Source organism: Vipera ursinii (assembly GCF_947247035.1).
Source record: "Vipera ursinii genome assembly, chromosome: 3".
In the NCBI taxonomy this organism is placed as follows: domain Eukaryota; kingdom Metazoa; phylum Chordata; class Lepidosauria; order Squamata; family Viperidae; genus Vipera; species Vipera ursinii.
In genome coordinates this window covers 87,411,894-87,483,982 of record NC_139516.1, presented here as the reverse complement: position 1 = coordinate 87,483,982, position 72,089 = coordinate 87,411,894, and the positions used below count along the sequence as shown (strand labels likewise).

Here is a 72,089-nt window from a genome sequence, read left to right as displayed (position 1 = left end):
TCCACAAATTGTTCTGAACTCCAGCTCTGGCAAATGCCTGCCAATTTAGCTAATCCCCAATATGATTGGGAACCATAAACTTCCCAAATAAGCCTGGTGGGCAACTGGAAAATTATGGTGGCCTAGTTGGGCTCTCCACCAAGGTAATTTTTACATGTTCTTGAAAAATTAAATAAATTACCCAGTGAAAATACAATAACGCTTGGGGTGTGATCGGGGTGGGATTCAAATATGAGAATAACCGGTTCTCTGTGTGGATGCTACTTCCGGAAGTCCATCCTGGGCCTGGGCAACAAAAAATTAGCTCCCGGTTCTGGGGTGAACTGGCTGAATCCCACCACTGGATGAGATATATTAAAAGAAAAATAATGCTTACCTGGACACATTCGCTGCCACTTCCATAAGATCCACCCTAAAGTAACAAAATACTATTAAAATTCTAGAGAATTTGATCAACCCAATGCAACTTCAGGCTCAACAAAGTATCGAGAGATCATAAACAGGCAATTACTTCGAAATATAACCTGATTTCTCATCAAAGCAGCTCCAAGCATTTGAAAATGCAAATCAAGTCTAAATACATATATTTATACAAATAAAGTACAAATCAAAATAATATTTTTTTCTATTGCCCATCTTTTGTTCTGGTATTCTTTTAGACGATTGCACACTTTACCAAAGAGTGTTACAGGCATTTTATAATACAGATTGTAAAGAAGCACAGAAACAGGAAATGGGATTCATTTGTATTCTGCCCCCCCACACACCCGCATGTCTTTTTAGAAATCTTGCTTCTCTTCTTGTGCCATGCTGAAAAAATGCAATATAGCAATGTATTTAGCAGAGGAGAGATAGGCTGTTACATAGACAGGTTAGGAGTACCTTGTCATGAAATAGTTGCACTGCTTCTGGGAACTGACCCTGCACCTGTGGGATCCATTGCCAGTGCCAGCTGGCAGCCAAACCCATTCATTTTTGCTTGAACTGTGATTCACTAGGAATCATAATAAAGACAATTTCCAGTGAAAGCATTGGTCTTCTACTACAGAACTTTAGGATGGATTATTTCCCCGACAATAATTTGTGTCAAATCGCCTTACAGTGGGTTCCCAATTCTCTCTTTCTCTCTGTAGAGATTAGATGCAGAAAATAATTTCTAGATGAAGCAGAGGGATGGCCTGCTGGTAATGTGGCAGTCCAGCCTTGATGGAGCAGTGGGCTAATGCCTCCTTAAGTAACACTAGCTGCCTGCAATTAGTGCAGGTTCGAGTCCCACCAGGCTCAAGGTTGACTCAGCCTTCCATCCTTCCGAGGTAGGTAAAATGAGGACCCAGATTGTTGGGGGCAATAAGCTGACTTTGTAATAATGCCGCTTGGGGGGGGGCAAAGCCCTAATAAGCAGGCATATACATAGAATGAAGGCTATTGCTAAGCACATTGAGTTGTGCTTTAGATTGTAAGCCGCCCTGAGTCTTCAGAGAAGGGCGGGATATAAATGGGATTAAAAATAAATAAATCTCTTTGCAAATGTTCAGAATTTTTGGCAAACACAGAATGAACTAAATTTAACAGGGACCAGGAAAGACATTAATTGGATGCTGTTTTTTGCATTATCCCACTGGTCAGCTGGAGAATGCACCCTTCATCTCTTATAATAAATTTGGTATGCTGATGCTGATGAAGAGGATAAACACAAATCCCCTGGAGCCTGTTTCTGATGGAAAACAATGATGTTGAAGAGACTAGTGTCACCTGGATTCTCAAGAGGGAGGGGCTGCATTCTGGAGGGCAAAGAGTCTGTAGAGTTTGGTTGGCAGGAAGAGAGTTAAAATGGCTCCTCTCTTGCAATTGCCAGAATATAACTATAGTTATGGATATAACTGTTTTAGTCTGGCAAGATTCTGTCTGTAGGTGAAGAACAACAAAGGAAATTGTTGTTCTCAGTTCTTGGGGACTGACACTTATGAGCTCAGATTTAGTTTAGTTTAGTTTAGTTTATTAAATTTTTTATACCGCCCTTCTCCCTAGGGACTCAGGGCGGTGAACAGGGCAGATAATAAAAATACAAAACTACAAAAGTTAAAATAGAATTAAATTAATGCCCAAGATAAAACAGTAAAATATACAAATATTTAAAAACCCAAATTAACTCCCCATCAGGCCAGGCCAGCTTGTTCAAACAGGTGGGTCTTTAACCCGCGCCGGAAGGAGCGGAGATCCGGTGCCATCCGGAGCTCCACCGGCAGTTCATTCCATAAGGCCGGGGCGCCCACATTTACCATAAGATACAGTGAATAAACAAAAGAGGTTAATCTAGAAATTGTCCAAGAATTCTTACCTGGCCACAGTTTACTCTTACAATAATGCTAGAAGACTGTAAAGACAAAAAAATAATAATTAAAAGGCTTATGCCAAAATTTTATATGAAGTCCTATTATTTCTTGGTTTTTAATTCGCTTTCTTGATTTTTATCATTTGACTAGGAATTTGAGTTGTAAACTCTGGGGAAAAATTGTGTACAGAGTATTGGAGAGAATGGGTGTGCCTGAAAATATTATAATCATACCATTCTGCAAACAGTATTACTCATAGTCATTTTTCACCAATGTGAAAAATTCTATATGCACATATACACACACACATATATATAGTATAGTTTATTTTTCTACCTCAATGCAAGGGGACTCCAAGCATAGACTCAGAGTGAAGTATATAAACATAAGCAATAATTCAGTCAAAACTGAATATGATTAATTTCAACTAAATTAATAATGTTTAAATTATGGGAGATTTAAGTATAGTTAAGTATCTACATTGTAATTGGACTTAGAAGTGCTTAGCCACATACATAGCATGTTAATTTTGAGTTATTTCTACAAACCTTCTTCCTACTTCTTGGTGATAAACTGCTTTGTTTGGCCACATCAGCCACTTTGTTATCATTTCCTGTTACAATGGAATCTCTAGGGAAAAGAATTTTGTCGGATATAATAACCCAGTATCTTTCCGGATCTTGAAAAACAGTTGCTCTGCAAAGACAATATAATTTCATTAGATCATATTTGGATTATAATGAATTTCTGAATTATGTTTTGTTCAACATTTTTTTAGACTCATCACATCATACAATATTAAGTACACCACATAATAATTGAGGGCCAGTTTGGTCTAGTTCACAGGTCTGCAACCTGCGGCTCCGGAGCCGCATGCAACTCTTTCAGCCGTCTCCTGCGGCTCCCAGTCCTCTGCCATGTGCAGTCCAAAAAAAAAAAGTGGGACTAAAAAAGTTCAACCAATCAATTCAAATATGCAGGGTAGGTGCATATCTCGCCTTGGCTCCACTCTTCAGTCAAACCCTGTTCTGCGCATGTGCGCATGTACGCACATGTGCACACATTTTTTTGCGGCTCCCAGTTTTTCCTTTTGTGAGGGAACCGGTTCCGAGTGGCTCTTTCACTGTTTCAGGTTGCTGACCCCTGGTCTAGTGGTTTAAGTCACCATGCTACAAACTGGGAGACTGTGAGTTGTAACTTGACTCACTTCAGTGCAGATTATTAGATCCAATACTGTTTATTCTCACCAGGTACATCTACAGAGGAAAATCAAAAAGTTCAAGATGGCAGCCCAAACTGCATGATTGTGGCTGCCATTCTGGTTTATTTAATACACAGAGACACCCAAACACGCACACACCAACAAACACAACACAGATGCCCCAGCATCTCTGTCTCAGACACAAATGCTATATGCTATTAAGACCGTGTAAATGTCTAGCTATAATTATAAACATAAGTAGAAAAATGTTTATGTTTGTGTCTATGTCTGTGCCTGTGTGGGTGTGTGCATATGCACATATGTCTCTACACACCAACACACATACAGAGTATGTCAATGCTGACTCCTTACAGAACAGAAATTCTACATAGACATAAAGTTTTCTAAGATGTACTTACACAAACTGAATCTTCTTAGCCTCTGGTGAAACCCAGACAGATGTAACATTATATTTCTCATCAGAGCCCTTGTGGATTAAAGTTGAATTCTAAAAAAAATAGAAGTATACATTAGAACTGATGTATTATTTAGATTAGTCCTTCAGAAATGGGTACGCCACAGATACTGTATATTGGATTACTAATATAATATGTAGTCAGTATCCTAGCTGCTACGTTAACTGGGGATGTTGTTGTTGTTAGTTGCAAAGTCATGTCCAACCCATCACAACCCCATGGACAACATTCCTCCAGGCCTTCCTGTCCTCTACCATCTTATGGGGATGAGGGAACCTTTAATCCAACGTGTATATAGAGTTATTGTAACTTGGATTGCTCTTCTAAATTCCTGAAATGCTGGAGACAGATGCTCTGAAGATGATACAGGAAAAAGTGGCCTTGAAGGCCACTGCAAGGTTTACATCCCAGAAAACAGTTTTCTGCCACATTTGCTTTTATGAAAAATATTCGTGTTCTGTTTTCTGTATATTCTTCTGTCTTTTAACAGTATAGGCTTATTTCCTCAATCAGATGTGCCTAGGCAATCTTAAAATAAAAATCTTCATGCAGAACTTTTAAGTTACATTGCAGATAATTCTAAGGTACATTCCACATCCATATGAGATGTTGGCCTTCTCTTGTCAGAAGGAGCCAGCAGGTTGACTTTTTGAGATATTTCTGCTTATTTACAACTGATAAGTTTTGAACACTCCATTTGTGTAATTCAGCAACACTTCTGTCTCACAGTGGATTCTGGGTGCCTTTCCTACACACTAATTCTGACAGAAACCTTCTATTTGGGCCCTAATGACTAGAGTCTGAGATGGTAAAATAGATAATCAATTCCCTCATTACACAATTTTTTTAATCTACACAAGCAATACATACTCTGATTTGCAGTTAATGTAGCAATGGTGAGTTTATCACATATAGAATTCCTCAGCATTTTACAAAATTCTCCCCATGACCTAAGAACTGAAGTTAGCATGGAGTGTAAGAGAAAAATGGAGAAGGAAAGCCCTTTCTGAATTTCCCAAAGCTAAGAAGATACCATTAATCTTTAAATATCTATACCAGTGTGCAGAGATACTGTCCCATCATTCAGTGCTAATGGATGGCACACATTTATTGCAGAAAGAACCAATTCATTTAATCCTAGCACACAGATAAATGGAAGAAATAAATACATACCAGCAAATGGTAACAGTCATGGTTCTGTGTATTTGGGTCTATAGTTAGAAATGAACCAACTGGGGTATTTTTTTCAATGTCTCGAGCTTGTAGCATGAACCATTTAAATCCAGCATCTGATGTTCCTTCCAGATTCACTAAATGAGAAAAAGGCCCCCAAACACTGATAAATGTTATACATTATGCATTCTGTTCCAGTAGTGCTAGTCAAGGAGAAAAGCAACCTAGAACTAAGGAGAAACTTCCTGACAGTTAGAACAATTAACCAGTGGAACAACCTGCCTCCAGAAGTGGTGAATGCTCCAACACTGGAAGTTATTAAGAAAAGACTGGACAGCCATTTCTCTGAAATGGTATAGGGTTTCCTACCTGAGCAGGGGGTTGGACTAGATCACCTCCAAGGTCCCTTCCAACTTTATTATTATTATAAAACTTTTATTCATAAAACATGAAACTCAGTCAACTGAACACTCAAATTGACTGGCACTAATGGTTGACACGGGTTGCTGCCAGCATCCTACGTATCAACCAGGTATCTCCTTAAAATGTAAGATGTTCCAAGTAGCGCAGTTTTTCGTAGCTTTGCTGGAGTTATTGCAGGAAGCTGCAATTTCTTTGCAAAGTTTTTGGACATAGTTCCCAGTGCCCTGATGACAATGGGTATCACTGTTACACATTTCCTCCATAATCACGCAGTTTTGATGGCCAGGTCGCGGTATTTCATAATTTTTTCCAGTTCTTTTTCTCCGACTCTGGCATCTCCTGGTACAGTGATATCAATCAACTGTATGCTTCAGTTCTCTACAACTGCGATATCTGGCATGTTGTGTTTCAAATGGCAATCTGTATTATTATTATTATTATTATTATTATTATTATTATTATTATTATTATTATTATTATTATTTCCCTGAAAGTTTGGTTACCTTTATCTCTAGTTGCTATATTTTCAATAATGAGTTTCCTTTTTAGTTGTGATTGTTAAATGGTACTTCTTTTAAATACAGGAATATGAGATAATCTGATACTTGTTTTATGAGTTGGAAATTAGAAAGACCATGCACAAGTGATTTACCTGCTTGTGTTTCATTCACGAACAAAGGTTCATAATCAGGATTATAAAGCAGTACTGTGATATATGGAAGGGAGAGAGATTTAAAGCTCAAGAGAGCCATTTTGTACTCTCCAATTCTAGCATTTTAGCATAATGGTTATGGCATCAGACTAGTAGTCCCACCTTAGCCACGAAGCAGTCACTTCATCTTAGCCTTAGAAAGCAGGCAATGGCAAACCACTTTTGAAACCTTGCCAAAAAACCTGCAAGGAGTAGTCCAAGCAATTTGCAACAGACAAGATTAACCTTGAAATCAGCCCCCACTGCCGCCTTCACGCCAATTACAACAGTAGCAGAACAGACCTCTCCAATAAATTAGTGGAGGGGTTAAAGCCAGATTAGCCTTTTGTTTTCAGAAAATATTGGGGTCCAAAAAAGGAAGGAAGAAGTGAGTAAGGAGACAATTTTTTATATCTACCATTCTGCTGAAAACGTTACCGTAAGCATGGTAATCCAAAGGGTTTCTCCAAACCTTCTAGAGCTGCTTGTAGGAAAATGCTTGTACATGCTCTTCTCTACTCAACTATTGTTAAATGCTGGGTGTTTTGTATTATTTTTTATCATATTGATCTAATCAAATGTCACATTAATGTATTCTATTCTTCTCACTCCCCCCTTCCCCAAGAAAAAGGCTGGGGAGGGGGGGGGAAGGATGTAAAGATGCAGAAATCAAGAGACTAAATATATGGAAAGTACCTTCAACTTCATGTCCTGGCTCATATTCCTCGGATGATACCAAAAGGTGATAGGGGGATGCAGATTCCTCTGGTTTAGTTAGATTTGTTGACATAGTTTCACAGTCTATTGAAAAATTTGTGGGTTGAAGGCCAAGGACTCCAGAGATTAAGACTCCGCCCAACAGAAATGCAAAGAAAGGGAATCTCTCCATCTTAAAAAAAAAAAAAAAAGCAGAGGACATCACAATAGGTGAACAGCGCTGAGAGATAAAACCATTGATATCATAACAAGTAACAGTGATGGCTGGACTAGAGAATGAGATTATGCTAATATGATTGTGGGTATGTGGATGAGGGTGTGTCTTAGCCAGTGATAGACTATCAGTACATATTTGGTTGAAAAACTCTGCAGGATAACATTCATAATTTTTTTTATTTATTTTCTTTATTTGTATCCTGCTTTTATTATTTTCATGAATAACTCAAGGCTGCAAATGTATCCACCATCACATCTTCCTCCTCCTATTTTCCCCACAACAGCAACCCTGTGAGGTGGGTTGGGATGAGAAAGAGTGACTGGCCCAAGGTCACCCAGCTGGCTTTTTTGCCTAAGGCAGGATTTGAACTCACAGTCTCCTGCTTTCTAGCCTGGTGCTTAACTACTAGCCCAAACTGGCTCTCAAATATGTTTGTGTGTGTGTGTGTGTATTCTTGGAAACATCAGTGGCAAATCATTTCTGCACTGTTGCCAAGAAAGTTACATCGATAGCTCAAAACAGTCACCAGGAATCAAACTTCACTTGGAGGTTTTCACACACACATACACACAGAGGCTGTAGTAAAGTGTTCAAGGGTCAAGAAAAAGATTCTTAGTAGACTTTAAAAGTAGCTAACAGAGATAAGGTTTAAATCAATATATTTTTAAAAATATTCCAAGTGTTGATATCAAGCGGTTCTTCATATTATAGTACAAGAATTTACACCGCTGCCTGATTCACAAGCCTTTCTGCTCCTTCTGAAGAGTGTCTCAAACTCTCTCTGCATGCATCAGACACACGGTAGCCCCTGTGTTACAAGTGGCACCCACACACTGGTGTCAACAAAATATTTATTTCTGCATCTTTTTCATTTAGCTCATTAATAGGTAGCAATCTGTGTCATAGGCCCATCTGAACCAGCTTGATTTAAGAAGGTGTTTTTCCATTTGTTTTTCATAAAATCTGCCTAGATTGTAAATGATAATGAATGGGACTGACAGTTGATCTCATCTATTTTCTAACGCGTTCAAAATATTGTTGAGTGGCACAAATGGAATGCCAGGGCCTTGATGCATTTTCTAATTGAGTTTGTAAAAATGACATTAGATCCTTTGGGTGAAATCTAATGCTGCAGAAAAAAGGCTCTTATGAGATGGGGTTTTCTTGTCTTCTCTTCTGTTAATTCCTGAACCCTCCAAATCTAAGTTACACTAAAAGATACGTGAAAAGAAACAATGGCATCCTCTTTAGTTCTGCCAAAAAGTGTTTGAAATATTGCATATCATCTACTGACTTAATGAAACACCCATATTCAATGCAACAAAAAAGGTGAGGATTGGATCCAAACTGGTCCTTTTCTCAATGGAAATGTTCCGTCCATTAATAGAATAACCACATACAACACGCTAAGAGTTGCTATGGAGGTAACATTCACTATCCCTTCCCCGCAATTTCTTTTCCTGATCAAATCTTGCCTTTACTATTTTTATAGATATTGCAAAGCGGCAAACATACTGAATACTCTTTCCTCCTTCTATTTTCCCCACAACAACTCTGTGAGGTGGGCTGGGCTGAGAAAGAGTGTCTGGCCCAAAGTCATTCAGCTGGCTTTCCTGCCTAAGGCAGGACTAGAACTCAGTCTCCATGCCTTATCCATTCGACCAAACTGGCTTTTAAACTTTAAAAAAACTATTCAGAAGAGACAGATGAAATTGACATATAGCATCTTTAAAGGGAAGTATTAGTAATCCATTAAATCTGCATTTAATACGTACCTCAAGGGAGGTACACTTGAGTCTTGTAAGAAAATATACTGTATAGAGATGACTGCAATAGAAGACAAGATGTGTCAGGCAGAAATCAGTGAAGAAAAAAGTGTCCTAGTCCTCATGCAATCTAAATGGTGACATTTATAATGTCTTAGCTTTCATTAAAGAATTTGGCCTTTTTCTTATTTCTACCAAAACAAGAAAACATTTTGTTGTTGTCAACATTTTCAATATTGCTTCAGTACTAGATACTTTTGCAAAAGTTGCTATGAAAATGTCAATACCATGTTTAGAGCATTTGCTTAACATGTTGTTGCATACACATCTCCATAAGGTTTCTACATTTCTCTTCAGTGAGGCCTGCCAATACGCCATATTATCTGCATGGTAAACAGTCATAAAAACAACAAGAAGACACAGACTTAAACTTGAAATACTGTCTGCTAAAGCCCAGATTCTATTCTACTAGTGCACTTTCAACAGTGAGACAGTTTGTGAAGTGGAATGGGAGAAGTGCGACTACAGTTGGCTTCAATGAAATTAGAATGCAGAATTTTTGTTCCCTTGATTTTAGCAATCCTGTGAAACACTCTTCACATGTAAAGTTTAATGGGTAATTTACTGTGACTTTCCTAGCCGCCTCCCTTTGACTCATTTAGGCAGCCACATTTTTCTCAGGCTTACAGAACTGCTTCAGAAGCTGCTTCCCAGCAACTGGTATCTCTCCAAATGTGCATAGACTCATAAACTTGTGCAGACTTGGAAAAAAGACAAAGTGTTTTATTAATTTGAAGAAAGATGTTCCATATAGGTTCATCCATGTTGCCAATCTCCTTTTTCTAATGCTTCACAAGCCCTGGTGATTTCTGAAGTGTACAAATATAAGTTACTTCTGGTTTGGCACTTGTAAATAATTTCTCAAATTGGGCCCTTTTCTATCTAGTGGAGCTATTTGGTTATTCTAGTGAGATTTATTAGAATTCTAATATATAGTCCATCCAACAAGGAACAATAATGGTCACACATGTTTCAAGATACATGCAAAAGTAATATACCCTGATAAAGTCTAACAGCAATTACCAAAAAATCAACTGATGCATAATATCCCCAACTTCACAAAAAACACAAGCAAAACCTTGAATCAAAAATTGTAAGACTAGTCCATGAGTTTTGCCACTTTTTAGATTGCCTACATAGAGGGTTTTTTTCATTTGAAAGTGGAATACTCACTGGAATGCTTGGGTTGTAACCTTAACTTTTTTTTGCTATTAAATATTGCTAATCAGAGCCTGATATTACAGTAGCACCTTCAAAGCTTGAAGATCAACCAACAGATTGCATCATGAATAGACAACAATCTTTTCTATCTGATGTGCATTCCATGCAGTGGTCTTATCAGTTGGGTGATTGAGAAAACTGTTTTCTGGAGTAAATTTATACTGAAAAAATAAATCTTGTTTGTTAGCCAATCAATAGAAACCAAAGAGATCTGCATAGGAGTTAACAAACCAATTAATCAATGTAAGATCAGACTCTATTTTTACCTAGTGTATCTGTGAGAGACCATGAGTAACCTATCATTTACTAGGAGAAGGGAAATATGGACTGCCATACACAAATAAAATACTCCAACACATACCTCTAACAATGCAAATACAAAAGACCCTTTACTCCTTTCTCCAAAGTACACCTGATGACAAGGAAGAAGATTCTAGAAAATGGAACATAGAGTGTGCAGGGAAAATGTCTAGGGAATGTGGATGGGCGGAGTTTCCCCCCCCCCCCAAAATACTCTACCTAAATTGTCCTTCTCATGCCAAGCAGCTTGCACAAAAATAGAAAGAAAATTCTTGGGCGCTTTAATTGCCCTGGCCTGGAAAGCTGCTTGGCAAAGAAAGAAAGAAAGAAAGAAAGAAAGAAAGAAAGAAAGAAAGAAAGAAAGAAAGAAAGAAAGAAAGAAAGAAAGAAAGAAAGAAAGAAAGAAAGTGAGTTAGACTTAAAAAACAGGATTTAATCTATCAGAGGGGGCACTATCTGTTTAATATACTTATTTGAATATGACTAAAAGAACGGATGACCCTTAGATATAACTTGATTTTTTATAATGGAAGATATGATTTAGAATTAAAATAGCATGTTTTTCCTTCTTTTGATATGGAAAATTTGAAAATAAGAGGAGGATTGGTATGAATAAATTTTTTAGCAATATAAATGTAATTAATATTGAGAAAATCATAACTGACAAAGATACTTTAAATATTGGTGGGAAATCAAACTTTAATAAGAGCACAAGAAACAGGATATTGACTTATGAATTGATATTATTGTTACTTCTTATATATTAGTAGGAAGGCCTGGAGGAATGTTGTCCATGGGGTTGCGATGGGTCAGACACGGCTTCGCAACTAACAACAACATATATTAGTAAGATATGATGAAGATGTCTATTCCTAATTTTGTATACATCAGTAGTACTAAAATTGTTTAATGAGGGGAAAAAGGGAAAAATATGGGGAAAAGAGGAAGATCAAGGAAAAAATACTGGATTGTGCAGTACTGAATAGATTTATATTGAAGAGGTTAATGTTAAATATATGAACCCAGACAACATGTTGTTTACTAAGCTTTAAAGATTGTAATTTTAAAGAATTAATAAAACCTATAAAAAAGAGAAACCTATCATTTACTTCAAACCACCACCACCCATAGCATCATCACAGCTAAGTAGAGACACATGTCTTACATATGTAAGTTCACAGAGCCAAACTCTGGCCACTCAGAAAATCTGGAAAAACTGCCCAATCAGAGTCGAAATTAATGACTAAATAGATCAATAGATTCATTTAGTTTCAGTTCAAATTCCCAACTTTCTATTTCAGATGCGAAGCCCTTAGGAAACAAGATCAACAAGGTGACTAAAAATTTCTAGAAGAGATTCCAATATTGCATTTTAAGTATGTGAACAGAAACCGAGGAGACAACAAACCACTGTCAGTAATTAGATGCAGAGATTGTGAAAATTCTGAGTAAGGAATTAAATTACACCATGGGTAGAACCCAGGAAGAGTTGCTTAGGCTTTACAGGTACTGTAGTACAGTCAATACAAGGGAACGAACAGTCAGATGGTTGTAGAAACAATCATTCTTATTAGGAGTGGGAAGGACAGAGTTTGTTTCACCTAAGGTTGCCAGGAGAAATGGCACTCACGTGGGAGTTTTTGCTTGTGTTTTATTCAAGTATCACTGCAGTAGGTGTGGTTGCTCACTTTCCTGCAGAGATATTGGCTTGGCCCGCCTCTAATTAAAATTTAAGTAGAGCACGTGGGTGCTGATCTATTACATGCTGCGATAAACAACTATTTAATATGAACTTGTCTCTTGTTATTCATATCTATCTTTCTGACTCATAATAGAAGCACTGTAATATATTCCTCTCTTCTTTTTTCCAAAATGTAGCCTGATAGCAAAGTGACTTGAGAAATAAGAGTTTAACAATTATTCCACCCCAAAAATGTTACTTTCTAGAGAGAAAAGGGAGAAAATTAAAAAGAATCCTAACCCCATCTCAAAAATAATCCTCATTATCTTCTAAGATGCTTTATATGTGCAAATAAAATATGTGTGCTTTAACTCAATTTGAAAGGAAGGATATGGGCACCTGTTATATGGAATCGTTTATTTGGAAATTATAATTAGCTCCCTGTTGAATATTCACATGGGAGCCCATCTGACTGCCTAGGCACTATGTGTGAAAGGAGCCTGTGGTACATCAAATTAGATAACATTATAGTTCTGCTTTGAATGGAAGAAAACAAGAAAGTATTGTTCTACTTGACCTCGTCCTTTTAATGGGCATGAGAAGTCTAGACACTGCTTAAATGTATCAAACCTAGCAAGATGGTGTGCCCAATTTTCTCAATAAAATCAACACCACAACTTCAGGTGTTGGATTCTATGTAAGAAGTGGCATTTGCAAATTTCTCCATAGATCTGTGAGGATATCAACCATAAGAATGACAGGGCATTAAGCAGGGAGAGGTTCAATGTAATTGTTCTTGCATATGTCATGATGGACTGGTTTAAGGAAACAGTAATTGTCTGGCTGGATGACCCAAAACAATGGAAGGAAAAGTCAGTTAAGGAGAATGTCCATTGACATTACTGTATGGAATCCTACACAGCAAGAACATAAGTTTGTTATAGTCTAAATCACAAACAGAACAATTATCTCTGTAACATGTAGTTGTAGATATTCAAGATTTGAATATTGCACAAATCTGTACATTTATCAAAAGACCATCTGTAGAAAGATAATGAAGATGTTTGCAGCAGACCTTTAGGGGATTTTACAGTAAAAGATTATTGTGCCACCTTCAGGACTTATACTAATAAATCCCCAAAATCTTACATTTTGTGAGAAGTCCGGAGGAGAGCTTCTTCTTGTCCTTTTTTCCTCAAAGTCAGTCTGTAAAAAAATGCCTAGAAGTTAAAGTTTTGCCATGTTTTAATTGATTTACCTCAGAGAAATTTATTACTGCACAAATATTGTTGCCCCCAAAACTGTAGCTCTATATTTAATTTACATGGTCATTCCTTTCTCTTTTTCATTTGCTTAGTTATAGACAAGCATATACACATATAATTACACACTGAAAAACACTCCTTTTGTCTTTTTTTAAGCTATAGCAGCTCCTGCTCGGTTTCCACATCTCCATACACTTAGATCAAACCACCTCACTGATGTCAGCAACTTATTACCAATAAATACAGTGGTGGAAAATTTTGGAGAGGTATGTCGCACACATCTGGAAGCCACTAGATTGGGGATGGCTAAAAACAAGGAACAACTTTGCCTTATTTAGATACTGCAAGCAAAGAAAATTCAATAATCTGATTTTTTTTTAAAAGATCTCTTTTGCGCACCAAGGAGACCTGAATGGAACGTTAACAGTAATAAAAATTATTGAAACATCTAGCCATCCAATATATTTTCTGCCCAGTGACAGTGAGATTGATGGCATGTAAATTTAATAAATAAATTAAATATTCTCTCACTTTATATTCTCTGCCGATAGTACTAAGACTGCTAAAATAGCTAAAGTAGCTGAACTTGCTAAAGTTAGCTGCAATGGCTGCACCAAATGAGAACTCTGAATTCTCATTTATTTGCACATACAAAAGAAATTGTGTAAAGGTTCTCTCTTGTATGAAAAGCTTCACATAGCTGAAATTATAAAGAAGTTCCTAGACGGTAGAGAAGACACTGTTAGGACAATTCCTATGAAAATAAGAATTTGCATAAAGTAGAATTTTTGCACAGAATTACACATGATGCTTGAATTCTTGATTTAGACCTGGAAAGAAGAACTAACAAATCAAAAATATGAAATGCTCATACAGAAATACTTTTCCCCATGCGCTCTTTAAATGGATGAGGCTGGGAACAAAATACAGGCATTATTTTTTTAACAGTTGAGAGAGACAACAAATATGAATAGGAAACATGCCATGTATTTACCTTTCATTTTATAACTTTTAGAACTATATATATCTTCTTGGCCTTATCTTTTCTATTATCAAATATCTATTCTAAACATGCACCCATTTGTAATTTAGCCTGACCTTGTACATGCAAAGTAATTAATATATTAGTTCTGGTGTAAGAGGCACAGCTATGAATATTTTCACCTCTATGAACAAACTCCCCAAAAGTTTCAGAAAAAAAACTTTTCAAATATCACCATTATTTAACCCAAGTTTCTTCACATTGATCCGAATGCAGTGTTTAGGCCTCCAAAAACTATCTGGTTCTCTGTTCAATTACAAATTTGCAAACCTTCTGGAATAAAATCATTGCAGATATCCAACAAGCAACATGCTATTTTATGAAACTAAAGCCAACCAATGAAACTGGGTCTCTTGCAACTCTCATCCCAATGATTCCACTCAACACACCTTGTTTCTGGAATCCTGATCAGCCGGCAGCAAGCCTTGTGGTCAGTGTGCAGTCCTGGAGTGCCAGAGCCTCAGGAAAGGATGGCAAAGAAAGCAACAAAGAAGTGACAGGATCTACCAATCACAACCAGGGTGGAGAAAGGCAGACAGCCAATCAGAGTTGGCAACTCCTAGAAAATTAGGATGGAACATCCTTCATCCCTGTGTGGCAAGAGTCATTTCAATTGTTTATGACTCATGCTTTTTTTCTGAAGTTAAATCTCTTGAATTGAAACTCATTATATTAAAATGAATGAAGCAAGGTATTGCTTGTGGAAAGCAATCAAAAGCAAAATATCTCAGATAGTTAACACATGGACAAATTCTTATAGACTTGTATCCATTTTGCACATGGATTATTTTATTTTATTTTATTTTATTTTATTATTTTATTTTATTTTATTTTATTATTATTTTATTTTATTTTATATGGCTACTCATTTTAACCTCATGACTCTGGGTAGTGAACAACAGTTAAAAACATAACTGTAGCATACAGTAGTCAGCCAAGATAAAAACCACAAGCAACGAATAATCTCATGGACTCTCCCATATGTTCCCACCCACATACTTGGTGACATGGAACCCTCCACAAAAGGCCAACAGGATTGGGGATATCCTAATCCCTGGCAGAGAGGGGGGGTGATGTTCAAAAGAATAGATACATTTTCTTCTTGGGCCCTGCCAGCCTTTAAGAGATGGGGTTTATGACACCCCCCACCTGCCAGATCTGATGATGTTTTTGCTGCCAGAAAAAAAGAATAGGGTTAATTTCTATTCCTCGCATTTTTACCTTTTAACTTGAAGATAAGAATTGTAAACCATTTCATGAATCAGAATGCAAACAGAGAAGAGGAAAAGGCCCGGAACAGCTTCAAAGTTATATTTAATACAATGTAAAAATCTGGAAATGAGGTTTTAGGCAATATACCCCAAAGATGAATGAATTAAATACTGCATTGTATTTTGCATCCCCCCAAACTCTATAGCTTATCATTGTTATTTTAGCAATTGTTCTTTAGCTTTTTACAACTTATTTTAAATTGTACATAAATACCAATCTAGAGTACCGTTCAACAGTCAGGTTAAAAAGGAAGTTTTATGTTCAATGTAATATGACATGATAAAGTAGCCACAAAACAGTGTTTCAGTTCTAAAGTACTGAAGTTATTTTTAAAATGCCCTTCCCCCCTAGAAAGACCTTTATCTGCTGCCAAGTTTAGAATATAAACCTGTTTCAATTGCATGTTACTGCGATTGTAGTAATTGAAGTTAGTCCCTGATGCACATTGATTTTATGCCATCAGATATGTGGTCAACTCTTAGTTGACCACCTAAATTCCAATCTACGTAGGGATAGCTAAATACAGGAAATCCATGGGGAATCCGATAGGCTAATGGAAGCTGCATACACAATTGTCTAGTCTTCATCAACACCCATGGGAGTAGCAGTGCTCAGATTTAAAGAGCTATGAAGGCCTTCATAAAAAGACGGAAAGCCGTTCTATTCCACATAACTTAGCAGAGATGGTGTGAAATGATATTTTAGCCTACTTGGGAGAATGGGAGATGTTACTGCTCAAGCAAGTGTGGTCACTTCTTGAGCACCTGAGCTGGTATATCAGGAATGAGAGCCAGATTCCTTGTTAATTTATTGTTTTGTGGGGTTTTGCTGCAAAAAGAAATGGGAAGAAGCATTTTTGTGTGTGTGATTAATTTTAGGTACTACGGACATAGACTTATTATTTAGCTATTAATCAAAGTTATATAGATACCCATCTCAGTACCTGACTCTGAGCAACTCACATACAGAATATAGGCTTTTTTTTAAAATTAGCAAAACTATGCAACAATTGAACACAACAACATAAAACCATGTAAAAAATCTGTAAGAACAAAATTCACATGAGGGAGTGTCAAATATAGTTCTATGTCTAGCATGCAAATGTCTTGAGTCTGTCCTGTATATTGTTAATATATAAAGGAACCTAGCTTCCCATTGTCAGCACAAGAGTTGTGGTTGGATTCTGTGTAATATTCAATAGTTTTGAAATATATAGCAGGTTGGAAGGGACCTTGGAGGTCTTCTAATCCAAACCCCTACTCAAGCAGGAAACCCTATACCAGGCATGTCAAACTCGCCACATCACGTGACGTTGTGCGACGTATCATGACTTTCCCCCCATTGGTGGCAATGGGGTGGGTGCGGTTTTGGCGTGACGCATCCAGCTCATGGGCTGGCTGTTTGACATGCCTGCCTATACCATTTCAGACAAATGGTTGTCCAAACTCTTCTTAAAAACCTCCAGTACTGAAGCACCCACAACCTCGGGAGGCAAGTCATTTCACTGATTAATTGTTCTGTCAGGAAATTTCTCCTTCTATAATCCTTTGATTATATATCAAGATATCATCTTTTGACATGCTTCTGTGAGTTTTCAGAGATTAGAAATAGATCCTGCGGAAACACCCATTTTCAGAAACAAACAAGGGGTGAAAATAGAACATTTACCACACCAAAAAGCAACCTGAGTTCTAATACTGAATTCACTTTAAAAAAAAAGATTTAAGCTAAAATACAGTGTATTCAGGACTGGCACAAGATAATTTGAAGTATCTTCCATTTCAGCACAAAAACAATTTGACTGGATTATCATATTTATCTCGATTCAAAGAAAGCAACTTCGGTACCTACGAAGGATTTTAGAAGTAGCTTGGAACAGCTGCCACTACTGTCCCAACATCCATCACCTGAGGCATTTGTCTCATAGGTGGGGCAGCCCTAATGAAATTTAAAAAATTGACATCACTGCATGCACTAGACCGTGTGTATCGTTGAGAGTATCATCACATTACAAAGTGATCTATAAAGGTGTTGAGCTGTGCATTCCTTTGTGCTGTGACATTATGAACAAGCTGGGTGAGGCTTAGGGCACATAAGTCTTCTGGCTGTATCAGAAAAAGTGAAATATTTGAGCCTCTTCTCTGCCTCTGGGGAACTTATTATTAGTTTTCATTATGCAGTTTATGGCAATGGCATCTCTTTTTTTAGCACCACTAGCTACTGTGTATATTGAAAACAATCAGATTATGGCTTTCTTGCTAGGACTTCCAATGTGCTGCCTTATGTCTCTGAGACTTCAAAGCGCTTTGCTATCGTCAATAAGGATGATACAGTGTTTCTGAATGAGTGGATTAATAGACTTTGTTAATCCCAAATTTACATTTCAACACATGACTCGGCCCTGAAGCCAAGGCTAACCCAATGATTAAGAAGTCTATCATATTCCTTCCTGTATGTGAAAAAAGGGGGCTCCTCCCTATAACAATCCGTTTGCAGGATCATTCAAAGGATCAAAGCCGTTTCCCTCTTTCCTTTTCTTTGCAAATGACTATCTGTGCAGAGACACATTCCCAATTTGATCAGGCATCAAGGGAACTGATGTGATAAAGGAAATCCGGGACTTTTGTGCATTGGTTAATTTGGGATCAATGGAACTGTGAGGTTTTCTAGGAGTTACTCAATAATCTGGACAAGTGAAAGAGATGTAGTTTTGGATGATAACAACGGCTAGTCCTTTCAGTATTTATAGGACTGCGACATTCAGGGCTATACAATACTTGAAGACATTCATGCAAAAACAGCCTATTTTAGCCAATAAATTGTGATTAAATATATATTAATAGGCTAATTCTATTGCTTGTTTTCTTGTGTGCAGGCAGTGATGGGCACGCTTTAGTATGCTCATGTATTCCTCTACTTCAGAAGCTGCGCCAGGTGCCAGTTTGCTTCCAGGTGCCATTTAAGGTGCTGGAAGCGTAGGGCCTGGTTACTTGTGGGACCACCTGTCTCCCGTAGAATCTGCCTGGACAATTGGATCCAGCAGGTTTGGTATGATTTAGGTTCCTTTGAATAAATATTGTCACCTGCTGAGACCCTGGAAGCATGCCTTCTTCGCAGTATGATATAATAATCTGTGAGAATGTCCCTGAGAGACAGGAAGAGGAGGAGAAAGAGGTTAGGCAACACTGAGATAAGAGGCAGCTTAGCCCACAGGAGGAATGCGAAAATGTTAGACCAGGGGTGTCAAACTGCCGGCCCGCAGGCTGGATGCGTCATGGCAAAACCGCGCCCACCCCATTGCCCGGCAATGGAAAAAAAATCAGGATACGTTGCGACATGTCACATGATATTGAGAATTTGACACCCCTGTGTTAGACCTATCAGAAAGGACCCTCCCTAGTGTCTTGGATTGAAAAGGCAAAGGAAGAAGAGCTATCCTTGCAGATTTGCAAGATTCTATTATTATAACCTTACAATATAGTTAGCTTTGGTACTCATGGTTGGTGAGACATGGTTGGTGACACATAGTCTGTTCTCTGGGTGAGGTTACCCTGAAATCCAGGTGACACCCCCCCCCCACTCTGCTGTTGTTAAGAAGGACCCAAGCTTTGGTGGGGGCAAGTGAACCCTCCCCCCCACTTTGGACTATGTGGTTTGTTTCTTTTTATTCCCATCTGTTTTCATCACCATCTTTACTCTTCATTATTCTCTATTGTGTGGTTTTTTTCCTGTTTTTAACATTTTTATTTCCAGGATCATTGGAATTCAGTCAGCGTATAAATTTAATTCATTGTCATCAACAACAACATCATCTAACTGGAAAATGGATTCCAGGTCCATAGTATTTATTACATTACATTGAGGGTATCAGAGTAACAGAATAGCAGAGCAAAATAACAAGAGTTGGAAGGGACCTTGAAGGTCTTCAAGTCCAACCCCCTGCTCAAGCAGGATACCTGGCCTATATCATTTCAAACAAATGTTTGTTAAGAAAGAAACTGTTCTGTCTCTCTTGTTCTTTGTTATTTAAACAGTGACTTTTATAAAAACATTTTCTCTCATTTATTAGTGATGCATAAATATATTCTTCATTGTAGAGATCACAGTAGTGATTCTTGCTTCTTTGCATTTCTTGGATTGTGAAATGTGATATAGCTTTACATGCTATTTTCTCTCTGTACCTCTCAGATATGGGTGTAACAAGAATATATAATTGAAGATATATCATAGCACTTAATTATTTATTAGGAAGTACCGATTTATTCATACAAAACCATTTATAGCCTGCCTAGTTTCTATCCTTGAAAGTGCCTCCAGGCAACCTATAACCATAGCAATAACAAAAACAATAGCAATAACAAAAACATCGTAAAGGAAATACCGTAAAGAGTTGCACAAACAAGAGCCATAATTACATAGTAAACAGAAGGAAACTAAATGAATTCAGACCAGGCAAATAAACTGCATTCCATATTTTCAAAGATCAAAAGACATTTTCTAAGATGGCGGACGTGCGGGCGGCCGTGTGAGGTTGAGCTCTGCAGGTCCGAGAAGATAGGCGTCTTAGGAGCCCCTCAGGGCTTTTTTCTTTATGCCCTGGGCTGGGGGAAGGGTGGCAGCGATGAATTTTGCAACTGTCTAGGTCTTTTTACCAGCTTGACCGGCGTTTCGCTGGGCTGCCGGTTTGCTTTCTGCTCAGCTGCTCAGCTGGTCGTCGGGAGTTTCCGGCTATGTCGGGCGGTCTTGGCTTCTTCGGCGGCGTTTGGAGTTCCCGGCGGCTGGCGGCGGCGGTGCTGCGGCGGCGGCGACGGAGCTGTTTGCGATCTGCGTGGCCTGCCTTTTCTACCGTTTTCCTTTCGACCGGCCTGCCTCTGCTTTCTGCCTGCTTTCTGCCTGCATCAGCCTAATGGCGACGACGACGGCGGCGGCGGCGGCGGCGGCGTTGTTCCCGGGCCGTTTTCGGGCCACTTTACCATCGACTATTGTGGTCTGGCCTGCTTTTACCGAACCGTTTGTCCCTCTGCCTCCTGGACCTTTTTGGCCCGTTTCTCATCGGCGGTGGCGGTGGCTCTCCCCGGATTGTTTGCGGCCTTGGCGGCGTTCTGATGGCTACGGTGGCTACGGTGATGGCGGCGGCTGTGTCCATAGCGGCTCAGCGGCAGCGGCTTCGATGACTCAGCGATGGTGTTATGCCCGGTTTGCCGGCCCCCCGGTTGGTTTTGCATATCCCAGATGGGTTGGCACCCCCACTGCTTCTGATGGCCCTGAAGGTTCCTGGGCTAGCCGGTTGATCCCGGTGGAGCCCAGTGGGGCCTTGTGGACTTGGGCCATTTTGAAGGACTTTGGAAGATTGGCGGGGAATTTAATGGACCTGGGGGAGCCAATCTTTGTTGACCACAGTCTGGAAGGCCCCAATAATTATCGAACTAAGGGCCTATGGACTGGTGGTCAGTTACAACCTCTGGGAATGTCGAGACAACGGGGGACTTGGCTGTTATCAGAATTGACTATGTTGGCTTGTTTTTGCTTTTACAATCGACTGCGCATTGCCCCTTATACCCCAAAGGACAGAGAATTCTGGGTATGGGCCATTGTGAGAGGATGGCCGAATTTACATCTCCTGCCCCTAGAGGTGAGAGCTCTATGGGGCAGGCCATACCCAGTGGGGTTGCTCCAGACTTCCATCCCTCCCCCTGAGAATTGGCTCTGTAGCCGTAGTGAGAGGACGGTGGTAGGCCTGCCCGGGGGGCTTATCCAGCTGTTGGCAGCGGCTGGACGGAGGCCTGGGACTCCCTCTCCGAATAGATCCTCCTCATGGACTATCATCTATGGACTGCCTGCGATTCGGACTGCTATTTATGCCTTCCTTTAAATATTCGTCCACGGACTTGTGCGCCCTCAGGGGTGCTCCCCCCTCCTGGGTGCGACCCGCCTTGCCAGCCGATTATAACCTCGAGGAAGGGCCCATTTATTGGGACCCTGAGAGTTGGCTGGGCACGGGTAGGGGCCTTCGACGTAGACCTAATAAGAGGCCCCTGATTATTTTTCTTTCAAAATTTTTTAGGGGGTTAGGGAGGCGGGAGGGTTCTTTTGGTGGTTTGGATAAGGGGGGCTATCCAACTACCGCTGTTCTGGCTAGGGCCGATGGAGATCGCTGGGGGGAGGAGCGGGGGTCGGTCACCTCCGGGGCTCCAGGGCTGGTCGTGGGGCTACCTATTCCCACGACATCAGGGAATGGCAGCAGATGGAGGAGCAGAGGGCCGTATCGATCTCAGGGAAGGCCTCTCCGCTACTTACAAGCGGTGAGGCACTCCGACCCTCTGGCTCTACCCCAAGGTCCCGGGAGTGAGGGTGTGCAGCCCCCTGAGCTCCGGCTGGTGTATTTGAACGCCAGGTCCGTCGCTAATAAGGCTCCTCTCGTTCGTGATCTGGTCGAGGGTGAGCAGGCGGACCTGGCTTGCATCACGGAGACTTGGTTGGGCCCAGAGGGCGGGATTCCTCTGGTTGATCTTTGCCCACCAGGTTTCCGGGTGCTGCACCGGCCTCGGGCTCAGGGTAGGGGTGGGGGTGTGGCTGTTGTTATAAGGGAGACCTTGTGTCCGCGGGAGGCCACTGTTCCTCAGATAGTCGGGTGTGAGTCTCTCTTTTTGAGATGCGGCCCTGGTGCGCAGTTGGGCTTGCTGCTGGTGTACCTTTCGCCTAGTCATGCAGCAGCAGCCCTGCCTGAGCTGCTCGATGTCCTCTCTGCGCTGGTGGTTGAGTTCCCGAAACTTATAGTTTTGGGGGATTTCAACCTACCATCGCTGGGAGGATCATCTGAGTTGGCCCGGGAGTTCATGGCTTCCATGACGGCCATGGACCTGACGCAGGTAATTTCGGGACCGACTCATGAGGGAGGCCACACCCTTGACCTAGTTTTCTTATCTGGACGGTGGTTAGATGATCTTGGTGGGGGCTCTCCAATTATTATGCCCCTGTCATGGACCGATCATCATCTCCTGCGGCTGGTCTTCTGTTTTGCCACCCCCCGCCGTGGGTGTTTGGAACCAATTAAATGGTACCGCCCCAGACGCTTAATGGATCCCCAGAGGTTCCAGACAGCTCTGGGGTCCCCACCTGCCTCCCTTGCTCACAGCTCGGCAGATGCCTTAGTGGAAGCCTGGGAAAGGACGGCCACTGAGGCTCTTGACCGAGTTGTACCCCTGCAGCCCCTGACCCGGTGCAGATCCCGTCGAGCTCCATGGTTCTCTGCGGAGCTTCGGGAGATGAAGCGTCGGAGACGGGGCCTAGAGAGCGGTTGGAGGTCCAGCCGATCCGAATCCGACCGATTGCGACTAAGAGCCTACATTAGGTCTTATCTCGCTGCGATAAGGGAGGCGAGGTCTAACCACTTCGCCACCCTTATCGCGTCCGCAGATAATCGCCCGGCCGCCCTGTTTAGGGTGACTCGCTCCCTCCTAAATCAGGAGGTGAGGGAGGATCCCTTGCAGGGCCGTGCCGAGGAGTTTAACCAACATCTGTCGGACAAAATCGCTCGGATTCGGACCGGTCTGGACTCTGACTGGGCAGAGTCTGACGATCAGGACACGGGTGGTCTTGTCGATATCATCTGGGAGGAGTTTGATTCTGTGACTCCGGAGGAAGTGGACAGGATCATGGGGAGGCTGAGCACCACCACATGTTTATTGGACCCGTGCCCTTCCTGGCTGGTTTATGCAGCCCGGGAGAGGACACGCAGCTGGTTCCAGGCAGTTATATCGGCTTCTTTGAGTGAGGGTATCTTCCCCGCCGTCTTGAAGGAGGCGGTGGTGAGGCCTCTCCTCAAGAAGCCTGCCCTGGACCCGGCTGTATTGAATAACTTTCGTCCTGTCTCCAACCTTCGCTTTCTTGCGAAGGTTGTTGAGAGTGAGGTGGCACATCAGCTCCCTCTGGTCCTGGATGAAGCGGATTATCTAGACCCGTACCAATCGGGTTTCAGGCCCGGGCACAGCACGGAGACGGCATTGGTCGCGCTGGTGAATGATCTCTGGAGGGCTCGGGACAGGGGGCATTCCTCTGTCCTAGTCCTATTAGACCTCTCGGCGGCTTTCGATACCATCGACCATGGTATCTTGCTGCGGCATCTCAGGGGATTGGGAGTGGGAGGCACAGTTTTACGGTGGTTCTCCTCCTATCTCTTGGGACGTTCGCAGTCGGTGTTGGCAGGGGGGCAGAGGTCGACCGCGAGGTCTCTCATTTGTGGAGTTCCTCAGGGGTCGGTCCTCTCGCCTCTCCTGTTCAACATCTACATGAAGCCGCTGGGTGAGATCATTCGTGGCTTTGGAGTTGGGTATCATCAGTACGCTGATGATACCCAACTTTTCTTTTCGACCCCAAACCACCCCAGTGATGCCCTCGACGTGATGTCCCGTTGCCTGGAGGCGGTTCGGGTCTGGATGGGGAGGAACAGACTCCAGCTCAACCCCGACAAGACTGAGTGGCTTTGCATATCTTCATCCCGGGTTTATTCGGACATTCCACCTCTAACTATGGGGGGTGAATTATTACCCCCCGTAGATAGGGCTCGCAACTTGGGGGTCCTCCTAGATTCACGGCTCACCTTGGAAGATCACATAGGAGCCGTGACTAGGGGGGCCTTTGCACAGGTTCGCCTGGTGCGTCAGTTGCGGCCCTATCTTAGCCGGGATGATCTGTGCACGGTCACTCATGCGCTCGTGTCCTCTCGTCTGGACTACTGCAACGCTCTCTACATGGGGCTGCCCTTGAGGACCACTCGGAAGCTCCAACTGGTACAGAATGCAGCCGCGAGAGTGGTGTTGGGAGTCTCCCGATACTCCCACGTTACACCTCTGCTCCGTGAGCTGCATTGGTTGCCAGTTGTCTTCCGGGTGAGATTCAAGGTACTGGTAACGGTATTCAAAGCACTCCATGGCATGGGGCCGGAGTACCTCAGGGAACATCTGCTGCCGGCATCAAGCTCCCTGCGCCCTGTGCGTTCCCACAGAGAGGGCCTCCTCAGGGTGCCACCGATCAGAGAATGTCGATTGGTGGCCCCCAGGGGGAGATCCTTCTCTGTGGGCGCTCCGGAGCTGTGGAATCAGCTACCGGTTGAGCTCCGGATGGCGCCCGATCTTCGCTCCTTTCGCCGCGATCTCAAGACATTTTTGTTTGTACAAGCCGGCCTAGCCTGAGGGGGAGTGTTGGGGTTGTTTTATCTTTTGTTTTTTAATTTTTCTGGGGGTTTTTAGCGTTGTATTTATATTGTTTTTAACTAGGGCAATTGTTTAATCTGTTTTTAATGTTTGTATTGGTTTTTTTTATTCTGCCCTGTGAACCGCCCTGAGTCCTCAGGGAGAAGGGCGGTATATAAATGTTATTAAATTAAATTAAATTAAAAGGGTTTAAAACACATTGCAATGCAGCTACAACCCAAAAAACCAGGCCCTGGGTCACCTCTGTATTTGAAAATGGGAGGCAGAACATGACTGCAGATCTAAAGTACCACAGCAGGCAAGTGTGCATGAGGGAAAGTGGTTCTGAAGGCACCTTCATCTCAGATTGGATTCTAACAGCTTTTATGCACATTAATGACCAATAGAGACTTTAAAAAAGTTTTTAAAGGTACCATATTCAGTATGTAAAGAGTTGGCTCTATCAGTTGGCCTGGTGATCCAATGGGGGGAGTTCTTCTCTGCAGGTGGCTGCTATATTGACAACAGGCTCCACCCCCACCCCCCCATTCTCTGCTCCCCACACAGCCATCTTTTTTTACTAGTCACATCTATGTATTCTTTTGTTTTTCCTTGTTTATTTATTGCTCTATTATTTTACTTTCGCTTTGTTTAAACTTCCTTTTTATTTCTTCATTTTGTATGGTTATGAGCCACCTAGAGTGGCCCCATGGCAAGATAGGCGGCAAATAATAATAATAATAATAATAATAATAATAATAATAATAATAATAATAATAATAATAATAATGATGATGATGATGATGATGATGATGATGATGATGATGATGAAGAAGAAGAAGAATCATACCTGCCATTTTTAAATAAGGACTATTTTAAAGGGTCCACTATTTTAAAGAACCCAATATTATCCAAATATGTTTGAGTACTTTCCGTAAAAGAAATCCACTGAGTACCTATTAATGGCTTATCTGCTCTACCCAGTTGTCTGTTGTCAGAATGAACAGACAATTGTTTTTGAAGGATAGAAATGGATGACATTCTCCTCTATTAATCTTAGTGTCTAGTGACCTTTTCTGCTCCACTTCTAAAATGTATTTCAAGTCATGTTCCCGTGAACCCATGTATCTGCCTTGGATAACACGTAGTTGCAGATTAGGCCCAGTTATTCATTGACCCTATAATGCTGTATAATCAATAAAATTTTCCTTCCATTACAATTACACAAGCTAACAAAAATGCCTGAAAATTAGGAAGATTGAAATCCAAATTTTCATAAGAAAGCTTCAACTTTGAGAGGGTTGCAGTTCGATCCTTTCATAAAAACTTGTCAATTAGTTTGTATCAATGTGTTTAAGATATACAGGTAGACCTCAACTTACAACCATTTGTTTAGTGACCATTCAAAGTTACGATGTGGCTGAAAAAAGGTGACTTACGATTGGTCTTTGCACTTACAACTGTTGCTGTGTCCTCTGGTCGTTTGATCACAATTTGGTTGTTTGGTAACCAGCAGGTATTTACAATGGTTTCAGCATCCAGGGGTTAGATCAGGGGTAGGCAAGCTTGGTTCTTTTATGACTCGTGGACTTCAATTCCCAGAAATCCTGAGCCAGCTGGCTCAGGAACTCTGGGAGTTGAAATCCATGAGTCATAAAAGAGCCAAGCTTGCCTACCCCTGGGTTAGATGGTTGCCATTTGCAATCTTCCCAACCAGCTTCCAACAAATAAAATCAGGGAGGGAAGTCAGATTCACTTAATGATTGTGATTCTCTTAACGACTATAGCAAAAAAATGTCATAAAATCACTTCATGATGAAAGTTCTGGTACCAGTTCTGGCCACGTGTTAAGGATACCTATATAAGAATATCTTCTTAAACCCTTAAGGTGATATGTATTATTCTATTTAATTTTTTTCTTATAGATTCATATATATTTTCAATCATATAATAATATCATTATTAACCTAGGTTATACAGTTTGAAATATTCACGTCTATCAGAAAAGACATTTTCTTAAAAATAATTATAATCAAAGAATTAACATAATTTGAACAAATTATGTAAAAATCCCATTTTTACATAATTCCATAAAAGCTTCGTGGCCAGTGGGCAAATATTAGATTTTTCCAATTTATTAAACACACAGAATATTTACCAAATTGCTGTACAGTCCCCACAAATTTAGAGATAGGACTTTGATAACTATTAAAAAACCAAATATAGTAACAGTATGTTTAATTTAATACCTTGAACATCTTATAATTATCTGATAAGTCAAAGATTCCAACATCATATTCAATGTAGTAGGAGATAAGGGACATCCTTGACTACAAATGATAGCCCTTATACAATTTATTCAAGTTATGTTTGTTTGTTTGTCTACATAGATTTATAAAACACTGATTCCAGATTTTTATCCTTGGTCAGACCTGTTTTGTCTAGGAGAAAATATAGTACAAGAAGATCTGACCTGGAAAGTTAACACAACCCAGGTGGCTAGAAAGGCCCAACAGAGGCTTCACTTTCTTAGGGTCTTGCGGAAGAACAGGGTAGAACAACGGCTAATGACCCTCTTTTACCAGTCTACTATAGAGAGCGTCCTCTCGTATGGTATTGTGGTTTGGTATGCTGGTCTGACAGCTGCGGACAGGAAAGTATTACAGCACAAGACATTGTGGGCTGTCCCCTGACACCACTGGATGACATCGCCAGGGCTCGTTGCCTTGGAAGAGTGAGGAAGATTCTCAGGGATGACTCACACCCTGGACGGTATCTCTTTACTCTCCTACCATCGGGTAGGAGATATAGGAGTATAGCCAGCCGTACCAACAGGCTGAAAAACAGCTTTTATCCGTGGGCTGTTAGGCTTTTGAATGGGATATAATCTCTGTGAACGTATGCAGAATTGACTTGGGAGGCCGGTGTGTGGTGTAGTTGGTTCACATGGTGTGGTAGGATGGAGGGTTTGTTGTCACTGTGTGTTGGGGGGAGGGAGCACGGGGGGAGGCTCAGCTAATCTCAATGTACACATGTTGTACTTTGACAATAAAGGTTTATTATTATTTATTATTATTATTACAATACACAAAGGACTACATATGCATGCATGCCACCACCTGAATTACTGTTTGCGTGTTAATTCAGCTCAAGAATTCTCTTTGCATGATGTAAGAGACATGTTAGGTTACAAATAGATATTTAAAGTATGCCATCTCATATGTCTGTCAGCCCAATCTGTCAATTCTATTTTGCCTTTCAACTCATATAGCGTAACTACAGTGGAGAAGGCTGTACAATTGTCTAACACAGGAAAAGGACTGTTAAGCAGATGTGATCTGGCTTTATAAACTGATTTGAAACATATGGAATTATATTCACATTGCAAAGGCAGAAGAAATAAGTATTGTTCATTGACGTGGAATCACCATTTAATAAGCCAAACCCTTAAAGGTAATAATTGAGCCAGAAAGGATATGCTGGGTTTATAAGCTTTGAAGAGCATTTATATCATCACTAGGTGATATTAGGAAACCTTTGGGCATGACTAGTGAGGTGTTCCTATTCTTCTAATGGTAATAAGTATTGTACTTCAGTAGCCATTGGCTTACTAAGATCTCCAAACCACTTAGACATTTGTGTTTTAATCTTCATTTCTCAAAACACCTTGCTGAAACAGGAAAATCACTACTAGCTCCGTGTTATCAATGTAGCACGGAGGAACAAAAACATCTGATGCAGCATGATTCAAACGCCCGAGTATTCATTTCCTAGCCTGGTATCTTAATAGGAACCTGGCCCTCACATAAATTTAAAAAAGATTAGAAGCTATTTTGGATATAATCATAAGCAGAGGAAACCGGAAGGATGCCAGGGCCTTGCAAATCTTTCTTTTGAGATGTTTTATGGAGAATCATCCAACATAGGAAACGCAAATCAATCGCACTTGCAATTTGCTTTGCTTCTTATACTATACAACCCTCTTTTAGCATGCCTTTCCTGCCCTGTATACCTCCATCCGTCATATAACAAACCACAGTTAAAGCATTGTAAATATTAAAAACAAACCAGACAAACAAAAGCCTCCTGTTCTTCACTATCCTTGAAAAAACAGCTCTTCATTCTCCACCCTCCCCAGCTTCAGAACTGATAAAGCCTCTACTTCTATGTTTTTTATTTAAATTAGAAACTGGCTGTCATGACCCCTATTGTGTAGTGGGTTGTGGACCGCATGGCAATGAGGAGGCAGATGAGTACCACATGTCAGCTCTTTATTTGTGGTAGGCGCGTACTGGACAAAGACCCCTTATATACTTAGCCAGGTGATGCTCTGGCCAATCCACCCATCCGTATCTCCCCCCGAAACCCTTTCAGCCAATCCAGCCACAGCACAGTGCCCCCTGGTGGTACCTGCAGAGCTGCTGCTCACACCCCATACATAACACCCCTTCCCCCCTTAAAAGATGACACATACATATACAAAAAAACAATTGGCATGCATAATTCAATACAACACAACATCAACCCAAACAGTGACCGGCTCTGGCCTGTTCAGGATTGTTCAAAATCAGCAAGATATGTTGGTGGTCTATGGGTCCTGGTAGACCGTCTTGGCCCTTGCTGGTCTCCCACATCATCATTAGTCAAGGTTGAGCCCTGGTCCCAAGATTCTGCTTGACCCCGTTCCTGGGCTTCCCCATTTTGTTCAATTGTTCTTTGTTGTGAGTGGTCACCCTGAACCCCTTCAGGAACCCACTTCCTGATTTGATCTACATGACGCCTGATCTGGTGATTCCCCTCCACCCCAATAATGTAGGACAATGGCCCAGTTCTGTCAACCACCACCCCCGGAATCCAAAAATGACCTCGCCCGTAGTTCCTTTCCCAAACCAAGTCGTTATTGAGAAATTCTCTAGGGACTCTGGGATTCTCAGTCTCAGTAGCCACTCTGTCAGGGTGCAGTCTGTCCAATTTGGTGATGAGCCTTCGACCCCACTGAAGTTCCGCTGGACTCTTAACTGTGGCCGTGCAGGGTGTGGTGTGTTACGCTAACAGGAACTGTGCCAATCGTTGATGCCAGTCGCCATTGATGATGTGCCGCAGTGCGTCCTTGGTTGTTCTTACCATGCGTTCTGCTAATCTGTTAGTCAATGGGTGGAAGGGCGCCAATGTAACATGCCTAATCAAGTTGGCCCTGGTGAATGCCCGGAATTCAGCAGAGGTGAATTGAGGCCCATTGTCTGAGACTAATACATCTGGAAGGCCATGTGTGGCAAAGAGCCCCCTGAGCACTTGGACAGTTTTGGCCGAGGTCATGCTAGTGACTGGTACCACTTCTAACCACCTAGAGTGGCTGTCTACCACCACCAAGAACAACTGTCCCTGGAAAGGGCCTGCGTAATCAATGTGCACTCTGGACCATGGAGTGTGTGTCTCTTCCCACTTGAGTACTGGTGCATGAGGCATATCAGGTCTGGACCTTTGGCAGTCATAACACCCATTAACGTGTTCCTCAATAGCCTTATCAAGGCCAGGCCACCAGAGATAGCTCCTTGCTAACACTTTCATTCTGACTATTCCTGGATGTCCTTCATGTAATGACTTAATGACTGTGTTTTTGAGTGTTTGGGGAATGATGACCCTACTTCCCCATAAGAGGCAGCCCTTGTGTGCTGACAACTCATGCGTATTGTTTTTTAATAATAATAATAATTTAATTTGTATACCGCCCTTCTCCCGAAGGACTCAGGGCGGTGAACAGGGCAATACATAATAAAAAACCAAATACAAAAATTAAAAAGTAATTAAATAAATGCCCGTAATAAATTAATACATATTGAAGTTAAAACCGATTATAAAACCCAACCCCAACCCATCAGACCAGGCCAGCTTGTTCAAAAAGAAAGGTTTTGAGATCGCATTGGGTGCCGTCCGGAGCCCAGCCGGCAAGCGGTTCCATAGGTCTGGCGCGCCCACAGAGAACGCTCTCCCCCTGGGGGCCACCAATCGACATTCCTTGATCGGAGGCACCCTGAGGAGGCCTTCTCTGTGGGAGCGCACTGGACGGAGGGAAGTTGAAGTAAGGTTGAAATTCAGTTCCTGGAGAACTTTCTTGCCACCCCGTGACTACCCAAGACTGGAATCTGCTTAGGATTCTGTCTGCTGCTGTTTCAGGGGCTATGTCTTTTGCCTGCAGGGGTCACTCTGGTAGATCTTGAATGGACAGTATCTGGGCTGCTGGTGCTGGATCAGGTTCAGCCTTGTCTAAGGGCAACCTACTTAGCCCGTCCGCATGGCCCATCTCTTTACCCGGCTTGTGAACTAACTTGCAAGAGTATGCAGATAGGAAGATGGACCACCTAAGCATTCTGGGTGACAAAATTTGCGGTGTCTGTCCGTTGTGAACAACCCCAGTAGAGGCTTATGATCTGTGAATATGGTGAATTCCCTGCCATAGATGTAGTCATGGAATTTCTTGACCCCAGCCACTATGGCCAGGGCTTCCTTATCGATTTGAGCGTAGTTCCTTTCTGCCCTAGACAATGTGCGTGAGTAATAGGCAATGGGCACTTGGACTCCATTGTCTTCAAGATGGCTCAGAACAGCACCCACTCCGTATGGTGATGCATCACACGCGATGCATATGGGTTTTGACTCTATGAAGTGGGTGACAGTGGAGTTACTAGACAGTAGCTCTTTCAGTTGTCTAAACTTTTTTCATGCTGCTTATTCCAATTCCACACAGCTTGCTTGTCTAGGAGCCTGTGCAGAGGTTTAGCTATTGCAGCTTTGTGTGGAAGAAATGAGTGGTAAAAATTTAGGAGCCCCAGGAATGCTTGTAATTCCCCCTTGTTCTTTGGAGTGGGGGCCATTTTAATTGCCCTCACCTTGGATTCAGCAGGATGCACCCCCTTGGCATCTATTCTGAACCCTAGGAACTCTGTAGATGTTACCCCTATGCTGCACTTCTCTTCCTTGAGTTTGAGCCCTGCAGAGCGAAATCTGTTTAAAACAGCCTGCAGTCTCTCAGCTAATACCTCCTCAGAGCTTCCAGCAATGAAGGTATCATCAAACTGATTAAGTCCTTCCCAAACTGCTTAAAACCTCTCACCATCTTCACATGCCTGGTTTATCAGCACATAATCTGAGTTATTTGCTATTGCCTTCCATCTTACACTTACAACTGCTACCCATTCAAAGAGCTGCTCTTTATGTAATCTAAGTGTTCATAATAAATCCATTCGTGCTATTGATATCAGATGTAAATTGTCCCTTAAACTCTGCCTATGTTGGGTAAAAACTACTGGAAGAATGCTATAAAGTTGAGCCCTTTTCCCAAAGTTGTGCTGCTACTTCTGTATCCAGCATGTTGTCTGTAGCAAGTAACCATAATCTTTAATCATGGCAATTTCCCTGGTGATCTAGAACCTGATTACACTGTACAATTAAAGGGAGGAATTTCCAGGGTATAGGTGACTTCAGGTGTGGCACCATAAATGACAATAGCATCAAGCAATGACAGAAAGAGTAGCACAACTTCGTGGGTGGGATTAAGATGGAAGGTCTTCCCCATTCAAGCGGCTTAGTCTTTTCAGATGAGTAATGTGTGAATAAGTAATTGAAGATTGCTGTCGCAGACACATTCAAGACAAAACAAGTTTAATTGCTTTTGCTTTTTAAAATGAATGAATGAACCAAAAGGACATTCACCATCAAGGCTTGGATAGGTATATATTGAGAGAGAGAGAGAGAGAGAGAGAGAGAGAGAGAGAGAGAGAGAGAGAGAGAGAGAGAGAGAGAGAGAGAGAGAGAGAGAGAGAGAGAGAGAGAGAGATTTGGAGCAGGCTAAATTAGGAAAGAAGGGGGGAAATAAAAAAAATCTCTGGTTGATATTTTATTTCTTTCAGAAGAGGAGTGCTTCTTAACATATGGGTATATTTATTGTGACTACAAATGGTGCTTCCCTTCTGTAGGAAAAGACACTTCAAAATCTGTTGCCAGCTTGGTATCTCATTCAATGGCCATTTTAAATGTGCAATTATCACTGAATATTTTCTGATGTATAGCACTGTCTCTATGTCCTCAACTGCGAAGTTAGTTCCTGTAAAGTCGCGTGCTTCACATAGAGACGGACACAGAGCTGGGGTAGAGATGAGTTTATTCTGAACAGAACGAACTGGGGAAACAGGGAAGCCTGGCGTCTATTTGTACCTGCCCAGGTGGATGGCATCCAATCAGTTCAAACCTGGGCTTCCTGCCAGTGCAGGTGACAATGGGTGTAGATCCTGGCTTCCCACCAGGCTGACCATGCCTGGGGCTGTCAACAGCTTAAGTCATTAGGCTTATCCTGAGTGAGCAGTTATTGCCTGGAGCTGTCCAGCCCCTCTGCTGATCTGCACCATCAGCCTCCTGCTGTGCTGTCCTTTGTGTATGCTGGGAGGCATACACTGCAGTTCCAATCAAAATTACCCCTTCTGCAGCAAGACATATATTCTGTCTACCTGGATGCATGTGCAACTTAAAAGGGAATTCATGAGATCAATAGCTCATAACATTTTAAACAACTATTATTTCTGCAAGGTATATTAAGTATCCCGAGGTGGATATTTAACATAAACAGAAAAAAAACCCACTGGTGTCCAGTGTCTCCTGGGGCATCAATTTTTCCTTATTATCTGGTCTACCTTTAAGAACTGGCAGAGTTTGTAGCTGTCTTTTCAGGTTCTTTAGCAAGAAATGTTGGATTGGCCTGATCCAGGATTTCTGTAAAGACTGAAATGGACCAGACAGAACAGTCTCTGATCTTTCTTACCAGCTCAATTCCAAAGTTCCAATAATTTAAAGATAAGCTTAAGTTTTATTTTGGGGAGATCGGGAAAAGATGTATACTATTGGAAGAACTGTTTTGTGAGGAGAAAAAACTGTTTGTTGTGAAGGATAAAAACTTTGGAACTGGTGAGTGTTTACAACTGTCTCATGTAACCACCATTTTGAGTGCTTCATAGATGGCTTCCAACAAGCAGAATCAATGGAGAAACTGGCAGTAAAATCAGAAATTGAGGTCACTTAATTACTGCAGGTAATTTGCTTAATGACAAAAGTGGAAGTGAGGTCTTAAATACATCAAGGTCACACGATTGTCACTTAATGAAATTGCAGGTCTCAACTATGGACATTAAGGGGTCTACCTGCTTGATTAAAGTATGCAGAAATTCTTAAGGGGGGAAAAAAGGGAAACTCAGTGTCTGGGAAAGGACAGGTGTGAGAAGGAAAAGCCAAAACAACTTAGCTTTGATTCTGTATGATACACAAGGGGGAAAGGAAAATTGTAGCAACCTTTCAAAATTCTGCGATTATATTCTTCAACAGCGAAGTAACATTCCTGTAATTCTTACGATATCTATTTCCTGATCTGGTCTGCCTTGAATGACTGACAGCTAGGAATAAAAATCTACAGCCTTTCACAGGGCAAAACTTCTAGATAGCTCAGAGCAAAAGAGCAAGGGCATCTAATAAAAAAATAAATAAAGAGCCCATAAAATCCAGATCACAGGCCTAGTCATGTTCACAAACATAATCAGCTTCATCAGAAAGTGGATCATAAGCCAGATCTCTAACACCACTATTTTCCAAAAGGAAAATATGGCTTGAGAAAGAAATGCTTTACAGGCCAGTGCAAATACTCAATAGATAAATTAGGATTTTCATAGACATGGTACAAATTCACCAATATTTCATATATCCCCAGGGTCTGTTGCTACTGATGATGTGGGGTTTTTCATTAAATTGAGGTTACCGATTTAACCCTGGAAAACCCTGAATCATAAGACGTAGTTGCTCTTTCAGTCCTTGTAAACCAGCAGGCAGCCATATTCATTTAAATAAATAAATATTGATTATATTGGCCTGCTGGCAGTTATAGCTTATTGGCACCCAAGTATTTAAATATTGAAATAAGTTAGCAGTTACTCTGCATTTTGCAGCAAAGTATGATACATGTGTTAGTACATTTGTTCCATACGGACAGTATTTTTAAAATTGCCATGAGGTTGGGATGATTGAGAAACTAACAAATGTCTACGGAGATTCTCAATCATACTGGCCATGGTTATTGTAAAAGTGCTTTTTTTTTAAAAAAAAAAAAAAGGCAAGTGGACTTCCTTTGTTTTTCCTGGAAGACGTTTTGATTCTCCTCCAAGAAGGAACAACAAAAGAAAGATCAGTTGCCTTTTTAAGAAGCACTTTTGGGAGAAATTAACAAATGGAGGGGAAAGTGTTTGCAAACCTAAGGTACATATAACTACAACATATGTCTGAGGTAACTGAAAAGCACCGTGGCATATAATTTTAGCTTTCAGGAGAAAGCAGATACTTAGATATGATACAGATAGGACTGGGCTGGTATGTGAACGGGAAACGATACACCCCAGGACTAACTTTAATGGAGAAATGACGACAGAAGGCAAATGAGAAACCCTTCCTTTCCTTGAAACTCTGCCATTGTGCAGATGGAACCAGGACAGCAACCGTGGAGGAATCAGATGTGGGTGGAGAAGATATTTTGATAGCTCCCGATACAGAAACCTGGCAGTGCAGTGCAGAAGGCAGGCAGAGACAGGTGATCAAATCAGGTCATCTGAGTAGGCAGTGTGAGCAGTACAGTGATACTTAAAAGCATGAACTATCTGTTTTAGTATCTGGCTGCTTCATCTCTTGACTTCTGGTTATGCTTTCCTTCTTCCTTACCTACACAAAATCAACGTGCTAGCTTATTTTGGATCAGCTTGTTTTCTTTCACACGGTAAACCTTTTCCAAAGTTGGGCCCTCTCTATATATGCTGATTTTTCTTCTTCTCAGAAGCCGCCAGTCAGAGTAACAACCTTGGTGGAGCAGTGGGCTAATGCCTCCTTAAGTAACACCAGCTGCCTGCAATTATTGCAGGTTCGCGTCCCACCAGGCTCAAGGTTGACTCAGCCTTCTATCCTTCTGAGGTAGGTAAAATGAGGACCCAGATTGTTTGGGGCAATTAAGCTGACTTTGTAATAATGCCGCTTGGGGGTGTGTGAAAGCCCTAATAAGCAGGCATATACATAGAATGAAGGCTACTGCTAAGCTTGTAAGCCGCCCTGAGTCTTCGGAGAAGGGCGGGATATAAATGGAATTAAAATAAAAATAAAACAACATTTGAGCTATTGATTGGCAGGGAGATGATACACGCAACACAGGTTGGAAAACATGGTGACTACAGAGGCGGTTGTTTTAGAATTTTAATGTTTTTTTTTAAAAAAAAGGAAAAATAGAGAAACTCGACATGTTTTTGATGTCTGTTTCCAGCAAAGAAGTTTCCAGCAAAGAAGAAATTGGAAGTGTTGCTGAAGTTTTAAGAAAAAAACGTAGCCCTTGTTAGACATTGCCTCATACAGCAAACGCCCAAAGTTATGACAGTGATGAAAAAGTAAACTTTGTGACTAATCCTCACATTTTATAATCTTCACAGGTCTGTAAAGCAAAGGAAAGCTGCAGTAAGATCTTAAGGAAAGCCTCAGTTTCAGTTAACTTTAATTGACAACTGAATTGCAGATGCCAATTCTGGCTGCCAAACGAGGACTATCTGACTTTCATCATAATGCCCAGGTATGCACCGTTTGCTTTGCTTTAGTTTAGAAAATGAGAAATACTACAGGAGCAATGTTGCAAGTGGAGATGGATGCGGTGGTCAGAGACTCAGGTGCCTGTTGCAGGCTTATCTGGAATGGTAGGTGTAAAGTCGCGTGCTTCACATAGAGACGGACACAGAGCTGGGGTGAAGATGAGTTTATTCTGAACAGAACGAACTGGGGAAACAGGGAAGCCTGGCGTCTATTTGTACCTGCCCAGGTGGATGGCATCCAATCAGTTCAAACCTGGGCTTCCTGCCAGTGCAGGTGACAATGGGTGTAGATCCTGGCTTCCCACCAGGCTGACCATGCCTGGGGCTGTCAACAGCTTAAGTCATTAGGCTTATCCTGAGTGAGCAGTCATCACCCGGAGCTGTCCAGCCCCTCTGCTGATCTGCACCATCAGCCTCCTGCTGTGCTGTCCTTTGTGTATGCTGGGAGGCATACACTACAGTAGGCCCTGGCAACATTAACCCTTATCACACACACCTCCCCAAGAATGGATTACTGCAGACTACCTTTAGTGGGGCGGCAAAGTGTACTTTCCTTATGGAGGTGCAGCAAAATCCTGTGTGTGTGTGTGTGTGTGAAGAACCTTTTAGTTACATTATTGCAATAAACCCACAGTTCCCAAAGTTTCATTGAATTGTTTTCATTGTTCAGTTGTGTTCTGTTTTGATTTTTAGGGGATGTGTGTGCCTTATGATTGTACTAAGCCCCTGACTTAAAACCTGCAGATAGCTTAGAAGCCTCTATAGCCTCATTAAAGTCCTCGACTTATAACCACTTATAACCAGTCCTGAGTTAGTGACCGTTCAAAGTTACAATAGCACTGAAAAAAGTGACTTATGACTTTTTTTCACTTAGCATCATTGCAGCATCCCTATGGCCATGTGATCAAAACTCAGACACATGGCAACACTTGGTTCATATTTATGAAGTGAAGTTGCAATGTCCTGGAGACATGTAATCATTTTTTGCAATCTTTGCTTCTGAGAAGCAAAGTCAATAGGGAAGCCAGTGTCACTTGACAACTGTGGTACTAATTTAACAACTGCAGTGATTCACTTAACAACCGTGGTAGGAAAGGTCACAAAATGGGGCAAAAGTCACTTAACAATTGTTGTGCTTAGCAACAGAAATTTGGGGCTGAATTGTAGTCGTAAGTTGAGGACTACCTGTATACCAGTGTTATGTGTACTGTATTGGTTTCCAATAGATTTCTTGGTCCAATCGAAAGTGATGGCCATAGCCATTAAAGTTCTTCCTGGGTTGATTTCATTCTTCTAATGGAACCAGCACATCTGGTAGACTTGACCAAATAGAGGGGCTCAGAATATCCCATGCTTTAGGTCAGACATGTCAAACTCGTGATGTCACGTGATGTCACGCAACATATCGGGACTGTTTTGCCATTGCCAGCAATGGGGTGGGCGCAGCTTCTACGTGATGTGTCTGGCCTGTGGGTCGGCAGTTTGACACCCCTGCTTTAGGTGGAGAAGTGTGGGGGTTAAGGCAGCATTTGTTGAATAGCCTGCCCTCCCCCAGAAATTTGGGTGCCATTACTCTGGTGTCTTTTAGGAATGCTTTTCAATGGAAAATTTCCGCTGAGCATTTGAAACTGAATGGCTTTTATTAATTATTGGGATGGGCACCATGTTTTTTCACAGTTCAAAATATTATTTTCATTTATTCAATTTATTCATTATATTTATATAGTCACCTGTCTCTCTCAATAAAGTGACTCTGGCTTTGCTATTTTATTCTGATGTTATTTTGATCTGTTATTATAAACCGTGGGGAATCCATACTAATTTAATATATGTAATAATCTAAAACACATATTCCATGTTTGATTCATATGTCTGCTTCCTTCTCCAAATATCACCAGCTGGTATTGCTATTGCTATTTATACAAATGTTGTTGTTCCTAGAAATCATGGATAGTTCAGGTATTATCAGTCCTTTGTATATGTGCAGTTAAGAGATTTTTTTTGTCCCAATATGCTTTTTATATTTACCTAGATTATGTTGTATTTGCATTATGACTGGCCAAACATTTAAAGAGATCTTTCTTGCGATGTTGTTCATAGTAGCTTTTATTTTTAAATTGTCTTTATTTTAAAAATATTAAAACACAAATAAATAAAAAGCATAATATGTATGTCTGTGTGTGCAGTTTTTATACATGCAAATGTTTAAAGTTTTACAGGAGTTTCAGGAAAACATTATACATATTATAATCATTCATTGTTGTGGTTGTTAGTTGCGAAGTCGTGTCCGACCCATCGTGACCCCATGGACAACGTTCCTCCAGGCCTTCCTATCCTCTACCATTTAGGCTCACACCTACTGCTTCAATGACTCCATCTAGCCACCTCATTCTCTGTCGTCCCCTTCTTCTCTTGCCCTCAACCTTTCCCAGCATTAGGCTCTTCTCCAGTGAGTCCTTCCTTCTCATTAGGTGGCCAAAGTATTTGAGTTTTAGTTTCAGGATCTGGCCTTCTAAAGAGCAGTCAGGGTTGAGCTCCTCTAGGACTGACCGGTTTGATCACCTTGCAGTCCAAGGAACTCGCAGGAGTCTTCTCCAGCACCATACTTCAAAGGCTTCAATTCTTTGGTGCTCAGCCTTTCTTATGGTCCAACTTTCACAGCCATACATTGCAACTGGGAAGACCATGGCCTTTACTATACGCACTTTTGTTGGCAAGGTGATGTCTCTGCTTTTTAGTGTGCTGTCTAGATTTGCCATGGCTTTCCTCCCCAGGAGCAAGCATCTTTTAATTTCTTGGCTGCAGTCCCCATCTACGATGATCTTGGAGCCCAGGAAAATAAAATCTGTCACTACCTCCATTTCTTCCCCATCTATTTGCCAGGAATTGAGAGGGCCAGATGCCATGATCTTGGTTTTCTTAATGTTTAGTTTCAACCCAACTTTTGCACTCTCCTTCTTCACTCTCAACAAAAGGTTCTTTAGTTCCTCTTCACTTTCTGCCATTAGAGTGGTATCATCTGCATATCTTAGGTTGTTGATATTTCTCCCGGCAATCTTAATTCCAACTTTTGATTCATCTAGCCCTGCCTTTCTCATGATGTGCTCTGCATATAAGTTAAACAGGCAGGGTGACAGTATACAGCCTTGCCAGACTCCTTTCCCAATTTTGAACCAATCAGTGGTTCCGTGTCCAGTTCTCACTGTTGCTTCTTGACCCACATATAGGTTTCTCAAGAGGCAAATAAGATGGTCTGGTACTCCCATCTCTTTAAGAACTTGCCACAGTTTGTTGTGATCCACACAATCAAAGGCTTTAGCATAGTCAATGAAGCAGAAGTAGATGTTTTTCTGGAACTCGCTAGCTTTGTCCATGATCCAGCGTATGTTGGCAATTTGATCTCTAGTTCCCCTGCCTCTTCGAAATCCTGCCTGTACTTCTGGTAGTTCTCGATCCACACACTGCTGGAGTCTAGCTTGTAGGATATTAAGCATAACTTCACTAGCATGTGAAATGAGTACAATGGTGTGATAGTTTGAACATTCTTTGGCTCTGCCTTTCTTTGGAATTGGAATGTAAACTGATCTTTTCCAATCCTGTGGCCACTGTTGAGTTTTCCAAATTTGCTGGCAAATTTTACTGCATCGTCTTTTAAAATTTTGAATAGCTCAGCTGGAATACTGTCACCTCCACTAGCTTTGTTGTTGCTCAGGTTTCCTAAGGCCCATTTCCCTTCACATTCTAGGGTGTCTGGCTCGAAGTCAGTGACTACCTCATCGTGGTTATCAGGGACATTAAGCTTGTCTTTGTATAGTTCTGTGTAATTTTGCCACCTCTTCTTAATCTCTTCTGCCTCTGTTAGGTCCCTGCCATTTTGGTCCTTTATCACGCCCATTTTTGCATTAAACGTTCCCTTCATCTCTCCAATTTTCTTGAAGAGATCTCTAGTCCTCCCTATTCTATTGTTTTCTTCTATTTCTTTGCACTGTTCATTTAAGAAGGCATTCTTATCTCTTCTAGCTATTCTCTGGAATTCTGCATTCAATTGGGTGTACGGTATCTTTTTTTTCTCCCTTGCCTTTCGCTTCCCTCCTTTCCTCAGCTATTTGCAAAGCTTCCTCAGACAGCCATTTTGCTTTCTTGCATTTCTTTTTCTTTGGGATGGTTTTAGTTGCTACTTCTTGTACAGTGTTGTAAACCTCTGTCCATAGTTCTTCAGGCACTCTATCAGATCTAATTTCTTAAATCTATTTGTCACCTCTACTGTATATTCGTCAGGGATATGATTTAGTTCATACCTGAGTAGCCTAGTGTTTTTCCCTACTTTCTTCAGTTTAAGCCTAAACTTTGCAATGAGAAGCTCATGATCTGAGCCACAGTCAGCTCCTGGTCTTGTTTTTACTGACTGTATAGAGCTTCTCCATCTTTGGCTGCAGAGCACATAGTCAATCTGATTTCTGTGTTGACCGTCTGGTGATGTCCATGTGTAGAGCCATCTCTTGGGTTCTTGGAAAAGAGTGTTTGCTATGACCATTGTATTCTCTTGACAAAATTCTATCAGCCTGTGCCCTGCTTTATAATTATTCATACAGGCCTTCAATCCATTTAGTAACGGGGGCCATACTTTCCCCCCCTCAAAGGCTGAAAGAATATCTTAGCAATAAAAATGGTTTGGGAAACTATTACCATTGTCAGTTTCCATATATAAATTTATACCTCCAAATGTTTGTCTGAAAATTAAATCCTCTCTCAAATTCAAATTAATATGTGTAATTACGTCTTCCCAGAAAACCTTAAAACATGTGATTTAATGAAGCATTATTGCACATACAGCAACACAGTGATTTACTTCTTTTTTATACAGTGCAACAGGGTCAAATAAATCTAAAATATTTTTGTGGAATAAATTATAATCTGAGACCTATTGGGTTTTTTTTATAGTACAGTTAAAACAATTCAGCCTTGTTTAGATAAAATGGGTTTCCAATCCCTTGTGTTCTATTCAGCCTTTAATCTTTGCATGTCAAATTGATGTATTGTTCACAAGTTATCCATAAAATACTAATTCTGGGCTTTTTTGTCTTGCAAGATTTAATTGTATTGATTATTATTCAGAAATGCCATAGGTCCAAAATAAGTTGTCAGTAAATGTTGTAGTTGTAAATACTGCCAGTTGGTGGCAACAGACAAATGATATTTATCCTTTAACACAGAAAACGAAGACAATTCATGCTTACCATCTGATATTTGAACTAACATAAAAAAATCCCCAGCATTCATACAAACATTCCATATAACAGTTTTTCTGTCAGTTTTTAATCAGTTTAAATCTTGACAGCATACTAAAAAGCAGAGACATCACCCTGCCAATAAAAGTGTGTATCGTCAAGGCTATGGTTTTCCCAGCCATAACATGGCTGGACATGTGAGATTCACTATGGTTACATGATAAGATAGTCACACAGGTGCAGAGAGCAGGGGATAATGTACAGATAGAAATGAGCTGCTGGCAAAACTAAAAAAAACGGCAGTGACACAATGTATGGCTGTGGAAGCTGGACCATAAGAAAGGCTGAGTGCCAAAGAATTGAGGCCTTTGAACTATGGTGCTGGAGAAGACTCCTGCGAGTCCCTTGGACTGCAAGTCGTTCAAACTGGTCAGTCCTAGAGAAGATCAACCCTGACTGCTCTTTAGAAGGCCAGATCCTGAAGTTGAAACTCAAATACTTTGGCCACCTAATGAGAAGGAAGGACTCACTGGAGAAGAACCTAATGCTGGGAAAGATTGAGGGCAATAGAAGAAGGGGACGACATAGAATGAGGTGGCTGGATGGAGTCATGAAGGAGTAGGCGTGATCTTAAAGGGACTGCAGAAGATGGTAGAGGACAGAAAGGCCTGGAGGAACGTTGTCCATGGGATCGCAAGGGGTCGGACACGACTTCGCAACTAACAACAACAAAATCATAGCATAAAATTGGTGTGTATGTGGTGATGGGGGAATGGATCAAAATGCAATTTTCCAGCAATAACATACTGCAATTTTTAATCAACATAATATTGACAGAAGATAAATCTGTATTTTGAACCTGAACAGACCAATTAACTAAAGGTGCTAGGTATGAATATTCCAAAAGGAACCAGGAAGGATACTTTAGATTAAATGAAGCTACCCAAAATTTAATCCAACTCTGACAGAATGTGTAATGGTATAATTCAAGATCTGGGAAATAAAACTCTCCATCTTTATCTGAAAACTACATTTTTCAAATATTTTTCAGTGTTTTCCAAATAAGTGAATGGGAATTCCGCACAAAATAGAAAATATCCTCGAAGTTAGATTCATTTTGAGAGTGTTTATTCCATCCCCAAATTTTAAGGGTAGCTATTTATAACATCCAAGGAAATTTCTTTATATAATATAGTATATTGTTCGTATTTAGTGTACTTATTTGAGAAACATCACATGGAATAAGAATACGTAAGTCCATAAATTCAGTATATATTGTATATGAATATGAGGATTAGTGTATTAATAAATCTTTGACTATTGAAATCAATTCCAACTTAGCCCAATTAACAGAGTATCTTTCAAGTAATCCAAACACACTAATCTAGTGCATTTGAGCCGGAAACTGCTACATCCACAAATAAACAATAGAATATCTTTAACATACAAAGCAGGTTTATACTCAAATCAATTATGCAATACAACCCAAATATATTTTTATTTTGTTTAATAGCACAAGAGTTCTAAACAAATAACAAAAATCAAAGAAGAAAGTAAACGTTCTTGACATTATATAATAAAAAATTACATGAAGCTCTCACTTTAAATTTGGGATTGCATACAGAATCTGGACCCATTTTATAAATCCTTCTAGAATCCAAACACACATTTACCATCAATATATTTTATTAAAATCTTTTTCCATTTCAACTTACTAATCAACAAAATCATGGTCACAGACCAGCAAAAGGAGGTGAGATAAAAATAAGTATTTTTTTTTAAAAAGCTAAAAAAGATATTAAGACAAAAATTCTAGAATTATAATTGCAGCTTTGAGCTTTCTGTCTTGGTTGAGATCAATTAAATCCACTGTCAGCCAAATATTGTTTGAATCATATTTAGTTTTGACAAACCAGCTGGATCATTCTTGTCTGAAGAAGGAAATACTTGAAAGCTATTGACTCTAATAGCAGTTAAAATTTTGAATATTTACAATAATCAAGGAAATAGGACAATAACTCAGGACATGAAAAACTGTGATATGTGCTTCATAAATGAAGATAAAATACTATTCTCAAAAATATTATTATATAGCTAACCAAGCAGAGGGGCAGGTTTTATACCATTCCACAGGAAAGCCACCCAATTACCATTAGCTGTATTCAGAATTGTTTTTTTAAATCTTCTCTGTAGTCAAAGGAATGACTAGTAATTATTCTTTTAAGGAATCTAATTGAGGAAGATCAATTTTGTCTAAAATTGCCTATATATTTACCTCAGCTAGATTCTTACATAAGACCAAGTATAATTTAAAACGTTGAAAATGTTGATCATTTTTAGTTTAGACCAACCTGTACTGTTTGAGCTCATTTTTTACTTTAGTTGTCTTTGAATTGTGACTGGATGCTTAACCACCATTTGAAGTTACAATGGACTTTTAAAAAGCTACTTATGACTCATCCTCTCATTTACAACTGATTGCAGCATCCTGCAGTTATGTGTAATTTGTGATGCAGGGTTTTTTTTTCCAGTCTCCAGCAAAAAAACAATAACACCACCTATTGGTTATGCTGGATTCACTTAACAACCATGTGATTTCTTTAACAAGCCTGTAGTTCACTTAATGATCACAATGACTTGCTTTTCAACTGTTGTAAAAATAGTCATAAAGTCAAATTTGGTGACGTAGTTCCTTGACTTCCAATTGCAAGGCCTTTTAATCGAAATTCCTGGTCCATTGTGTCCATAAGTTGGGGTCTACCTCTATACAATTGGCCAGCTACTGATTCTCCTATGTTAAGATTATTTATGAACAAGTTATAAAGCACCTGCATCTCATTTTTCAGTGCGACTGAAATTATGACCACCATTGTTCCTAGTTTAGTTCTCAAATTAGCAGGAAGTAAGCTATGCTCAGTGGAGTAAATATGGTGTCAGAAAAACTGAGAAAGCAGGTGTCAAAGAATGGGTTTAATTTATCAAAGAATGAGGGGAAAAGTTCAGAACATTGTAAGATGAATATTATTTTGATTGTTTTCCTTAACAGTGTTTTGGCTTGCAACATTAACATTTTTATTCAATAGCACGATACGCCAGGAAAACCATATAAAAGATAGAAAATTTTTCAAAGTAGTTGTTCGGCAAGATATTTCAGTCTTTCCTCTACACAGAAATTGTTCTTATGCTTGACTTGCATAATTTCTTCAGCTTCAGTTATGTTTCATATTTTCATCTATAACACAGAAATATAACCATATCATCCAACAGTTTATCAACCCTTCACTCTCCCACTCTGAACAACGATTGAAATCCTTTTCTTAATAACATTTTTGTTAATGATTCAGGTCCAAATAATTTAATCTGGACACTATTTTCACATGAATGACATCCTCAGTTGCTAAATATTGTAAGACCAATGGACCATAAACAATTTCTCCACTATTAATAAATCATCCAGTGCACTTAGATTTGATAAAAAAGGTAAAGGTAAAGGTTCCCCCGCACATGCGTGCTAGTCGTTTCCGACTCTAGGGGCCGGTGCTCATCTCCATTTCAAAGCCGAAGAGCCAGCGCTTGTCCGAGGACGTCTCCATGGTCATGTGGCCAGCATGACTAGACGCCAAAGGCGCACAGAACACTGTTACCTTCCCACCATAGTGGTCCCTATTTTTCTACTTGCATTTTTGCGTGCTTTCGAACTGCTAGGTTGGCAGAAGCTGGGACGAGTAACAGGCGCTCACTCTGTTACGCGGCACTCAGGATTCGACCCGCCAAACTGCCGACTATCTGATCGACAAGCTCAGCGTCCTAACCCACTGAGCCACCGCATCCCTATGCTTAGATCTGATACTGTACAGCAAATGTGTGGGGAATTTAGACACTGTCATAGCAGGTTAAACCATTTCTAATTGTTATCACTGGGAATGCATAGTTGCTGCCTTTGTCTCTGCTATGAATTACCTACTATGCCCAGCAGTGACAAGTTAGGAGAAAAAGGAGAATGTGGTTTGTTATGACCAGCAACCAGAAAGTTATAGGTGGCTTTCTATGAAGCAGGCCATGAAGATAATGTTATATACAAAAATGTGTTATGGGATGTGTGAGTCTTTCCTGTAAGAACTGTTATCTGCTGCTATTATTATGAACCTCAGTGGTTCCACTGAATAAAAATATAGAAAAATAAAGGGAAGATACCATGACATGAGACTTAAGAGCATCTTAGATTTGTAAGACTTTTCCATACAGTGAAATAAATATTTCTCAGATCTCTTTCTATGCATTATGCTATTTTACCATATGTTGCATTGATCCATTGTTGTAATTCTATTCTGCAATGCTTATGAAATTTTCAGATTGTCACTGGATATGGTGACCTATGATATGCTGTACTATGTAATATGTGTGAAAGGAGCATGTTTGTATTTTCCAGATTCACTGGATTGAAAATAGCAGTGATGTTTAGGTTTTTGTTTTTTTTCTCCTTCTATAAAAATGGCTGCACATATAGCCCTCATTTCATGTCCATAATTTCATGTTCAATAACTACTTTATGATGGCGCTGAACAAGGGGTACTTATAAGGAGAGCCTTGGTGGAGCAGTGGGCTAATGCCTCCTTAAGTAACACCAGCTGCCTGCAATTAGTGCAGGTTCGCATCCCACCAGGCTCAAGGTTGACTCAGCCTTCCATCCTTCCGAGGTAGGTAAAATGAGGACCCAGATTGTTGGGGGCAGTAAGCTGACTTTGTAATAATGCCGCTTGGGGTGTGTGTGAAAGCCCTAATAAGCAGGCATATACATAGAATGAAGGCTACTGCTAAGCTTGTAAGTCGCCCTGAGTCTTCGGAGAAGGGCGGGATATAAATGGAATTAAAATAAAAAAATAAAGTGGGTTCTTATAACTGCAGCCATCACAATCCTCACAATTATGTGATTACGATTTAAGCACTCAGTAACAGGCTATTAATTACAACACTGCAGCACCTCATGGTTACCATTTGCCATTTGCAACCATCAATACAGAAGTTGGCAGGAGATCACAAATAGCAATCACATGACCTTGGGACAGTGACTGCATGGGATTTGCCTAATGACAGTATCTGGAATTGCCAGAACTGCCATGGTAAGTCATTGGGGTCACATGACCTTATGACTACATTGTTTAGCAACTCAGTAGTCAGTTCCAATTACTCTTGGTAAGTGAGAATTACCTATAAAGCTATTGCTGATGTTGCTTATCATCATACAGCATCCAAAAGAATAGATACTTTAAAAATAAATACAATCCACAACCTGCAACTGTTAACAACATAACTTCCAACTGTGGCAGAAAATTAGGGCTCTTAATCACAGAATAGTCCAGGACATTGTAGATTAATTCTTATTTGCAAGTTATGCTTTTTTGTTGTTAAGCTTATACTGTAAATATCAACAGTTATGGTGGCTGTTTAGAGAGGCAGGTTCTGTCCACAGTGAAGCTAGACAAACATCCATGGATCCATTGATCTGTTAGGTGATCTAGTCAAGTTTTATCTCAGATCCAAGACAACAGTAGAAGAGTTAAGGATGAATTAAGTGCTTAAACTTGTTGCAGAATCATCAACTAGCTAAAGTTTTTGCCAGCAGAATTTACCAAAGAGAATAATTATGTGACATACAATCCACAACACTGTAAGAACTTACACTTACCACTCAACACCTGTTGTTGTGAGAGGAAGCATCTTTAGCCTGAGCAAAAAAATAACATTAAATTAGAAATTACTTTGCTAATGTCTGTGACTATTACTACATTTCTGTTCTCCCCAGAGATACCAGATAACTGATACTCCACAAATGACCACAGTAAGCCAGATTGTTACACTCTAAAAGGGTTGTCCAAATCACAAATGTATGCAAGTTGAAACCTGGACTTGCCACTTTGAATTAAAATAAAAACCATTCCATTCCATTTGGAAACTAATGTGACATAGGGAGTAGAAGAGAAGGTGCAAGGCACTAGCTGCCTGGGTTTTGGTGTTTTTTTTTTTAAATCTTCATTAGCCAGCTAGTAAGCGCTTTATCCAGCTTGATGGGACAACTGAACACAGCAATGAGGATGTTCAGTCAGTATTAAGCAATTGCTGCCAAAGATCGTAGGCACATGCTATGTAGAAGTGCCCTAAAGCGATAATGAAGCATTCACATTTGATTGCCAATGGACACCAGAGAAGAATATAGTATTATTTATGCGTATGCCTGAAAGCACCATAGAAATCTTCTGATCAATTCTTCCAGAGAGATTGTTTCGCCAATTAGAAAGCGTTTAAAAAACAAGCATTCCATCTTCGTAGTTATACGATGCTTGGTCTTGTAGAAAAGAATCAGTGAGCTATTCATTACAGAGAATTACCATGATTTCAAATCAATTCAATTTTTTTTAAAAAAAAAATCAAATAATTTTGCCAAAGGAAGTCATATTAACAATATGGAAGAGCTAAGATATACTAAGATAGCTAAGTTCACAATGTTTCAAATTCATGATCACATTTTTAATTTTTGCAATTTTTCTTTTTCCAGAGATAATGTCACATTAGATACTTATGTAGGAAAAATGATTTGTATATACTGGCTGCATTTCAGCATCCCGTAAAATAGATTTCCCCAACTTAAGCCCTAGTTTCATGTGTAGGTATCCTGTTTTTCATTCGTAACATGAATGGTATGTAAGATTCTCATTTTTCAACATTTCTGCATGTTGCGTTGCAGCTCTTCAGCCAAAAAGGTATGCCGTAGGTATAAATTAAGAACATATGTGAAGAAATATTGCAAGCAATTTTGCCTAAGAATCATACATTACATGAACAGTATATAAAATGTGTATTTGAACTAATGAAAAACAGAGTTGAAGTTGATCTTGGTAAAATGAGAGATAATGGAAACTGAAATTGGTGCATTTCTCTATCCCTGCTCTGAGATCGCTTCAATCACACGGTCAGTCCCAGAATATATGCCAAATTATGGGGAAGAAAAGCATGACAAAACTGGACGTCAGGCTAAACAGAAGTTACTGTCAAGCTTTTCTATAACATAGACTGAAATATTATCCCCCTGTCTTGCTTTTAAAATTGTTATCATTCCAAGCTTTAAGGGTGATAATCTAATTTATTCAAAAATTTAAATCACCAAATATTGAAGGAAAATATAGCAGAGGGTTGAACTAGAAGACCTCCATCATCATCATCATCATTATTATTGATCATCGCACAGTCAGACAGATGTTCAGACTGGATTTGGCATTTTTGTCTACCTATCGAGTCCTTACCAGGGACCTGGGATAGGCAGATGTGGATGTTTGATGGTATTATAGATATCATCGCAGGATGGAAGCAGTTCCTAGTAAGGCCGCCTTTTGTAATTGACTAATGGCAAATTTGTTAATGCCAATGGTGTTCAAGTGGTGCTCCAGTTCTTTTAAGATTGCACCCAAGGCACCTATTACTATTGGTACTACCCTTGCTTGCCTTTGCCACAGTCTTTCTATTTGTAGGTCTTTGTATTTTGTTATCTTCTCCAGTTCTTTCTTGTCTATTCTGCTGTCTCCAGGCACTGCCACATCCCTATCCAGACTTTTTTGTCTTTCTTATCGACAGTTGTTAAGTTAAGGTTCGCCACCACGGTTCTAGACCAAGAAGGCACCATCCAGAGTATGTTGCAGAGGACCAGTATGAAGAGTGAACAGGGCCTCCTGATCCAGAAGCAAGTGCAACTGGTACACAAGATGCATTTGTGCAAAAGCCCTACAGCAGGGGTGTCAAACTCAATTTCATTGAGGGCTGCATCAGCATTGCGGTTGCCTCAGGGGGCCAGGTGGGTGTGGCCTGGGTGGGCGTGGCCTATTGGGTGGCCATGGCTAAAGTGCGTATGGCCTACTGGGTGGGCATGGCCAGCTATACATCATTCGCATCAAGGGTGCCTATGGGGGCCTGAGCAGGAGTGGGACAGATCTGAGGGTCTCTGGCAGAAGGAGGGTCTCTGGGCCAGGGCCAAGGCAGTGGGGGGCCGTTCCCTCACTGTTTCCAGGATGGCTTCGCGGGCCGCATGAAACCACTTCACGGGCCGGATCTGGCCCCCGGGCCTTGTGTTTGACATGTCTGCCCTACAGGCTACAATTGCCACCAATACAAACGATTTTATCAGGGTTTTTTTTAAAATAAAGCTATGGTCTGGGGAAAAATTAACCTAGTCTCTCAAGAGAAATGTGAATCAATGTGGGGCTTGGTATGAACATGAACAGAGGCTCACATTCCTCTGTTCTGGGAAGCCAAAGAAAGTCTATGGTCTGAGGCAAAGAACAAAATCCTGTTGCCCAAATAGACAGTTAAATAGTACTTCACATCTAGCATTGTGCTTTGTCCAGCATATTTTAGGAAAATAATGACTTCAGGACAATTTGTGTAGTATGCACTGTTCTCTACTCTAAGAAGGAAAATGACTTAGAGCTTGAAAGACTCTTCAGAAAATCATCTGCCATTTAAGGCAATTGCTTCATGGCAAGGATAGCCTTGCTTAATATTCTTTCTTCTGCTTGAATTTTCCCCATCCGTTTTACTATTCAGGATTAGAATCACAGAGTTGGAAGGAACCGTGGAGGTCTTCTAGTCCAATTCCATGACCTATGCTGGAATCCTCATAACTTTCTAGTCAATAGAAGTAAAGAGTCCCAGATCTTTCTCACAAGTATTATTGCTACACCACATACCACCCATCTTGTACCTGTGCATCTGGTTTTTCTTGCTTAAGTGCAGATCCTTACATTGAATAACATTTTGTTGGAGATGCCCCAACAATGTTCAAATTTATCAAGATCCTTTGGAATCCTGAGCTTGTCTTCAGGAGTATAAACATTTCCTCTAGATTTGTATCATTTGTACATTTTATGAGCATGCCTTTCATTGCCTCGTGTAAGCCATTTATGAAGTTGTTGAAAAGTCCTGGGCTGAAGTCAGAATCCTGAGGCACCCCCCCCCCGTTGTGTCACATTTTCCCCAAGTTATGAGTCAATCATAGTTTGATTGAAACTACTATTGAAATCTAGGTTGACTATAACTGTGAGGAGCAGGGAGTTTGGATGAGATGGACTTTTAATAGGAAATTGCCAGCACTAAAGTTCTAGAAAACCAGCTCCAAAACTATCTTTGCAGCATTGTCTCTGGAGCAGAAAATGGGTGCAGTTGATAAAGATCAGTACAACTCCGTGGTGTTGTGGGGATACAGGGGTGACATTACTCTCAAATTCTCAATTAGCAGAAGTATTCTGCAGGGACATGGCTTCCATCTTGCTTCTGGCTTCCATTTAATTATTTAAAGCAAACTAGAAATAATTCTTTCTCTCGAGAGCCTAGGCATTACAATGATCTCTACTGAAGGACTCCATACTTCCATTATGCAGTATTACATGAAAAACCATGCAATCATATTGAAGCAGCTGCTTGTTTCGTGAACAGTTAATTCCAAAAGGAAGTCGTGGGATTCAGCCGGTTCGCACCACTTCAGCAGAACCGGTAGCTAATTTTTTGTTGCCCAGGCCCAGAATGGACTTCTGGAAGTGGTATCCACACAGGGAACTGGTTGTTCACATATTTGAATCCCACCACTGCTTATGCTTAATCTCCCTTCCCTTCCCTAGTTTCCTCAGAATAAAAAATTCTGGAAAGCACAAAGTCCCAGGGACAAAACACTAGCTGTTTCTCCATTATAAAAATGTTATTTCCAAAGATTCCTGGAAATGTAATAGTTGTTGTGATTAAAATATAATGTGTGAACAAGTCTTAAGAAAGAGACAAAATTAAGTACCACAACAACACTGCTCTGAGATGATCCTTGTGGACTCTGAAATAGACAAACAGATAGATAAAAATGGAAAATTCACTTCAGGCAGGATGTACAGTACAACTCAGGTATGATTGATTGGGGTCTCAGATTTTGGAAACTAGCAAGTGATTTATTAGCTATACTTTAAAAGGAATCAGCAAAAATAGAAAATGGAAGTATGTGAAAACATACATAAAATGTTTTTTCTGTGGCTTTTGAGTAGGAAAATAAAGAGCAACTGGGTTGTAAAAATGTCTGGAAATTTTTAACTATAATAAGTAATCTTTGCAGATAAAAAATATTGAATCAAATTGGTATTATTTGACAGCATTTCATTATACTAAGTAATTTTAAAATTCATGCTGACTTTACAGAGAAAAAAAATATTTCAGGAAAAATGCTTACTTTGACACATGCTCCAGTATTTGATTGGGATACTTTTCCCTAATTTCCAAAAAGAAGAAGAAAAAGTTATTAAAAATAATATTTCCATATATATTGTAATAGAAGAAAATAATCTGAAGGCTTTGGTTTGGGAAAAATCGCTAGTGGTTGTACTAATTTTATTATCCTTCCCTGATTTAACTGAAATCTGGCATGCTACCTTTTATCACACAGCCCAGTGCAATAAGTAATAGTGGAATGCTACAAGACATAGCATCCACAAGACTGAAGACCTCTAATTTGTTCCCACATGCCCCAAATGTGAACATTTTTTGCCCCATGTTTTTGGGAGGTAAAACAAAACGGTGCTGGGATAGGCCGCATATGTCTGTGGATTACATTATATGCACTTCTGATTTAGCTTTTCAATTCTTATTTGGAGAGAGGATCATCTGTAGACTTTCAGATGCTTCTAAATTATAATTCCCAGCATCCTAGAGAGCCACAGGTTCTTCAATATTAGTAAGACTGTGCCTTTTCTTCAGATATTTTTAGTATTCAATTAGTCAGATCAGTCCTTGTTTCTCCTATTACTACATTTATTCCAATCAGCAGTGTTTCTCAATTTTAACATCTTTATCATGTATGGACTTCAACTCCCAGAATTCTGAAGTTCATATATCTTAAAAATGTTCAGGTTGGGAAACACTGATTTACAGTAAAGTTTGCCTTTTGCTAAATCATTCTCCAGGTCTTTGTAGATGTCTGTATTTTCTGCAAGCAATGCTCTTTTACCAATGCTGCACTATCTTATTTATATTTTTGATTTCATCTTGGCACTTCACCTTTTATAAAGCTGACAAGAGCCCTGCATGAGTTGGGTGCCTTCTGAAAATTAAGTATTGGGGGGGGGGGGGAAGACAGCCATTTCTGTAATTTCATTCATTTTGCCTCTGGCTTGCCATTTTTCTGGTTTGATAAGATAAAAGTTCTATATCTCAATTTTAAAAAAAAGCAAATGTCTGCTCTTTTGTTTTTAAAAAGTCTCACAACTTTTGAGAAGATATTTTGACTACTACTCCCCCATCAGGCCCATAGTCTGTTATAAGGAAGTCCAAAATATTTGGAGACCAACATGTAACCCCTTCCTGAACATGATATTGGGTACATTTCTTGGTAAACTAAAAACAAGAACTTATTGATAGTCTAATGTTAGATATATATTTTTTCTAGAAAAAAGTTTCATACCTCATCACAGTTTATATTCAGAGTTAGAAATGACTGAAAAGAAAAGTAAAAAGAATTATCATTTTACATAATAGAAATCATATTACGGTACATGTTATTGTAGTACAAAATGTTATCCATTTAGGAGAGGGTGCCCAAGTATTCTGTAAAGATGGGGTTTTTACATCCTATATTTTCCTTATGAACCCTGAAGCATTTTATACTACAATGATTTTATGTTACACCATTAGGGAGAGTGTTTGCTTTTGTCTTAATCTAGCATTTGATACTATTCCATAAGTCTTTCTATGTTTCTGGAATGAGGCTGGAAGTAATCATTCAGAAGAATAAATTGCTATAGTTACTTAATACACAAATAAGAATATTCTTCTTTTTTTAAAAAAAAAAAGTATTTCAATTAATCTCCCTCTATTAAATTAGATAAAGGCAAAGAGTCATCAGTATTTAATAGTTACCTTTCTCCTATTTTTGCCTGTCGTATTTCTTTTTTCAAGATCTTGGAAACCAACAGTTGTATTGGATACATATTCTTCAGAATCAGCAATAAGGGCGTTGAGATCAATATCTTCAGCATTGTCACTGAAGGTGTCAGAATCAGCTGAGATCTCAGAAACCACGGATGTTATGGGATCATTGGCCAGCATTGAGCGATTGGTTGCTATAAACACATTAGTGTCCACCTCTCTGGGAGAAAGAGTTTTGCTATGAACACCAACCCAGTAGTTATTGTAATCCTGAACAAAGGTTCCCCTGAGGGAGAGGAAAATGGAGATATTATTCACGACAGGAAGGTTTTTCTCTAATAAGATATGTCATGTCATAAACACACGATCTTTTGCATTAACACTTTTCAGTTTAAGATCAAGTTCAGATTAACTTGATCTTTAACAAATTAAAACCAAAGAGTAGTTATTTTTTAGCTGGGAGACTATTACACTCAAGTCATAATTTTCTTTTAGGCCTAGAAGCGTGAAACTTTCTGTTTTTTTTAAATCTTGTCCCTCTGAATGTATTTAGTCCATTACTGATTTCCCCCTGCCTTCCCTGCCAAAATTCCCTATTAAGTGAAAAATATTTCTCACAGGTGTGCTCTTGCTCAATTATATGCTTTTGTCCTGAACAAAAATACATACTTTATTTGATTTTTTAAAAAGAGCTCCTTTAATAAGCAGGAAAGACACTACTTACATAATCCTTATTCTTCTAGTGCCCTGAGGAGCAACCCAAGTTGTTATAATCCTGTGCTTTACAATGGGGTTGATGTGACTTACTGCAGAATTCTAAAATACAGAAAAGAGATGAAATTAAGAATTTCTCTTGTTTTCTTGTTTTTAGGGATTGAACAATATATTCGGAAACTCTTAACAGTTCACTCATCTTTTCCTCATTCCCAGGGCCATGTCTACATTCCATCACATGGAGGGATTTCGTTAAAGAAATCTTCAAAGAACAACATAGCATAAATACATTATCTGAACACAAAGACACATACCGTCATATTGGCACATGGTAGACCTTGTGTGTTTGGATCTACAATACGAAATGTGCCAACAGGAAAATTTCCATCAAGTTCTCGGGCCTGTACCATAAATGCTTTAAATCCAGATGGGGATGTTGCTTCTAATACCACTAGGGAAAAACCAACAGATAAATAATTCACATCATTAGAGAGATGTTTTTGGGGGGAGGGGGTTCATTAGACTTAAAATATGCATCAGTGCTTTTCTTTTTTCTTTTACTTCAGTTTGAAGGTTCAATGGTATTCACACAGTGTACTCTTTGCTGAGATAAATTATCCATAGGGCTTGACAGTGCATCAAGATTAGTTTTAAAGGCATATATTGAGATATAAAAAGGTTAAGAGTCAGTTGAACCTTTTCAAGTCAATTATTGCTAAGATGAGATAAGCTGCTACTACTACTTCTGCTCAGCTATTAGTATCATCTAATTTTTCTTAGCATCATTACCTAGTTCCAAAAGTATGGTAAATATTTTTTAAAAAATCAAGAAAACTAATTATATAACTTGCAACTTCCATCAATATACTAATAAAGCACCTTTTAATAACTTCAGCTAAATTGCATTTAATTAATATTTTGCATTTGCTGAAGACAAATAAGGAGACATGTCCAATCCAAAATATTCTATGCTGATTTCTGAGAAAACACAGCAGTCTGAAAACAAAGCCCTGAATGCATGATGAGCAATGAGATATCATTTTGGCATACGTTGCTGACATAATTTCTCTTTCTTTCTCCCTTCATCTTTCTTTCTTTCTTTCTTTCTTTCTTTCTTTCTTTCTTTCTTTCTTTCTTTCTTTCTTTCTTCCTTCCTTCCTTCCTTCCTTCCTTCCTTCCTTTCCTTCCTTCCTTTCCTTCCTTCCTTCCTTCCTTCCTTTCTTTCTTTCTTTCTTTCTTTCTTTCTTTCTTTCTTTCTTTCTTTCTTTCTTTCTTTCTTTCTTTCTAGCAAACAAATTAATTTAACTGAAAGTTTGCACACTCCTTAGGTAGTGTTACACTCTGTATTTCATTCTTTTATACAAATTCCAGCAAATTCTGCTGCTGGGGTGTGAAAATAATCTGACTGGACTGGCTGTCATAAAAATATATCCAGCTAATTTCAGGTAAAAAGCCTAATCTCTCACAACTTGAAAACACTGGGTTTTTAAAAAAAAATTAATGGAACATGTCATGATTCTGATAACAAAACCCATCAAAAGAACTTTGAGGCAAAAATCTTCTTTAAAGAACATTTTATTCGGGAAATAAAGTATCGGCACTACATAGCTGAACCCAAAAACTACATTCCCTTCCCCCGGATACAAAGTAACAAAGTGCAATTCCCAGCCCCAATAAACTGTCATAAAGCACATTCCCCAATTAGCTTAAAGTGTGGACCTTCTCCTCAACTCCTCATCCCGCCAAAACGTTATCAGCTTTTCCTTGGGTTCCACAGTAGCGTTATTATTATGGCTAGCTGAGCTTTCATTTCCCCCCCCCCAGCTGCACCTGATTTCTAAAAGTAAAAAAAAGCATGTTAAAGGAGAAGAGAAAATGGCTGCATTTTCATCAATTGTCAGAGCGGGAACATCCAATGTTAGCAGTGTTGACAGAACAAACTGTATGGCAAATTTAAACTGCCACTGAAAAAGCTATTGACTGATAACAATGTTCCAAGTTCTGATGGATCTGGGCATAGCTTACTCAATTTCTGAGCTAGATTGTACCTTTGCCCATTTTTTTTACCTTGTATTTCATTTCCCGGGTCATATCTATCAAAAGAGACAGAGATGACGTAAGGTGGGCTTGAGGTCTGTGGGGCACTTCCATGATCTGGTAACATGGAGTCACAAGCTATTGAAATATCGTTGTATGGATATCCAAAGATTTGGGACACAAATACTGTACAAAAAAAGATCCCAAAGAAGGAATATTTCTCCATCTGAAGAAAGAGAGAGAAAGGTGAGTGAGTAGGAAATATTTATAGAAAATAATAATAATAATAATAATAATAATAATAATAATAATAATAACAATAATAATAATAATAATAATAATAATAATAATAATAATAATAATAATAATAATAATAACAAAGTTGAAAGGGACATTGGAGATCATCTAGTCCAAACCACTGCTCAGGCAAGAAACTCTATACCATTTCAGACAAATGGGCTGTTTGTTTTGCTAAGGGTGAGAAAATAATTATTACTAAAAATGCATAACTTTTTCATGAGCATGATCACTTAAAACAAGGTATTTTTAAAGTATATGTTGTTTGCCAATTTATCAATAGTATTTGGAAGAAAAGCAGTAAGAACAGAAGCACAGGTCAGTGACTGGCCTCACACCTTAAAATAATCTGGCTTGATATTGATTTGTCACAAAATGTGAATCTACACATTGTGAACCATGGTTTATGGAAGGCGTAGGAGACACTGTTAAATCTGGTGGAGAACTTCACCTTTCTTTTATTCAATTTATCAACCTCCAAAAAGATAAAGTGGAAATATCACATTTCAGTACTTTTCCTCCAATTGTTCACTTTTGAGTTGGTTAAACCTGTCCGGGGGAGAAGAATAGGGCTGATGTATCTGGGCTGTGAAAAGGTAGACAACTTCTGTATTAAATGTTAGCAAAGTAATCTCCTGGATTTTTCCAGCTCAGATAAGGTGCTACACAGCTTTGAATAAGAGAGACATCTGATTTCCATGGCACATACAGTACAAATATTCTGAAATGAAAACAAAAGTCAAGGTAGACACAGGTGAATTGGAAGACTGATAGGGAAGCAAATAAGTAACTACCACGTATCTGCCCATTTCTTAGCTGTATTGTCCAAGGATATTTGTTGTGTCTTGTTGCCTAGCTACTCTCTTATGTTATACAGTGGTTTGTGTCTGCTCTTTTTATTTTGTTTTGAACTAATAGCTGCCCATAGTCCTGCCTTTGAATGCATTGTCACACACATTTACTAAATAAATAAATAAATACGCAGAGAGTAACCTTAAAGGAACAGTCATTCTAGAAATGGAATAAACCAGGAGTGGTACTTTGGCTGGTTTTTACAATATGAGAATGCATTTCCTTTTCCTGAAAATTCTAGCCAAAATACCAGGTGGTCCTCGACTTACATTCATTTAGTTTGCAATTACAACGGCACTGAAAAAAATTGACCTATTAGCATTTTTCACACTTAGGACCATTGCAACATCCCTGTGGCCACTGTAATTAAAATTTGGACATTTGGCAATTGGCATGTATTTATGGCAGTTGCAGTGACCCGGGGTGATGTGGTTACTTTTTTGTGACCTTCTGACAAGCAGAGTCAATGGGGAAAGCCAGATTCACTTCACAATGATGTTACTAACTTAACAACTGCAGTGATTCATGTAACAACAAGAAAGTTTGTAAAATGGACAAAACTTATTTAACCACTGTCTTGCTTAGCAATGGAAATTTAGGGCTCAGTTGTGGTCATATATGGAGGGTTACCTGCAATTAACTCAATAATTAATCTGAACATAGAAAGAGATAAATGTACCGTATCTCTTGAGGGAACAGCAGTTCCAAGAAACTATTCCATATATTCTCATCAGCTCAAGCCACTTCCATCTAGTTTAAATATAATTTAAACTAGCATAATATCTATTTTTACCTCTTTCTTTTTTTACCATGCCCTGTACTTACAGTATGTCCTCTGGTATACATTTTTGTTTGTAATAAAACTTGAACTAGACATTTGGTCAAATAAATATTTAGAGCCTGTAAATTCCGTTTGAAACAGCAGCTCCCACTGTCTTTGGGGTCATCATTTTAAGCATTTATGATACTTTTCATGCTTGCTACAGACAGTGGATTTTGGGTCTGCAAATGATGAAATAACATATAAACAGCCGACCTCTTGCTAATGGTATTCTAATTTTAGCAATACAATTTCCTTGTATTTGCTGTAGAGAAGGAGATGGTGTTGAGCTAAACTTGAAAGGCTCTGCAAATACTTAGTTATATTGCAAGTCAGATATATGTCGCAGGTATCTTATGCCATATTATGTGAGGAGATAAATCAAACATCAATAGCTCTTCAGATTATGAGTAATAGCTTCATGAACCTCTACTAAACTTGAGACATCTGCTTTATATCAAGTCAGACCACTGGCTTGACCAGCTCAGCATGTCATCATTGACAGTCAGTAGACTTTCAGTGTTTCAGCAGGAGTTTCTGCCAGCTATTGATGAAATGCTATTATTTGAAGCAAGGTTCTTCTGCAGGCAATGCATATGCTCACTATTACACAATTATCTTTATTAATACCCATTATCTTATTATGAAAGCTTAATAGGATAGCAGCACCTAACCAATCTTGACAGATACTAGGCAATATAATCCTGGTAAGTACTTTAGTGGGGAATCACCTAGGAATACCGTGATTCTCAACTAGAATAGGAAGTTAAGAAAAACAAATCCAAATTCAAGCACTGGTGAATCAGTTCTATGATGCTGTCCAAAAGAATGGATGTAAGAAGTTAGTTAGACTCTATTCAAGAGCTTTGATCTTCATCCTGTGGTAAATATTTCCATGGATTATGTCTCTGAATAACATACAAATCTCTCTTTTTTCGTCCATCTTCCTTTCAGCAGAAAACTATAACTGAGATGAAATTTGCTGTCTTTATTTTGTCTGTTCCGAGTTGCTTCTGAATGGTGCTGTCCTAAACAGGCCTGTGATATGCAAAGTAAAAATTGGCTAATTCCTCCTAGCTAATTTATCCTTCCTTCCTCTTCAGTACATCAATAGTTGGTAGTGAGGATTACACCTGTCAATCATGGCATTGCTGCAGAAATGGGGCAATATCACTGCAGGACTTTCTGATGGCTCTGGGTTCCTTCAAGAACCTTTCTTCCTACCCTCCATTTCTTATCCAACTTGGATAAGAATAGTCACCAAGGAGATGGCATCACAACTTGTACTTTTATTTAGGATTCCTCTCCCCTTTCTTTCCTTATATAGATTACAACTCCTGTCTTCAAGATTCCTTCATAATCTGTTCAGAAGGTAATGGGAAAGTTGGTCTCATCCTTCTACTATTAAACTACTTCAGCCTCTTACTAATCTAATCAACACAACAGAATTTATCACATGCAGTACTTCCAAGTGAGCAGGCTAATAGTATTGCACAATTCTGAGAGACTACCACATAAATTTTTCAGTCATCAGTTGTTGCACTGGAGAATACAAATGGCAACACCAGGGGTCATTTGGACATGTGGTAAACATTGGTTCATGGTGGCCTTTATTTACATGCAACTAGACTGAGATTGTCAATGAAATGTAAAGAGAACTCTTATACTAAAACATGGGTCTGCTGTTCTTGAACAAATCTCAAGAACCACCACGATACTGCAGTATCCAGTTCTTTAGGGAAACAAGAACAAAATGATGTTAGGTAAAGTTAAGTGAGGAGAAGGATGGCCTAGCGGTTAAGACGCCGGGTTGTCAACAGGAAGGTTGGCAGTTTGAGACCCAAGTATCATGTGATAGGGTGTGCTTCTGTTACTTGCCCCAGGTCCTGCCAACCTAGCAGTTTGAAAGCATGTGTAAATGCAAGTAGATAAATAGATACCACTTTGGTGAGAAGGTAATAGTCATGCTGGCCACATAACCACAGAAGCATCTTTGGACATCACTGACTCCCTTGACTAGAGATGAGCATCACTCCCTAGAGCTGAACATAACCAGACAGGGGAAACCTTTACCCTTTTTTAAGGTTAAGAGGGATCCAGAAGAAAAGATGATTGCTCGTTCTGAAACAACCAATAAGAACCTCTCTGATTCACTCTTACCTAACTTCTCATTTGATATAATGTGTGGGAAAGTGGCAAAAGAGATCACACAAATCTAGCAGTTGTCACTGCATATTGTTGATTTAAGAGGAGAGTTGTCTTCATGAGACAGCTAAGAAGATTTAAGTCTACCTGGTTCTTTGACTAGGAGAAAAAATAAATAAAAGGAATGCCATGGGAACGTAAAAGAAGAAAGACGCTGCCAGGATATGTTTAGGCCACAATTAGGTATAAATGAGGGGAAATGCTCAGCATGATTCTTTCCTAAGCCAAATCATCTAGTAATGCATCTGTCTTGAACAGTACCAGTTGGAATTTTAGTACCTAGATTGAAATGTATTTTGGGGACAATCTCTTCTTATCCAGGGACAAACAGATTAGAACCCAACCCTCAACCACAACCCTCTTCTTTCATTTGATTGAACCAGGTTGTACAATATTATGTAAGAAACCTCAAATATAAAAGCAAATTTAAATATATGCCAAGTAGGAGCTTGTGCAATTATTAGGAAAGAGCAACTAAGAACCTGCTCTTTGCAGATAAAAGAAATTTCTGCCTAACTTGAAGGACCATTATGAAGAAATAATTCACATTTGTCTTCCTTTCCTGTCTTCCATACACTTGTTTCCTGCTAACATAATACAATCACTGCAAACTTTTCACAACCCTGATGTCAGGACACAATGTGCCATTGTTGTGATGTGGTTCATTTTCTGCAGCTGCTAGGGTTCAGAAGTCAAAGAAATCAATGTGATGTTCAGCATCTTGGCTTATTTTTTAAATTAATGGCTACAAAACACTCTTTAAAACACAAATTAGTTTTATCATGTCAGAATTCAAAACGGTCCTTCTAATAAGTTAATCTGGATCACTAAACATTAAGATTCAGTATTATAGCCATACAGCTCACTGCCAAGTTTTAAAACCTAGTCAAGAATGATACTGACCATTAAATCCAACCCAAAATATATGGGATTTAATACTCCTAAAGATTATTATTTTCAGAATCCCAGCAACCTACCTTCACAATCCCCAATTCTGGTCAGCTGTACCTTTGGAGCCTGAATAGGACTCAGAGGAAGATGCACTGAATAATTATGAGGAACTGGGAGGCTCAGCCAGTCACATGGGCTTGCATAGAAAGCAGCCTATCACAGACTGGAATCTCCGCCTTAGAAATTAGCAAATGCGAGTTAAAATTATCTGTGGTATGGCTAGAGTCATTGTCTTTCCATTAAGCTAACCTTTCTTCCTTTTTTGATACATGCAGTTTAAGATAGAAAAGTTCTTGAACTGTGTTTGTTGAATTTCTGAGATCTACTGGTGTCATTTGTAAAAACAAAAGTTTGAATACAAATACATTAATTCAGATGATTCTAAAAGTTAAATTACAAATGAAACCAGAAGCTTTTATTTTGGGACAAATGGACAGGCAACTAGCAAACAGTCATGGAACTTTGTTCTTATACATATAACTGCAGCAAGACTATTATAGGCTCAAAACTGGAAAGGTTAGACACTATCCAGAATGGAGGAATGGCTGGTGAAGATGATGGAACTTGCAGAGATGGCTAAATAGATTTCCTTGATTAAAGATATGTTTATTGATGACTGGAAAACACTTATAGTCTTTTTGCATGAAATTGAAAAAGTGCATTTATGATTCGAGGATTAGAAAAAAACTGAATAAGAAAAAAGTGAGCTCTTCTTAGCAATCATAGAGTAAGAATTAATTTATGGAAAGTTCTATTTCTTTTTGCCCTCTCCTTTCCTTTCTCCTTTTATTCTTTATTACTATATGTTATTTTTTATATTATCTTTTTGAAAAAAAATTTAAATATTTTTGAAAAATTTTTAAAAGGTGTCAGCATGGGATGGTGTTTTGCAGCTTCACTTTTCACTCTTTCATGGGAGTGGTAAACAGGGAAACTTTACACACACAATCTCATATCTTTGCATTGCATTGGGTCATTTTTTAAAAAGGCAACTTTGCTTGTTTTAATAGTCTGGACCATATGACCTGAATAATGTGTGGGATGGGCACTTATTATTTATTCCAACAGAGTGTCTCCTTTTTTTGTAAAAGTAAATGAAGAAGAGCTTTAAAGCTTCTATTCTTCTTGGCAGTTTTCCAGACAAACCAACAAAAAACAAGAAGAGTCAGTTTTGTCTAGTGGTTAAGGTACCAGGCTAGAAACCACGGGACTGTGAGTTCTAGTCCTGCCTTAGACATGAAAGCCAGCTGGGTGACTTTTGGCCAGTCACTCACTCTCAGTCCAACTCACCTCACCAGTTTTTTGTTATGGGGAAAAATAGGAGGACGGACTATTAGGTATGTTCGCCACCTTGAATTATTTACAAAAATAATAAAAGTGGGATAAAAATATAAAATAAAAAGAATACCATACAATTGTAAAGTTGATTTTTGCAATTTGTTACAATAGACTCCACCGGCTGTTCTGCTTGCCCTGGGGCAGGGACCTCCCTCTAGCTTTTTCTCAAGGACAGGGATGTATCGCACTGGACTCAAGCTGGCATCACCAGCCTGCCTCTGCCGATTCTTTCATGGTCTATGTCCAGAGTAAGGCTTTCTGATTTCCGGAAGCAGAAGTGGTGCTATGTAGTCCACTTGTTGCATTTGAAGTCCTGGTAGACAAATACATATCTTCCCACTAGTTATGGGGCACTGTGGCTAGAATGTCTCCTTGCCTTCTATCACTGGACTCTGAGCCCCCCATGATAATTTCACCCTGGATTACCTGCCTATTTCTAAATATCTGGTGAGGCCTTGCTTTTTTTCCCTTTTCAATGGCAGGTCTGTAAAATGGTGAATCTCCGAATTCTTTTTTTATGTTATTGATGGTCCAGTGAAAATCTAGTTTTTCTTTTTCTTTTACACATTCACCAATGGGCTGGTGAAAGGATAGGCACATGAAAAGCTCTTTCAGGGGAAACCAGTGGAAAACCTGAAGGACCCCCACACAGAAATGAAATGCAGTTAGTGCTTGTTTCCCCAATAGAGGTGAGATGGGCAAAGAATCTAAGAAGTTCACTAATCAGAGACCATGATAACTGCAGGCTGGACCGAACACTTGGTCAGAATCACTTGCAAAGCTGAAAAATGGATTACAATCTGGACAGCAACTTCTTAAACTTCATTTCCAATGACTTTCTGCAGACGAAAAAAGTAGCTTAAGGTTATTGTAGGGAAGATCCCTAAATTTCAAAGAAACAATCTAATAGACTATTGGAGTAGAAAAAGATCCTGTGTTACATATGTGACTTGTGGGGATTGTTCAGTTTGATTGTAATGTAAAAGCCTAGAAAACTTTTAAAGGGATACAGCTCTGATTCAGATTTCTCTTTAATGCCCAGGCTTAAACTGATTTTAATCCTACTTGCTCTTCTTCTCCTAAATATTTAGTTGTATGAAGACTAATCATAAAGTTATTTTTTTTTCAGCACAATCGTTAAGCAAGGAAGACCTGCAGCGGTGGAATTCAGATATGTGAACAACTGGTTCTCTGTGTGGATGCCACTTCCGGAAGTCCATTCTGGGCCTGGACAACAAAAATTAGCTACCAGTTCTGCCAAAGTGGTGTGAACTGGCTGAATCCCACCACTGAGGACCTGTAAAGTTAAACTGCAAGCAGGGTTGAGGGGAAATAGAGAAAATATGCCCCTTTATTTTCCTAACCAACTAACCCTCCAAAGCTGTTTGTCTTATGGTTGAAACCATAATTATGTACCCCTCCAGATGTTGCTGAACTATCTCTTCATTTATCCATTGAAAGTCTGCTGAGGCTGCTGAAGACTATTTAGCAATATCTGTTTTCTTCTTCTCTGCCCTTCTAAAGGAGTAAAATAAAATGTGCACATGCTTAGTAATCCAGTGGACATATTTTGACACGAGGCATAAAAAGCATGGCAAATCTATCAGCAGTCTTTCTTCGGCATTAAATAGCCATCCTCATGCTTAAGGGCCACAGTGCATACTCAGAGAGCCTTATAAATTGTTATTTCGATTTGGTTCAGCAATATTATTTTTTCTGGTAAATATTATTCTGGAAACTCTGCAGGTGCCACTTGCAAAAACCCATTTGCTGGTCCCACATCTATCTTGGGAGCCATGTCTTTGGGCTCCGAGTCGTATCATTGTGGCTGCACCAGGTCTGTTGGTCATGCTTCAGCAGGATGACTGTTTATTTAACCACATCCTGTTAGACATTATCCCCACTTACATATTTTTAGTAGAGCTTCAATCAAATCCATTTGCTCTTTACACTAAATTTATCCTCTGGTCCTCCTCAATGACTCTGAAATGACAGACTTGTGACCTATTTTGGGCACTTTGAAGGACATCAAGCAAAGTGTTAATTCCTCTATTCCGTGATTGTTTTTCAGTAAGTTTTTATAATTTTCATCAACATGTCCCCCAGTTATATCCATATGAAGGCAACTAGAAGCCAGTGAAAAACTCCAGAACTAGATGGACAAAGCAAAGCAATGAAGAAAGCTACACATGCCAGGACATAAATCAGTAGCAGAGAATGAACAACAGCCATTTTAGGCCAAAGGTAAAGAGATAATTTAGGAACTCAAGCAAATCAACTCACTAATCAAAAGTGTTTTGTTTGTGTAACAGAAAGCCTACATTGAGCTAGCTATTCTCTTCTTCATTCCACCCCCAATTCCCAAGTCAGCTGCATAACTGTCAAGAGGCATTTTTCTGGCCAAACATCTGAGGAAACAGTTTGCAACTGCATTCTTTTTTTCCCCCTTGAGATGCACTTCTTCCTGGAGGTTTGGCATGTTGAACTCAGCAAGAAAACAGATAGTTGTAAAAACAACAATTCAAGACCACTCTGAGAAACATACTGGAGCATATGAAAATGTGAAACTGGTTCTTCCAAAGGAGGATACCCATTCTGGATGCACAAGATCACCACCCCATCCCTAAAATATGTAGATGGCAGTGATAAATTGCAAATACGGTGACTGTTCCAAACAGAGTATTACAACATCCCCATCATAAACAGATCTCTCTCTAGCTTCTCCACTGAAAGAAAAATTAAACTTCATTAATCCAGTGATGAATACTTTATGATATTGACCAGATGAACCATTTGGCTATACCTGTTAAATGGTATGTATATTACCTGTCAAATGGCAAAGTATAAATAATACTTTATAATATCAAATGAAGAAACATTGACAATAATGTTAAGATCCATGGTGGTGCAGTGGTTAGAATGCAGTATTGCAGGCTAATTCTGCTGGCTGCTGGCTGCCAGCAGTTCGGCAGTTCGATTCTCACTGGCTCAAGGTTGACTCAGCCTTCCATCCTTCCAAAGTCGGTAAAATGAGGACCCAGATTGTTGGGGGCAATGTGCTGACTCTGTAAATTGCTTAGAGAAGGATGTAAAGCACTGTGAAGTGGTATATAAGTCTAAGTGCTTTTGCTATTTCTATCTCTTTTCTAAGCTCTCTAGATGCTGAATATTGCCAATATAAGTTCTAGTTTTCATTTGCTCAGCTGCAGTTTCTTCACCTCTTATCAGCAATATTGTAGTGGATGTGGTGGTGGTGGAAATATTTGCTGCTTCAGCTCTTAGATCTCATTTTGCGATAATATCTGACTTAGTGGACTATCTAACTTCTTTAAAATTACATTTACAATCCTACATATTGTATAACTATTTTAAAGTATCACTGAACTCTATGGAACCTTTGTATAAATGCACATAAGATCGGTTTGTAAAAAACAAATTAACTCAAGGTCTAACCATTCTTAAGCTGGGTGACCTTCAGATGGATGGGCTTCACATCTGGAATCCAGATGTGGATACCAGCCTGGACATGGTTTGCTATTTCTAGGAACTGAAACCTCACATTTGGAAGAAGCTGGATTGGAAAGGTGACATTAAAGTAAGCCAGTCATCTCCAATTAAGTAATTTATGCCAGCGGGGAATGTTTGGGGTTAAACTGACTCATCTGGAGGGTACAGATTATTAAACATATTTTTAGTGATACACAAAATTTAATCCTTACTACTTGGCATAAAAAGAATTATCTACTGACGGATAGGGAAATAGCCTGCTAACAGAGTCAGTTTGAGGCAGTGTTAAGGACCAGGCTAGAAACCAAGAGACTGTGAATTTTCATCCTGTCTTAGGCACCTTCTCTCAGTCCTAGGAAGAAGGCAAGGGCAAACTACTTCCGAAAATTTGCAAGAAAACTGCAGGAATTTGTCCAGGCAATCACTAGGAGTGAACACTGACACAAACTTTAAGAACTCTGGAGGGAGAATTTCTAGTACTATACCAGTCAAAAACATAGCACAATCATTCCAAATTTGCCAACCTGAAGGATTCATTTTTTAAGTTAAAATATTATTAGAAACCATTGCAAATAGAGAAAAATTACAAATGGAAAATAACAAAGCCTGGTTGTCTTATCTCTGACATGATAAAGTCAACAACTCTGGTGAAAAGGAAAAGCATTCATGACCAGAAGATGAAATATATATATATATATATATATATATATATATATATATATATATATATATATATATATATATATATATATATATTCTGTGTTTGGGGGAAATATTAAAACTGCTGGTCAAAGGCATGACCATATGTAATCTTCTATGAATAAACTGACCCCAGAATTGATTGTGTGGAAATGTAAGAAGCTCACATTTTCATGTTTTTAGAAAAGAATGCAATTTGGGAATCAGGAGCATGAATTACATGTGACATTGCCTTAATTGACAATAATGACCTTCCATTTTAGAAACTGCATGTCTCATCCTTTAAGTATAGTAGGTGTCCACCCTGGTGAGAAGCAAGTTGTTTGGGTTTTTCCCAAGGAGAAATCTCTCAGAGGTGAGATGACTTATTTATTAAACCTGCCAAATGAGAAGAGCTGGTGTGTGGCTGCTATACACAAAACCTATTATCTCTCCATCAGCTGTCATCCTCTGTTGCAATCATTGAAATGACACCAACTCAGTTTCCAGGGGAATGGCACAAGGCAAAGATATTGGGGCCCTCCTTTTTCTTCTCTTTCTCTCTCTCTTTCTATATGCTCTGCTTTCTCCACATTGTTTCATTGTAAAAATGCAACAAACAAAAGAGGGTGGGGATTGCATACCAGAGAAAGGGTGTGGACGTTGGAGGTTGGGCACACCAATAGAATAGAATAGAATAGAATAGAATAGAATAGAATAGAATAGAATAGAATAGAATAGAATAGAATAGAATAGAATAGAATAGAATAGAATAGAATAGCTTTATTGTTACTTTCAATGTACACTAATCGGCATACATTAAAATGAAATTTCCTCCAATATACGCTATATAAATATGACCAAAAAAAATTGCATACACCCACATACACACATATATTCTATGACACAGAGAAACAACACAGTCTAGTTTAGATGTATGCATGTACATGGCAAGAAAAACGAATCTTGCAAGTTTACTACACGGATAGCATAGGGAACAAAGCCGTTACAGAACCTGGTAGTAATGCTGGAAATATTTTGAAACCTCCTTCCAAAGGGGAGCAACAGAAACAGACCATAAAGTGGGTGTGTGGGGTCTCTAACAACGAATCGACCTCTAAGCACATAGAACTTATGAGCAGCATCCTGAATACCAGGGAGCAAGCTTCCTATAATCTTCTCGGCTGTCCTTACCATTCTCTGTATGGACCTTCTATCTGAGGCACTGCTACCACCAAAATAAAGACCCAGATTGTTGGGGGCAATAGGCTGACTCTGTAAACTTCTTAGAGAAGGCTGCAAAGCACTGTGGAACGGTATATAAGTGTATTGGCAAAGGGCGATGTGCATAAATGTGATGCAGTTCTCAACAAAAGAACTGAAGAAGCTACTTGGATGAGATGTGAAACGTTTTCAAAGGAAAAAAAAACAAGAAAGTCTTGTTGCTTTTTGGAAAAAGCACCTTTGGGAGGTGGGGGAGAGAGAGAGAGAGACAGAGAGACAGAGAGAGAAGATGTGTTTTTGTGTTTCTCTCACACTCTCACTTTTCTTACTCAAATAAAAATACTGCTTCTACCATCAGAAAGATTGTCCAGTAATACCTTTACATCTGATGGCTCTTGAAACCAATGGTCTCCTGGGAGATAGATTTAAACACAATTTTGTAGGACCATAATTTTTAATTAGTACTTTAAAATCTGCTTTTAACAACTTTTATTTTTTTTAGAAAAGAAAGGACATTTATTTTATAAATAGGGACCTAAGAAGAACCATACTAGGCAAGACCAAAGGCCAGACCTGTCCAGGATAAAGATTGATAAGTAGGAAATGAGCACAATAACAAGTTCTTGCTCATTGTCATCAGGAGCTAAACTTACTGATGGCAGTGGAGAACTACCATGACAGGCAGTTATTGATAGCCATTACCTCCCCTGAATGTCTTTTAATACCCTTCAAGGGACCATCACTGCATCATATGGTAGAAAAAGCTGCTATTTAATGATATGTCCTTTAGAGGGAGCTGCTGTGAATCTCATTTGACTTCATTGGATGAACTCTTAGGAAAAAAGTATAAAACGTGTTGTTTTTTCTGCATTGTACGTGATTGTATATCCTTATAAAGTAGGATCAATGTCTCACGTCCAACTTTCTTGACAGAGATACTCTTCTCTGTCTGCTCCAGCTCTAATGGAGGCACATGCCAGGACAAACAGAGTTCTTCCAGCATGCCTAAAAACTGGGAGAAGGAAAGAGTAACTACTTGATTACTTAAGTCAGATTATTCCATAGCTGCAAAAGAAATGGAGAATTGTAGGAGGAGATAGATTTCCTAAGTTATTATGAGCAAGGCAATCTACATGCAAGCATCTCAGCTCACCACATATCTGAGTCATGACCAAGAAGTGGCATCATCCTTAAATTGCTTGCATGTTAAGACATGAGTGTAGAGAGCTGCGTGGTTGTTGTTGTTTGAAAAAAACATAAATCAAAATGAATCATTTTACATTATACAGGTGTACATAAAGCACAAAGCTGGTAAGTTGCTACTCAGGCACATTTATTTTTAATGTAATGAAAAAAGGACCTCACTGCTGAATTTGTTAAGTTTCTCTCTTGCCTTAACTTCAGGAGATCTGAGAAATTATATGAGGATTACTTTTTGATTCTCACAGCAATCCTTTAAGGTAAGTTAGATAAAAAATGAGTGACTAGCCCTAAGTTATCCATGTTTAAGGTAGAGTTGAAACTCAGTCACAGTCCAACACTTATAGGCACAACTCTAAGTGGGCAGAAACCTGTATTGGGGCAAAAATGTTGATCCCCATTGTTAATCCTGCCTGTTAGTTTTGGGCCCAGTCCTTGAAGTCACTTGACCTTCCTTTAGCAATGGATGATAAAGTTTAATAAATTTCTTAGAAGTTGAGGAGGTCCTTGAATGGTAACCATTACTCTAAAACTGTTAAGAGCTTTAGCCTGACCTGATCATGGGCTTAAAATCAAAGCAACTTGATGGGGAGAAGGCAGAAAAAGGAACATCTCTGAGCTGTAATTAAATAACCTGAGAAAGGCTCCAAATTTAAGTTACAGTATATTCATCCGATTCTTTATTTTAAATTATATTTAAAATATTTATTTTAAATTTAATTTATTTAAATTATATTATTCAGGCAGTCCTCATTTATTGACTGATGATTAAAAAATAACCTTTGCAACTAGTGCTCGCATATATGACCTTTGCAGGCTGATAAAGCAAATAAAAGTTGAAGTAAGATCATAAGCACAGTTTTGGCTTCACTTAATGACTGCTTTGCTTGATAATGAAGTTGCTAGTCCCAACTATAAACAAGCACTACCTATTCATAATAAATTAGATATTTTTAAATGTAATGTCTTCAATTTTATATCAATAACTGAAAGAACCTGGATTCAGTTATTGATCAAGCATAAAGCAATTATAAATGTGCCAAACATTCCTGCATCTGTTCAATTATTTACAGGCTTAAGATACTTAAAACTTGCTTTTAGCTTCCAAGCAAATCAGTCTCACAAAGCAGCTTACAAGATATAAACCTTTGAAATACATTCACACGAAATAAAAGATGGCAAAGATAAAATAGTCTTCTAAAAAAAGAAATCTGCTACAAGCAAAGCAAAAGTAGTTGAAGTATACAGCATAGGCAAATTAGTGGGAAAATATCCACAGTGGGGATAATTTATATCCAAGGTTTAAAAAAGTAACAAGGCAAATCTAGGATCAACTCCACTATTGTAGAAACCAGGGATCCTCAAACGTGGCCCTTTTATGACTTGTGGATTTCAACTCCCAGAATTCCTCAGCCAGCATAAAAGGGCCAAGTTTGAAGACCCTTGGTATAAACTGTAGAAGCTAAGTTTAAAGAAGCTGCATTGGCAAAATAATTCCTGTATCGCCCATCCCCGTTTCCAAAAACAAAAAAACAACCCCACCTCTACCAGCCATCTACCGGTCTGCAACATAGTGCACTATATTCAGTAGCATTACCAACCTCTTCCTTTTCACAACTGCTTCACTTCTCTTAAAACAAGTTCATCCAGTTTGTCTCCTTTACTGTGATTAAAGCACTATTTATAAGATTTGATGGCAAATAAACACAATGTTCTTAACCCTATCAGCCTGCATACTCACTGCATTAATGACAGGGTCAAAATCACTAATAGGGGGGTATTCAAAGGAAACAGCAAGTTGTTTTATGCATTTATTTTGAGCAATTGTTCTCAAGCAGGATGGGGCCATGATTAATTAATCAGATGATCTCCTGATTGGTCATCCAGTTCAAGGGTTTAGTTCACTGTGCTAGCCTATTATAGCAGAATGATTAAACCAGCGGTGACTTTCAGATACTGTAGGTCTAAGATTCCAATTAGCATACCCAAACATCTGGGATGATAAATGCTGCTATCCAGCGTATATAGATATCATAAACTCAACTGTTGATACTCTAAGCTTTCTTCTCCTTGACATAAACAGAGGGATAACTGAACTCTTATTCAAGTGTTAGTGGTTCCAGAGAAGAAGAAGGCTGGATAGGAGAAGACCACCATAATGTAGGATTTTATAGTCATTGCCACAAGGTTTTATTTGTTGGCACAATAACACACAATTATTCTTACTTCTTTACTCACTGTATTGTTGGTAATAACAAAAGTATAGAAGAAGGCAGAATTATTAAGCTTTAGAACTATAGTGCCTGGTTCATTAGATTACTGCAATTATCTGTGTTAGCACATGAATGATAGAAATTGCTAGAATTTGCTCTCCCTACAGGATATGATGATGGAATGGAGCTATGCAAAGGAATC

At 39.4% G+C, this 72,089-nt stretch overlaps 1 protein-coding gene across 1 annotated transcript; it reads right to left on the bottom strand.

The window, feature by feature from the left end:
- Positions 1-43,596: 43,596 nt before the first annotated feature.
- Positions 43,597-71,294, bottom strand: LOC310637317 (putative ferric-chelate reductase 1). The gene is made up of 10 exons (XM_083357675.1): positions 71,276-71,294; positions 56,633-56,828; positions 54,880-55,016; positions 54,576-54,667; positions 53,843-54,137; positions 53,388-53,420; positions 52,161-52,199; positions 51,738-51,773; positions 47,595-47,633; positions 43,597-45,140 (listed from the first exon to the last, which is right to left on the bottom strand). Exons 2-9 carry the CDS (start codon positions 56,826-56,828, stop codon positions 47,598-47,600), a joined length of 864 nt encoding a protein of 287 aa, XP_083213801.1. The 5' UTR covers positions 71,276-71,294; the 3' UTR covers positions 43,597-45,140; positions 47,595-47,597.
- Between the last annotated feature and the right edge of the window lie 795 nt (positions 71,295-72,089).

Coding starts and splice junctions, on each gene's coding strand:
- LOC310637317 (XM_083357675.1), bottom strand. CDS start 56,828: ATGGAGAAATATTCCTTCTTTGGGATCTTTTTTTGTACAGTATTTGTG. Junction 55,017..56,632: donor CCCGGGAAATGAAATACAAG/GTAAAAAAAATG, acceptor GTTTTTCCCTAG/TGGTATTAGAAGCAACATCC. Junction 54,668..54,879: donor TACCATGTGCCAATATGACG/GTATGTGTCTTT, acceptor TCTGTATTTTAG/AATTCTGCAGTAAGTCACAT.